We start from the raw sequence: 72,089 nt of genomic DNA on the forward strand, positions 1-72,089 counted from the left end.
AGAGCCTAATTTTCATGCAACATGACAATCTCACTTGCTTAAATAGCTGCTAACATTTTCGATTTAGTGTTTACCACCTACATTATTTTAGTATCTGCTGAAGAGTGCTTTTATCAGAGGTATCAGCACAAAGTCAGGTAATAAGTTTAAAAGCTATAATGTATCACTAATACTAATGGACCTATGTCTGATCTTGCTTACCTTCAATTTATAGTGGTGTAGCTCTTGTAACTTCAGTGGTGTTACTCCCAATTTACATCATTATTAGTAAGTTAGAATCAGGCCTGATATAAAGAAAATAAGAGCTTTGAGACTCAAGTTGAAATGTACTGTACAAATGCATGTATTATTTATTAACAGAATGCCATGTTCTCCATCTTGTAACTAATTCTACAAAAGTATGGAGTTTTACTCCCACTGGATGAGGGAACTGGGATGGTGATAAGAAGCTCAGCTGCATCCCAAATTCCATCATGCAGAAAAACGTGGAAAGTGATTTAAAGAAAAATAGCCTTTATTCAATTTACATTTTTTAAATATTCTTCTCATGAAAAACGTGTAAAGGCTATACAAAGGTGACCCAAAATGTATTTTAGTCACTTTCCAGAGTAGAACCTGAGTAAAAAAACCAACTCCTTACTTGACAGATCTGTTTCATATATGTATTAAAAGTAATTTGATGACTTCAGTGACAAAAGTAAGTTTTTGCTGCTTTTTATTTCTACTAGCCCTACCCAGCCATCACAGCTAAGAATGACTAAGCTGCAGTTTTTATTCCATTTTGTGCATCATCAACAAAATTGTTTACTAAATTCCAATTAGTTACATCTGTGCAAACCCATAGATGGCAATGGGACTTCCAGTTGTCACTAAGGCCATAATTGGAAGACAATGGGGTAGCTCACAGCCTGATTTGACCTTTTGAAATGTATTACTGGTGATGATGTACATGATAAAAAGAATCCTGTTTGGATCGCAGAGCCTCAGTTCCACTTCCAGGGCTGCTGGTTAGAAAATAAATCCTTTGTATTTGTAAACTGAGCTCAGAAACCACTGCAGGACATGGGTTCCCCATAATGCTGTGTTACTACTTGGAGCATGGATGTGCTTTAAAAGAATATACTCCTACTTACTACTCATATTCTTAGGACAAAGTCTTCATGGAAATGTCCTAGGACTTTCTCTGCAAATGCCACCCACCCGTATCAATGTGTGCGGAAACTTGATGGGACCAGTGATGAAAGGGGACCAGTCCCAGCAGCAAGGGAAGGAGACACTCACCAAGGGATGATAGATAGCTCCTACCCGTGGGAGTCTTTTGAACCCTTTGAGCAGCTGGGGGAGAGGGTTACTGATTGGCCAGTACTCCCCAGCTCCCAGGATTTAACCTAGCCTGGGGTCCATGTGGAACATCTTTTGGCTCTGTTCTAGCAGAGAAAGGGTTACTCACCAGCTCCCAGGAGCAGCAGTCTTCAAGATACAGAGGAAGGCTAGTAAAAATTCTGAATCCCTTTTCCACACGGGCAGAGGCTCTTCCCTGGTGGGGGGGTCTCTGTCCCTCTGTTGGATTTGTACCGCTGTCGTTCCCCCTGAATGGGGGCTCTGCTCACTATCACAGCAGGAGCGGCTTTAGGGAGGGATACCAGGGATCCCTGTCTTTCATACAGGTTGGGCAGGGGCCACATAGTGCTGCTACAGTGGCTGGCATGATCCTGATAGAGCTAGGTTTGTTGTCACACACCCCTCACTTCTCCTGCTAGAAGGTGGGGGGAGGAGTTAAGTCATTCTGCTGAAGGGGCTGGGAAGGGCCCTGTGTGCCTGGGTGATTCTGCTAGAGTCAGGCCTTTGGCACTTCCCCGACCCCAACCCTCCTACTAGTCTCTGGGGAGAGGGATGAGGGTCACATGGTGCCACTATAGTGGACAGTGGGTGGCCCATAGGTTGCGCAGCCTACCTATCAAGAGCGGGCCTCTCTCAGATATCACAGTTTTGGGATGGGGCTGATATCCTGCAAGGGACTATGGAGCAATTAGGGATCATCATTCCTAACAAAACATAGGCAGGAGACACGGCAGCTATTTCCACTAGAGCTTATGAGGGACCATCTCCCACTTGGGAATCATCTGTATAAAGGGGTTAAGGAAAATATGTGGAAAGGGGAATTTGTGAATGTATTTCCCTTGTTCTGGGAAGACCAGACAGAGGAGAGGGCAAATAACACCTTCTACCCCGCACAAAAGATGAGGACAAACCCCACAGACCTAAGGTGCCTCAAACTCTTGAAGTGATCTGCAACCTTTCACATTTACACAATTATATTTTGTGTGAGGCGCCCCAAGACGTGTATTTCCTTGTGCGGGTATGAGGACTTAATAACAAGGGCTTATGCTATATATGGTGGGGGTAGCATGGTTAAAGTATGACAGAATTTAGGCAGAGGGTTTCAGAGGAGCCTGATTACCAGGGGGTAAAATAGACCGGAAGGAACTTTGGGTGGAGATATGACTCCTTATCACCTTGCCCAGCTGGCATTCATGGATAGCAGATTACCAGACCCAGACCTCATTTTCAAACTACAGATATAAAAGTCACTGTGTACTTTGCATTAATGATAGAAAATGTTTTTGCTCCCAGTGCAGGTACAAACACTGCTGGAGAAGGTGCAGGGGTCAGCATAGTGCACTCTCCTGTTATGGGGTAAAGGGCAGTTCAAACCGGACAGTTGGAAAGGGAGTCTACCAGGTCCCAGGGCTTCAGACGATGCTATAGAGGGAGGCAGCAACCATGGGAAAGGCTCCTTCTCCAGTTGAGATACAAGGGTTATGGAATTTGCTATTGGACTCCCCCAGCAAAAAAGACAAGGTTTATTTAACGGATTTTCGGCTGGCTTTCAAATCCTGTATGAGGACATGAGGTGCCACTTCTGGGCAGAGAACCTGAAGTCCACTAAGGCTTTGAGCATATAGGGAAAGCAAAAATCACCTTAGAGGTGGCAGCATAAGAGTGGCAGGACCCTCCACTGGCATTCCAATGCAAGAATTGCACATTTTCCCCCTGGGTGTGGTTGTGAAGCAGGCAAATGGGGAATACAGGCTAATCCATCACATGTTGTACCCCTGGGTAAAATTATTGGTAAAATGATTATATTGACCCCCAGCTGTGTTCAGTGAGACACATATCATGTGATGCTGTGGTAGCTGTGGTTAAGGAATGTGTTACTGGAGTGATGTTGGCACAACATGACATCAAGTCTGCATTCAATTGCCTCCAGTGCATCTTAGGGACTTTAACTTGCTTGGATTTCAATTTGAAGGCTACTACTCTTTTGATAAAGCCATGTCTGTGGGGTGCTTGATGTCATGTGCTGCTTTCAAAATATTGAGTTCCATGTTGTGCAATTGTGTGTGAAACTGCCCTGCATCATGCAGTGAACTACCCTGATGACTACTTATTTGCAGGAAGATTCGGGACAGGCAGCTGTGAGTACATGCTTCAGGCATTTCAGAACCAAGCTGAGAACCATGGAAAAACAAAAGGCCCTGCACAAAGTTTAATGTACTTGGATATCAAATTGGACACAGTTTGGGGTGTTTCTAGGTTACCTACAGAGAAGCTGGAATCAGTCAGGACACTGATATGGGATCTCAAAAATGCAAAGAAAATTACTCTGCGGGAACTATAGGTCATGGGGTACCTAGACTTTGTGTGCTGGGTGGTGGCTCCCAGTCAGGCAATTTGTGTTCATCTGCCATCTATTCCTCTGGAGTGTGAAAACCCCAGCACTTTATCAGAATGACAAAGGGAATGAAGGGAGTTTTAGAAGTGTTGGAAAGATTCCTGGAAGAGTTTAATGGGGGTTTCAATATGTCATTTGGACTGGTTGCTCAAGATTGAGCTGCAGGTACAATCTGACATCTCAGGAGATATAGGTTTCAAGGTGAATGCTGTGCACAGAGGTGGCCAGAAAGCTGTGTGGCTAAGGGTTTTACAGGGACATCACCTTCCTCAAGATTTTTTTCCTGGTGGAAGTCATTAGTTGGGAAGAAAATTTTCAGAACCAAAAAGTCTGTTTGTGGTGTGACAACAAACCTGTGGTACACATTGCAAATAGACAGTCAGCTAAGACTGTGTAATGAGGCTGATGAGGGCTTTTGTTTTACACTGCCTGCAGTTACACTCCATAATGCCCTGGGAGCGGATAACGTTGTTGCCGATGCTTTTTCAATTTCAGGTCGACAGAGTTGAGGAATTCTCTAGTAGGGATCTGCTATCCAGTAGGGATCTGCAGGTGATGCCCCAAGAACTCTGGAACTTTGGCTCATAACAGATGTAAGACTAGTTAGGACTCTGATGACCTGCAGATTCTGAGGGCCTATAAGGCCAGCCTTTCAGAGTTTGTGGGATTTAGGGATAGGAAGGGCTTCATTGTGGGTGATTCATAACCGCACAACAAGTTAAGCAATGTGTTGCCTTTGACCCACACTGGGTTGGTTCCCTCCACTATATCTGGCTGGCTAGTGGGCCTGTCTTCCTGGAGTAGGTTGGTGGCTTTCCCAGACTCATATGGACATTTCATAGTACAGAAACTCTTGATTTAGAAGGTTGGTCCAGAAGGGTTGGGTATTGAAGAGATGACAGGTTACCCATAACACTGTTAACCTCATCAATGTTATCAAAGGCTCTGCCCGGGGCTGCAGCTTGGGGGCAGGAGCTATGTTATTTTAGGTGCATTTGTTGTTGCCATCTTTGGCACATTGAGAGTGAGTGAACTGTGGACAGGTCTTCTGGAGTAGTATCCATGCAATTAAGGTATTCAAAAACAGACTAGAAGGGAAGAGAGGCTTATGTGGTTTTGAAGGAATGTGAAGATGAGCGCTTGTGTCTTGTAAAGGTGATAAGAGCCTTAGTACAAATCTGCAGCCAGGACCACCATTCACACATGGTGATGGCGGCTTCCTGACAAGGTGCCAATTCAGTGTGAAATTGAGAAAAACCTTGCACTATTGCAGTCTTGACCTGGGTAAATTTGGTACTCATTCTTTCAGGATTGGGGCAGTGACATCCGTGGCTGCAGGGATATTGGGCCATAGCAGGTGAGGCAATAGGGCACTGGAAAACAAGGTGTTACAGGCCACCCATCTGCACCAAGGAAAAAATGGTAAGGTATGGCAAAATGTAACTAGCCCACTGTGCAATCTTTGGATTTGCTGGCATTCTGTAGTCCACTGAGCTCACAAGAAGGCAGCCAGGATGGCAGATGGATCTCAGCCAGGTTTCAGGGCCGAAGCTGTTCACATCCAAAAGCAGGGGCGGCTCTAGGCACCAGCAAAGCAAGCAGGTGCTTGGGGCAGCCCATTTGCAGGGGCGGCAGGGATCCAGCATGGGAGCTGAGAACCAACAGGGGGCCCTGGGAGCTGTAGTTCCTTGGTTAGCTCCCTGCTTATACAGCCAGCCCTGGAGCAGGGAAAGAACTACATTTCCCAGCATTCCCTTGGCCAGGAATGGGGAGGGGGAGGGAGTGAGGTAGCTGAAACCTCATGCTGTAGCTTGCTGTGAATACATATAGAGTGGAATAAATATTGTACATTGGCCAAACCGGACAGTCTCTACGCAAAAGAATTAATGGACACAAATCTGACATCAGGAATCATAATACTCAAAAACCAGTGGGAGAACACTTTAACCTGTCTGGTCATTCAATGACAGACCTGCGGGTGGCTATCTTACAACAGAAAAACTTCAAAAACAGACTCCAACGAGAGACTGCTGAGCTGGAATTGATATGCAAACTAGACACAATCAACTCAGGATTGAATAAGGACTGGGAATGGCTGAGCCTGACTCTAGCAGAATCACCCAGGCACACAGGGCCCTTCCCAGCCCCTTCAGCAGAATGACTTAACTCCTCCCCCCACCTTCTAGCAGGAGAAGTGAGGGGTGTGTGACAACAAACCTAGCTCTAACAGGATCATGCCAGCCACTGTAGCAGCACTATGTGGCCCCTGCCCAACCTATATGAAGGACAGGGATCCCTGGTATCCCTCCCTAAAGCCGCTCCTGCTGTGATAGTGAGCAGAGCCCCCATTCAGGGGGAACGACAGCGGTACAAATCCAACAGAGGGACAGAGACCCCCCCACCAGGGAAGAGCCTCTGCCCGTGTGGAAAAGGGATTCAGAATTTTTACTAGCCTTCCTCTGAATCTTGAAGACTGCTGCTCCTGGGAGCTGGTGAGTAACCCTTTCTCTGCTAGAACAGAGCCAAAAGATGTTCCACATGGACCCCAGGCTAGGTTAAATCCTGGGAGCTGGGGAGTACTGGCCAATCAGTAACCCTCTCCCCCAGCTGCTCAAAGGGTTCAAAAGACTCCCACGGGTAGGAGCTATCTATCATCCCTTGGTGAGTGTCTCCTTCCCTTGCTGCTGGGACTGGCCCCCTTTCATCACTGGTCCCATCAAGTTTCCGCACACATTGATACGGGTGGGTGGCATTTGCAGAGAAAGTCCTAGGACATTTCCATGAAGACTTTGTCCTAAGAATATGAGTAGTAAGTAGGAGTATATTCTTTTAAAGCACAACCATGCTCCAAGTAGTAACACAGCATTATGGGGAACCCATGTCCTGCAGTGGTTTCTGAGCTCAGTTTACAAATACAAAGGATTTATTTTCTAACCAGCAGCCCTGGAAGTGGAACTGAGGCTCTGCGATCCAAACAGGATTCTTTTTATCATGTACATCATCACCAGTAATAAATTTCAAAAGGTCAAATCAGGCTGTGAGCTACCCCATTGTCTTCCAATTATGGCCTTAGTGACAACTGGAAGTCCCATTGCCATCTATGGGTTTGCACAGATGTAACTAATTGGAATTTAGTAAACAATTTTGTTGATGATGCACAAAATGGAATAGAAACTGCAGCTTAGTCATTCTTAGTTGTGATGGCTGGGTAGGGCTAGTAGAAATAAAAAGCAGCAAAAACTTACTTTTGTCACTGAAGTCATCAAATTACTTTTAATACATATATGAAACAGATCTGTCAAGTAAGGAGTTGGTTTTTTTACTCAGGTTCTACTCTGGAAAGTGACTAAAATACATTTTGGGTCACCTTTGTATAGCCTTTACACGTTTTTCATGAGAAGAATATTTAAAAAATGTAAATTGAATAAAGGCTATTTTTCTTTAAATCATTTTAAAGCCATTACAAACATTGAATTTATCTCCCCTTGTAAGTATTCTCAAAAAGAACAGGAGTACTTGTGGCACCTTAGAGACTAACAAATTTATTAGAGCATAAGCTTTCGTGGACTACAGCCCCCTTATCAAACTGTCTGTACTGGGCTATCTTGATTATCACTTCAAAAGTTTTTTTTCCTCTTACTTAATTGGCCTCTCAGAGTTGGTAAGACAACTCCCACCTGTTTATGCTCTCTGTATGTGTGTATATATATCTCCTCAATATTTATTCCACTCTATATGCATCCGAAGAAGTGGGCTGTAGTCCACGAAAGCTTATGCTCTAATAAATTTGTTAGTCTCTAAGGTGCCACAAGTACTCCTGTTCTTTTTGCGGATACAGACTAACACGGCTGCTACTCTGAAACTTGCTGTGAATGGAGAGCTCACTGCTAGAACGGGGTGGCCCTGGGAATGGGGAACAAGTGTGCACAAGGAGTAGAAGGCTTTGGCCCAGCTATCCCCTTCTGAAGACATCCCCAGACTGGATTAGGGATATTGGTGTGACCTCACCTTGCAGCCCCCAAAGAAAGAATTGGGTGGACTAAATGGACAGTGCACCTCTCTATCTGAAGCCTAGCAAGGGAGGTAAGTGGATCCCACTAGAATTTAAAATGAAAAGTAAGGGAAGGGAGGCTCTGGACCTGGGCAGCTTTAGATACAGAACCAGGCACGTAGGAGGATTTCTGTGTCTGAGCCATGGAAGCAGAAATTGATTTTTCCTTTCCAGATTTAGCTAATATTCAGAAAGGGAATCTAGCACCTGCCCTCCAGATTTGAATACCTCAAAATTCAGGAGTGCTCAAGTTCAATTTGGGCAGCTGTTACTTCATTTCTCCCAAATCAAATATACTGATCCACTGTAACTTGCTGTAGAAAAAGTAGGATAAAATTGAGCAAGAAATGCTCCCCAAAGGTTATTAGGACTGGAATTGCTATTTTCAACAGCCATTGCCCTTTTTTTTTTTTTTTTAGTTTTATTTGTTTAAAAGGAAGACAGTGATATTGTATTTGCAAATTCCCCATAGAAACAAAGAGTGGAACAAAAGAATAACAAAGGCACCTCAACTTTTCCTCATTTATGGAGGACAGTCTTATAATATGCATCCAGGTATCCTCCAATCACAGAAGCTGAAAATTGTTCCACTTTACTAGAGTTCTGTAACCATATGGAAACCAATCCTTCTGTGTTCTGTGCACATCTAAAATTCCTGCACAATGACCCACCCTGGGAGCGAGTTACCAGTGACCCAGGGCTGGTGCGGAATGAGGGTACAGTTGGCGGGGGAGAGCCCAAGGCTGGGGCGGCAGGGGATGTGTGGGTGGGTGGGCACTGGTGGGGGGAAACGGGGCAGCCCAGGTCTGGGGCGGCAGGGGGTGCGGGGCACTGGTGGGGGGAAATGGGGCAGCCCAGGGCTAGGGCAGCAGAGGGGTGAGGGGGGGCAGAGCCCAGGGCAGGGGCAGCAGGGGGTTCAGGTGGGGGGGGGAGCCCAGGGCTGGGGTGGCAGGGGGGTGTGGGTGGGGGGAGGCCCAGAGCTGGGGCGGCAGGGGGTGCAGATGGGGGGGGAGAGCCCAGGGCTGGGGCGGCAGGGGGGTGTGGGTGGGGGGAGCCCCAGAGCTGGGGCAGCAGAGGGGTGCGAGGGGGGAGGCCCAGAGCTGGGGCAGCAGGGGGATGCGGGGGGTAGCCCAAGGCTGGGGTGGGAGTCAGCCAAACATTTTGCTTGGGGCGGCAAAAAAACCTAGAGCAGGCCTTGTCCAGAAGAGGCATGCAGTAGGATCTACTTATGCCACTTCTGCACTCACTGACAGGGAAGGACTGGGAGCATACCCAGCCCATGTGAACAAGGCTAGAAAGAAAGTAAGTAGGGAAGTCACCAAGTATTCCTGGAGACATAGGGTTCAGTGATACAGAATAGGGACATCCATTACAATCAGCCAGAAGTTTTCAGGTTTGATGGCATACATATGGCTGTGAAAAGTGAGGGTATGGGTTGGGCAGGTGTTGTGATACCAGGCACTGTGGTTGGGGTGGAGGATTGGGAAGTGACCAAGCTAGTTGCTAGCTCCCCCTGTGGCAAGTGATGAGTTTGCCTTGATGGCCTGTTCTGCTTAGCAACCAGTGAGGCCTACTGAAAAAAATATACTAGCTGAAACAGTCAGGCACTTGGTTGCTTGACCTTGCTAGATAAGAGAATGCTTGCAGAGGCTGGGAAGAATGCTTGCAGACGCTTTTTCAAGTAACTTGTATTTCTTTGTCTAACCATGAAGCTTATCAAAACATAACAGTTGTTCTTTGTTCCTCTCTTGTATGCTGGGAAAATATAGCTGGGAAGATATAGTAATGACGTGATGTAAGTGATGACGCGGCGAAGTGGCTAATAAAGATAGTTTGCATCTGCAGAGGGGAGGGGGCTGGTTCTATGGAGACGGGTAGTAGTTCTCTATTGTTTTGTATGCCTACAATAAAGAGCTTGATAGTTGGATCTTTGCTGGTCATTGCCTGTCTCTTTGCGGTCCGACAATGAAACCTGAGCCGTCCAGGATAAAAGAAATCCCCGACACAAGTTTCCAGTATGGTTAAGAGGATAAAATGAATGGATCCCAGAGAGAAAAGATCTGGGATTTTGGTGATCGGGTCAGACCTTGTATCCCTCGCAGGCTGAGGTCCCCATCTTCCTGTCCTCTCTGCCCCCTCATGGTGAGGAGGGTGCTAGGACTCAGAGACTTGAGTCCTGTTGGTAGGCTGAGAAGAGCCTACCATGTGTTATAGGTTATATGGCAAGGAGCCCTGCGGTCCCCACATTGGTACCAATTAAGTTCCTGGTATAGGAAAAGATGGGTAATGGGCAGATACCACATCTCCCCTTGTGATAAAGCTTAATAAAAGCTGTAGCCTGTCACTTAATTCCATGCATGTGTCTCTCCTCATTTTGCTTCTGTGCCCACATCAAAGAGATTAGATACCGAACTTCCAATTTACTCGCAGAAATCCCTAATCCAATTTTTATTCTCCCTGATCATCTGCAACCTAATCCTGTAGATGCCTACATTTCTACTGGTAAAGTTTCTTAGGTGCCTGAATTTCTATTGCTGGGCCTGCACAAAGCTGCTTCTGTCCTCAAACCTGGTTCCTAAGGTCCAGTGGGATCCTCAAACTACGTGTTCCCTCGCCTATCTCATCTGCAGGCCCTGATCTAGTAGGCAGTCTCAGAGCATGCTTACCAGATTGAGCCATACATAAAGCACAGCAGGAGGAGGGGGGTGTACCCCCAACCCTTAACCCAGTGGTTAGTGTACTCACCCAAGTGGTGGGAGATCCAGGTTCACATCACCTCCCCCGCTCTTCTGAAGCAGAACAGGAATTTGAACACAGGTTTCACCTCTAGTATCAGAGCCCAACCACTGGGCTAAAGATTATAAAGGGGGCCACCACCACCATCACCTGTGCTATGTTTTATTCAAGCCCCAATATGGTGGGCCTACACCACACATGCCTCTTTTCAGTATTTCCTAGTGGCTAGCTTAGGTGGCTCCCTGCGCCACTTACTGGCTTTTGTGGATTTCATTCTTTGGTATCTAGCAATCCCCTGCACTGTATGGGATGCCTAATAGGGAGCTGGGGATTCCACTAGGCAGCAGGGAAACTAAACATTAGCCATTGCAGTGTTTAAGGGTTGGTCTACATCTTGTGTTAGTGTGCACCAGTAGGAGTGTAAATTCTAATGCACACCAGCATGCCATGCACTAAATGTCCACGTGGACCCTGTTGGCATATTCTCAAAGTTCCCTTGTTTGTATTGACATAATTCCACTTGAAACAGTCCTATGTCATTGTGGACAAGGGAACTTGCAGTTCATGCCAACACACTGGTGTATACTAGAATTTACACCCCTGGTGGTGAGTATTAGCATACCCTGTAAACATGCCCCAAGTCACATTTGTGGATCCAGCTCCAAGATAAATCCCTACTATCACTGCCTTCGGACAAGGAACAATGGGTTACAAATCTCTGTGTACAAATGCAAGCACGGCATGACATACATATTTGGGATATTTGAAAACATGTTTCAGGAAGTCAAGATATCATGTACACTGCAGTGAAATATTAGTTACTCCACGAATGGTGGTTCTGAATTATATTGCAAGGGAGAGAAAGTCTTTATTGGCCAGGATAATAAGAAAGGTGACCATGAATAGCTAGGGAGAGGTGGAGGAAAAGCATACTTATAACTTCCACTTTTTATTCTAAGTGGAAGTGGATGAATGAGAAAGATATACTATTTAAATAAAATCCTGCCTAATTTTGCTATCTTATGGTACATTGCTTCAATTCCTGCTGTAATCAATGAGTAAAAAGCATCAGCACTTTGCAGGATCAGGTTCTAAAAATTCCCAACACTGCAATCTGCACAAATCTCACACTGGGGAAAACAAAACATTTGATTCCCCCTCCCCCATCCCCAAGTGCAACACAAACAGCTTGTTTTAGGAATTACAATTCTGTTATTACGGAGTCACAGTAACAACTTCATGTTTAAGGTTGCAACTAGCTTTCCCCTATAAGTCCAGGTCATACACCCACTGCTAACATCTTAAAACACATGTTCTTTCCCCTTGAAATTTCTCATATGAGGTCTCCTGGAAAACAAAGTCACCATTATACTGCCTAGGAGAGCAAATCTGAGTCAACAGAAAAGCTGACCGAAAGAAAATTCTCTTTTGTTAATTCAGTTTAGAGTTTAGTTAATTGGTGTGTGTACAGTGCAGCCAGTGAATGGGCAGTATATAGTAAAATTTTAGATGGTGTTCCTTCTCCTCCTATCCAACACAAGAATACACCTCAGTGTTTAATTCTCTTTCTTTCCTAAAAAAATATCACTTCCCCTTTCTGAGCAGCTGTTCAAGCCATCAATGACCCTGGCACATCTTGTGGGGTTAAGAGTCTTAACCCCCCTAATTCAACCCAGCTGTCTTGTCTTTACCTTGCCAATTTGCAAATCTCTAACTCTTTGGTAGACTACTAAAATGAGCCAAGGAAAGTTCGTAGCATATTGCCTCCAGACTCAATAAACTATTTTTAAAACCATATTTTTTTCATATTTCAAATGGCCATTGCGGCTTTCTTGTTGTAGAGACATATTTAGTATTATATCATTTTGGGGGACCACAATTAAAGGGAGGCCATTATACATATGCTGCTCAACTGTCTTCTTAATTAACTATTTCTGTTGCTTAAGGTGGCATAGATATTTCACATATTTGTTAGCAAGATCTGAAACTCAAGCATTCACATTTGTAACTTTTTCTTATGGAAGGTGTCCTACTAAAGTCAACGAGTTAATACCCATTAGTGAGGATACTGCTATAAGTAAGAATTGCAGACTGGGGCCTTGAAGGGTGTCTTGCAGTTCACAAAGTTAGGCTATCATGTGCTGAGTAAAAGTTTCTCAATTTTAATGTGTAATTCTACAGAAGATCATTACACACAGATCCAATATTTGGGATAAAATCTTAACATGACATACTCTATAGAGAACAGTACATGGGACATGCTCTTTTAATATGTTTGCACCCCGGAAAATACAAATACTGTAGAAGAAAGCATATGTCATGGGGAAGAGTAAGAATCATTTGTTTCATCAGACTCACAGTACAACCACTAGAGAGGATGAAAGGGAAATCTTCATTTTTACTGTCTTGTACCAAGATCATCACTGTAGTATGTGAGCACCTTCCAGTACTGCATTAAGCAATGTAACTACACATCTGTTACATATTGCTTCTTCTCTCATCCTCTTCTTAGGGGAGAAGTGTGTGCAGTGAAGTTAATTGTTTTGGTAGGTTTTTTTTTTACTAATAGATATGAGCTGCAATTCTTTTGATAAGTCAAGGTAAAAAAAATGGGCATTGTGCTTGGTGAAGGTGATGAGGTTTGTGACAGTGCTTAATTCCTAGGGGAGTTAATTCCAGTCTCAGGCTAGCTCCCACAAAATCCTTGTCTTCTGCACAGACAAGCTTTACCCACATTGTAGAAAGTTTCACTGTGCCAGAAGAGTGAAGTTGTCCACCATGGTCTTCATCATGGAGCTTTAGGATATATCTTTTGGGTATTCTGAGTTCAGGTCATTGGGTACCTTGAAGATAAGGACCTTGATCCTTATTTGATATTCTCCAAGAAGCCAGATCAGAGGACAGGTTTGATTTGTCTGAAGTAACCCATGTTGCTGAGGAAACATGCTGCAGAATTTGGAACTTGTAGGACTTTCCTACATGGACTTCATGCCTGGGTGGAACATATTGCTATAATCCAGCCAAGAGGTGTTGAAGGACTGAATAATTGAGGCTAGGTCATCATCTGCCAGGGTGGGACAAGTCTCCGACTCTGCCAAAGATGACTTTCATTATTCAACAATACTCACTGCCATGTGAAAGCTTAGCAGCAATGAAGAATCCAATGGTACTCCTAAACTATAGATTGAACTGGCCAATTGTGGGTGTGCACCTTTAACCAACGGAGACAGCACTGTGGCTGCAAACGCTTCAAAATTCTTTCTTCTGCCCACCAGCATAACCTCAGTCTTGCACATGTTTAGCTACAACTAGCTGGTCTTCATCCATGAGCTGATCTCATCCAAGCACTGGCCAATCCTGTGGTCATATGTGGTGAAGGGTAAGTAGAGTAGTATGTCAACAGTGTTTAGTGCTCCAGAGGATGACATTCGATGCCTGCCTTCTATCCATTAACAGCAGGAGATCATCAGTGTCACTAAAGTGGTTTCAGTTCAATGTTCTGGACTGAATCTAGATTGTGCAAGCTCTAGGATATTAGATCTATCTCTTCAAGGCAATTCTATGAATTCTTCAGTTTCACTCCTGGTTGTCTCCCACCAATGTGTATATATAAGCATACACTGTATGTAAGAATGGAGTCATATCTGTGTTCAGATTGTATGTCTTCATATCCTAGTTAGCCATCTAATGAATAGTAGAAAGGACAGAAAATGGAAATGACAATTAGTGAAGCTTTAAAAAACATCCACACAGTATTATTAAGAAATAGACATTAAGTACCTTTTCCAAATATCATCATTTTGTATGACTGGAACATCATGTTTATACTAAAATTTCAGTCTTTCCTATACTATGTGTTAAATTCTCTTTACTATTTTCTTTTTTGTAAAGGCATATTTCATTTTTATTTTTATCTGCAGATTACTCTTTGAAAAATGCACATTATTTTGCACGGATTTTATAAGCTGACTAGTAAATGCTGATTTCTTTTAAAACTATATGCCATATTTGACTGGCTGTGGAAAGTGAGAAGTGACATAAGAATTATGATCTCCACAATCATTTATAATAATAGAAGATATACAAGATTGTCAGGGATTACAGAACAAAATCACTGTAAATTCATTAGAGCAAAATCATAATATATTTTCTTCATTATTGAGTAGGCACCAGAAATTCTCTTTTCTCTGTTTCTTCTTTTAACTGAGTTATGAAGTCACATGAAAGCATTCAAATTTCATGATGTTTTTAATGTACCAGTGAATTTTTAAAGAGATTTTCTTTTTTCAAACTTCAGCCAAAGACTGAGTTTTTCACTCAGAAACACAAAATATATTTGTAGTTCTACATAACCTGTGTACATATGTACATGTTAGTCACACAGGCAAATATATTTCAAACACATTTTCATGTATGTAAAAGTGTCTTAAACAGAATTGCAGCAACTCTTCTAAAAAAAAAAAAAGACAACCTTGTTTTGCAGGTCATTTATTTACTAGATCCTGCAATTTACCATGTGTGGACAGACTGCTTTACTTGCCTGCTTGTGTTAAACTGCTTGATCAGGGCCTTAAACAAGTTACCTTTACTCACATTAACTTCAAGTGAAGTCTCCATAATTTGCTAATTCTTTACAATTGTTTCAGATTGTTCATTATGTATGAAATGTATGTTAATAAAGGGCAGAAGAATTGCCATGATTTTAAACTTTAATTATAGGACACAATAATAACTGGAGCGTAGTTTGCTGTCTCATTTAAAATGTAATAAATTAGTGATCCATATTTTACAGTTAATATTGCTTTTCTTTGACATAGAGAGAGAGCTCCTATCCATCCATAAAGCTTTGACCTAATTGAGTGACTCTCAACCCTTTCCATAGTGGGACCCAGCATGCCTTTCAACAACAAGGGATTTAGCAATATGGGAAGAAGGGTGTTCACAACACCTAACACTTGTTTATAGTCCCCAGATTGAGAACCCATGTTCTACTCTAGTTATTGGTATCATTACGAATATTATTTGCAGAATCAAGTGACAGGTCTAGAGCAATTAGCTGGTGTTTCACTCATTTCTGTCTGTAATATGATAACTTTTGACAACCACAAGCGATCCATTCCTAAATTTCAGGGACTGTTCCAGGCAGGAGTGAGAAGAACCTTACTGATTTTGATGACAACTGGAAAAACCTGCTTTCCACTAAAATCTCCATTTGGTCACTCTGGATCAAGGGGTTAGGCACTGATCTCAGAGAGGCTTCTGAAGCAGCAGTTTGTTCTACATAAGCAACAAAGTGTGGGACCTTTTCATGTGGTTATTAGTGGTGCCCGGGAGCCCCAGCCGTAGAGCAGGAACCCATTGTGCTAGATCAGGGGTCAGCAACCTCTGGCATGTGGCCCGCCAGGGTAAGCCCCCTGACGGGGCGGGCCGGTTTGTTTACCTGCCACATCCGCAGGTTCGGCCGATCACGGCTCACGCGGTTCGCTGTCCCAGTCCAATGGGGGCTGCGGGAAGTGGCGTGGGCCAAGGGATGTGCTGGCAGCCGTTTCCTGCAGCCATTGCCTTTTTTTTTTGTACAAGCAGATGGTCCCTGTCCCAAAGAACTAACTATATGACAAGAGATAACAGGTGCATCATATTCATGCAACACCTGTCACCATATCAGCTTGTATTGTTGTAACCATTGCAACACACCAGCAGTGGAAATTTTGGGATGTGTTCAGGGAAGCCCTAGATCTGCAACCAATGATAAAAAGGAGATCCTGGCTTAGTGAATGCTTGGGCCAGCATTAATATAAGCTAGCTCTCTGTCTGTGAGTACAATGAATAATGAGACTTAGTAAATGATCTATTTTCTAAACTCAGGATCAGGTCCTTATCTACTGTAAATCAGAATCGTTTCACTGAGACAATGGAGTGGCACTGATTTGCAATAGCTGAGGATCTGGCCCTTAACATGGGCCTCATTTGCTAGGCTGAGTGGAACAAGAGAAAACTATCTAAAGTATAACTCAGTTTCCTCATGAAAAACTGCTTTTCCATTTTTGTCATATCGTCACAGAATAATTCATCATTATTTTTTCTTTTCATATTTAAAAAAAAATGCTTGGGGTAAACGGAGTGCACCCTGAAATGAAGGACAAAGGGGTCTGAGCATAGACTGGACGAGTGCTCTGAATGTACTCCCACATTACTCCACCAATGTATCTCATTCATATCCTGCAACACACTTCAGATTCTGAGCAGACATGCTATTCATATGTCATATTATGTGATGCATAGTAAATATCAGGTAGGTTCCACTGTATCCCTTTTCTTATGTGAACTCATCAGAGTTTGAACATAGCTCTTTTGTGGGGAAAGGCTAATTACACGTGTCCATTTTACCATTTCCTGTAGCCCCCACCCACTAATCAGAACCAATTAACTGTAATTGTCTCTCGCACACTTTGTCTAATCACTCTATTATTTCCTTTGAATTGCTAGCGTTCTCCTCCGCATTCCCCTAGCATGCAGTTACATACACACCTCCCTGCATTATTTTGACAATCACTTATATGAAAAGTAGTTGCTGAGTCAAGACTCAGGGGATTATATGAAGCATCTGCGACAAGCACATCCCTCAGCCTGCGCTGCTTCCCGCAGTCCCCATTGGCCTGGAACGGCGAACTGCTGCCAGTGGGAGCTGCAATCAGCCGAACCTGTGGACACTGCAGGTAAACAAACTGTCCTGGCCCGCCAGCAGATTTCCCTGATGGACTGCGTGCCAAAGGTTGCCGATCCCTGGTCTAAGACATTTTAACTGCCAGCCCTTTTTCATTGATGCAACTTGTTCTCCAAATGTTTACATTTTAAGGACATTTGTAAGTAAACTGATTATCATCCTTTTCTGTTTTAGCTCAGACTCCGCCCTTGTGCAAGCCCTCCATTTCAACCATTTGATTACATGTGATTGAGGAGGATGAGATAAAGTGGATCAGTTGTCTCTGTGCCCCACTACAGAACATTGGCTAATCTGGCTTCTCAAAAATTCCAGTGACTGTTTTTCTAGCTGCTGGATGTGTTCCAGCACAGTAAATAAAAAAGTAGAAGCCAAGCTGGTCTACTGACCTAGTAATGTGCTCTGCATGGTTTATTTGGGTTCATAGCCACAACTTACAAAGGTTGAGATGCTGTAGCAGAGCATGCTTTGACCCTGAGCAGTAGGCCAGGAGAAACAGAGTGTTTTACATTATTCAAACAGCAACTTCTCTTTCTGATCAAAGAGCAGCTTTAGCAGGCTCCGAAGGGTGCCCCCTTTAATTCTCTCCAGACAGAAGTATCATAGCTGTGATGCAGGCCCTGAAGGTGTAGAATTTGTTATATCTGATCAGATCAATGGTCCATCAAGGCCACTATGCTGTCTCTGACAGAGCCAATAATGCTTCAAAATGCCTTGATAATGCACTTAGCAAGTTGTGTAATGCTTTACAAAGGGGGTAAAATTCCTTCATGACCCCTGTGGCAATCATTTTAAGTCCTGCAGAATGCTTATCCCCAATTTAGCATGTATAACTACAATGCTAACAAGGGAAACAAAAGGAGGATATTTAGGGCTCCAATGCAAAATAGCAGAGAATCTCACTGGGAAAATAACCGGAGTACTTGTGGCACCTTAGAGACTAACAAATTTACTTGAGCATAAGCTTTCGTGGGCTACAGCCCACTTCTTCGGATGCATGCTGTAGCCCTCGAAAGCTTATGCTCAAATAAATTTGTTAGTCTCTAAGGTGTCACAAGTACTTCTGTTCTTTTTGCGGATACAGACTAACACGGCTGCTACTCTGAAATCTCACTGGGGTTAGGAGTGGGAGGGGGCAGGAGGTTACCTCTCAAGGCTCAAAGAGAAATGTCAGAATGCCAGGGAGTAAAAGAAAATGAAGCCATGCCTTCCATCAAATCAAATGTTGTGTTTTATTTGATAACTGGACCAGTAATCAAATATCATTCCTGTCCTTTCTAGGCCTATTCTGGAGGTGACTATGGAAATCATTTACCAGATGACCATACCATTGGCAATTTAACTATTTCCTAGCTGATCAACAGTTGCTAAAATATTGAGTGCTGACTGTATCCTAACTAACTGACTTGTGTCTGGAAGTCCGAAAATTAGGATACTTTGTGACTCCTCTCTGTCATTCCACTTTTTGTTATTTATTATTACTTATCATCATAGTGTCTAGGAGCTCTAGACATGGACAAGAAGAACATTGTGATGGGTGCTGTACAGACACAAAAAAAGACAGTCCCTGCCATATTGTAGATCCTGCTGGCATTGTCACACTCCCTTTTCCTACTCCAGACTGTGTTTTCTACTTAGCCATGAAAAAATGTCCATCTGCCAAGTGGCAAGCTGCCTGCCAAAATACTGCACAACAGCTAAGGATCAGGATTCCTACAGACATTAGGGTAACTGTTCGATTGTAAAAAGAAATCCAGGACACCTTAAGTAATACAATTTTCTTTCTCCTATTCTTTGTTTATCTTTTCTATTTAGATAATATACTTCCTGGAGCATGGTGTGGCCTCTTCACCAGATATTTGTATGGTTCCAAGCAAACTGAAGCCCCCATCTCAGTTGGGGATTCCAGGCACCATTATATAGCAAATAATGATAATAATTTAATCCATATTTTAACTACACCTCTACCTTGATATAACGCTGTTCTTGGGAGCCAAAAAAAAAAATCTTACTGCGTTATAGGTGAAACCGCGTTATATCGAACTTGTTTTGATCCGCCAGAGTGCGCAGCCCCCCCTCCCCGAGCACTGTTTTACCGTGTTATATCAGAAATTTGTGTTATATCGGGTCACGTTATATTGAGGTAGAGGTGTATCTGAAAACATGTTTGCAGTGACTGTAGGTGTCAGAACTGATACACAGGGAAAATGCATATTTTCTGACGGATACTGCTAATTTAGTGAAAGCATCAATAAAAATCCTATTGGGACAGAGTAATTATTTTCTTTCATTATATGCATGGTTGATAATGTTCCGCTGAATGTTTTCCTGGGAATAGGACCAATATAAAAACAAGGTAGTTTGTCACCTCATCACAGCTGTTTGGGGTGAAATTTGGAGAAAATATACATACTGTGGGAGACTATTGATGTCATTATGGTAACACACATATTGTGATAAGCCGCATCAGCAAACCTGAAACACCTGACAGAGATATTTTCATATATCAATCAAAGTGCACATGCATGAACGTGCATAAACACACATACTGCTCTAAACACCCAGTGCTGTCTTTCAAACATAGCTCTAAAAAATGCTGCATTCACATCTCTACTTCACTGCTCAAGCAGGCTGCATTATTTTGTTATGGGTGCAAATGAGGCTTTTAAAAAAGTTTGTTTGGATGTAGCACACAGTAAATTTTGCTTCGCCATGTTTACCAAACTTACACTCAGCATCACTGTACTCTCATCCAGGAAAGAGCTACGCACAAGCACATGTTTTAGAAACACATGTTTAGAAATGAAACAAGTTTTATTGTGGGAGCAAACAAGAAAAAAAAATCAAATCTAAGTCCCCAAAGAAAGGGCATATATTAGACGTCCTACAAGATGGCTCTCACTGTGTCCCAAGCCAGTTCTCTTAGTGTATGTCCACACTACAAAATTAATTTGAGAAATTCCACCTTGAATGATTTCCCTAACATGACAGAGTGCAGCCACACCACAAGATAATAATCCAGATCAGTGGGGTTGCAGTAATATCCTGTATCCACAGTGGTCCTGTATTAAATTGTGTGAGAAGCAGCAGCTACATCCAAACAAACCAGGGTTAATTCATAACATGAAGAGATTCTTGATGATGGCAGAATGAATTATTCCAGGTTCAGTTAATATGTTTTAGCCATGTACCGCACTATAAGATTGACCAATTATTTCTACCATCCTACCCCCACTCTATTTAGTGGCTGATTTACTCTGAAGCCTTTTCTGGTGGCTGCTGCTGGAGGAAGGATACTGACCTTAATGGACCAATGGTCTGATATGGTAAATCCTACAATCCATACTCATCATGTCTGGAACAGCAAACCAGTTCGTTGAAAAGCTAGGGATACTGATTATGTTCTGGCTTACACTCAACACTGGGGGAGGGTACCAAGAACCAAAGGTGCCCATTCCAAGATCTTTGATGGTCAAGACTACGCTGCTTTGAAAAACAAGTCAGCTTGTTTTTTCTCTTCCCAAATTTATCAGACTGTTTGCCCAAGGTTAACTTATTATCCTGTTCTTTCAGTTTCTTTGTGTGTGTACACAATCAAAGTAAATGCTTTGAGAAAGAAAGGCTCTTTATTTATTTCAATCACGGGGGTACAGGGAAACCGATGCAACGGAGGGGATGGAATGGGAAGGCACAACGCAGGTAAGCGGCATACATAAGAGTGGCTCATTACTGTAACAGGTTTTCAAAGCCTCCCAGAGATGCAGAGATCCTTGCTGGGTTCTTCTTATTGGCCTGATATCTGGCTACTCAAAATTAGTCGTCAACCTATCTGACTCCACGCCCCACCCCTGTGGAAAATTGCCTCACAGATATTATGGACCACACAGCAGGCACCAGCAACAATGGGGATATTGCTTTCACTGAGGTCTAACCAAGTGAGCCAGTGACCTTTTAAATGTCCAAAGGCACAGTCCACCAACATTCTCCACTTGCTGAGCCTATTGTTGAACCAATCTTTGCTGCTGTCCTGGTGGCCAGTCGGTTCCCGCTTCATGAGACAAAGGTAGGATGGCTCTCCGAGGATCACTATTGGCATCTCAAGATCATCAATGGTTATTTTGCAATCTGGAAAGACAGTCCTGCTTGCAGCTCTCTGAACAGACTTGTGTTCCTAAAGATGTGTGTGTCATGAACCTTTCCTGACCATCTCATGCTGATGTCGGTGAAACACCCCATGTGATCCACCAGCGCTTACAACACGATTGAAAAGTATCCCTTTCAGTTTGTGTATTCTTTGGCATGGTGGTTGGTGTCAAGATGGAGTATATGTGTGCCATCAATCATCCCACTGCAGTCAGGGAACCCCATCATGGCAAAACTATCCACTAAGGCATATTGCCCAGAGTCACCACCTTTCTAAACAGAAGTCGATTAATGGCCCTGCATACTTGGATCACAATAGCTCCCACAGTGGATTTACCAACTCCTAATTGATTCACCACTGACCGGTAACAGTCTGGCATTGCAAGCTCTCACATAGTGATTGCCACTTGCTTCTCTACTGTCAAAACAAGTCTCATTTTAATGTTGTGCTTCAAGGCTGGGGAAAGCTCTGCACAAAGTTCTTGGAAAGTAACCTTCTGCATTCAGAAGTTCTGCAGCCACTGCTCATCATCCCATAGCTGCATAATGATGCGATCCCACCAGTCAGTGCTTGTTTCCTGGTACCAGAAACAGCGCTGTATCATGTTCAGCTGCTGCACAACTGCCAGGAGCAACCAGGAATTGTTTCATTCTATGTCTTGCTTCATGATATCACAATGTTACACGTGGCAGTTCTTGTCTCCACTCTGGAAATACTGCAGGATAAGGTGTGAGGTGTTTGTAATGCTCACTACAAGAGTGCGCAGCTGAGCAAGGTCCATGTTTCTTGGGCTACGGCATAAGCACATCTAAGCCAGTATTTCGAAAAAAGGTGTGAAAAAACATGGGTTGTTTGCCATTGATAGCAGGGTAGGGAGGGAGTATACTGCATCATGGGAGGCTGAAGCCATGTTTCCATTCCCCTCTGCAACAATGTTTTGGTCCCATGAGATGTTGCAAGACCATCCCCAAATCCCCTGCAGCTAGCTACCCACAGTGCACTGCGCTGTACATTGATGCAAGAGATGCTAGTGAGGACACACTCCACTGGCATAATGAGCATCATGTGGACACTTATTTACTGCGGAAGCTGGATGTTGACTTACATTAAGTCAACTTTCCTTTGTAGTGCAGACATATCCTGAGTCTTGTACCATTTGTTTTAGAGAAAGATACTCTATTGTTCTGGGTGTGCACGGGGACTGTACAGACAACTGTAACCCTTCTGCCAGGTGGTGTAGGCAGCAACAGGGGCAAGGTTCAATATATAGGGGTTCCTCTTAACAATACAAAACAGAACCATCTCGAGCCCTGTCAGAATGTTTCAGTGGGTCACAGCTGAGAATGCCAGATTCAGGACAAACTGCTGAGAAATAGGGCAGACTCAACCCAAACTGGTGGTTATTCTATCATTAAATTATACAAATCCAGTAACTAAAGTAAACTTCTGTATCACTACATTGATTGACAATAAGTAAAAAATGCAGTCTCTTTAGGCATTCCAGCCCTTATCTCACCACCCAGACACTAGGTTTATGATGAGTGGCTACTGAAAACTAATTAAATCAAATATGGGGTTCTTCTAATCCTAGGAGATCAGTAACATGGCCAAATCAATATATAACTTAGATCTTATCCAATAATCATGCTGCTGCCAATCCTTTAGTAAATAAAATCTAAAGGTTTATTGATAAAAGAAAAAAAGAGAGTTAAAAAAAGTTAATATATCATATACATACAATAATTGCAATGTTCTTATATCAGGTTTCTAGCAGTGATGTTATAGACTGCTGCCTTTTAAAGTCTCTCTGAAAACTTGCAAAAGACTGAAAGGTCTTCAATACATAGTTCAATATGCTTTTTTTAGTTGTAAATTCACAGGCCAGAGAACCAGAGCAGGAAAGAGGCCAAATGGTGTCATTCCACAGGTCTTTTATACCCTTTGCTATGTGCCTGGAAATTTTCTGTTTCAAACAAAGCTCACAGCCCAGTTTGTGGAAAGTTACTGGTGGAGTCCAGGGTCACATGAGCATATCACATGTGTTTACATGGCTTGATGACTCAGAGGGGAAGCCATTGGCCCCTTGGAGGCTAAGGCATCTGCAGGAAGAGATATCTTGGTAGAATGCATTTCTTCTATGGCCCATTGTGAGAGATAAGTGTCTTTAATGGGCCATCAAGCTAGAGTAGTCCATTCATAATGTGCTGGCTAGACTGGATGTAAACTACCTTGTGAGTGTTACCCCAAGAACAAACACATTTGAAATATGTATATATAGCCAATATTCATAACTGCAGATACAATGATGATACATGGATTTAAACACAATAATTGTATTTAGCAAAATCGTAACTTTTCCATTAACACTGTACATGATCAACTTTGTACAAGATTTGTCACAATTGTCTAACAGAGGCAAATCAATGATATACACAGGGCTGGCCTTACCCTGACGCGAACTGACGCAGTCGCCTCAGGTGCCAGGGGTGGGGGGCACCACTGGAACCCAGAGTGTAAAATTGTGTCTGCTGCTGGTGCATATGTATTCTCTCTGCTCTAGATGCACGGAGATGGTGGAGTGCTGTGCTGGAGGAAGGAGGGCACAAGAGACATAACAGGCAGGCAGGAGAAAAGGGGAGAGGTAATAACAGAAAGCAGCAGGAGCTGCAGGGAGAAAGAGGAGGAGGAGTCTCTTATGTACCTCTCTAGCACCCCCAGGAGCCTGGACTGATTAACGCCAGCGTCTCAGGGAGCTTCCTGTTTCCTGCTGCTTCCCTGAATCCACTTGAGGAGAACAGGCAGTCAACTGAAGCAGTGGGAGCCAGTTAGGCCCTTAAGACACTAATATCTTCCCTCACTCAGGCCCTGCTACCAGCCTGCTTATTTGTCCCCTTCAACTGAGTGTTGAGAGCCACTATAGCTGGCACAGAACAGCAGTCATGAGTGAAAGAAGAAAATGCCCCTCTGGGGCAGCATTCAGAAAAAGAAAGAAAGCAAAGGAAGCTTTTCTATCTAAGTAGGAAGGAGCTCTCCTGAGATACATAGACACAAATGTTCACGGTGAGCCTTCTGGCTCTAGTGAGGATGTGAGTGGTGAGGAGATGCCTGATCTTCCAGTTAGTCAGAGTGCAGGTGACCTGGCAGCTACTGCAGCACCCATATCTCCATCTCAAATGGATGTAACCATGCACATTCCTGAAGAAAAGCGTAGATCAGAGAAGAGTGTGGTGGAGGCACAAGAAACAGCTGCTGCTGAGTTTAGTTCCTTAAGTCTAGATGATCCAGGACTGTGGATGAACTTGAGCAGTAGCCTGAGGGACTTCCTTTTACTTCATGGGCCACTACCTGGCTCACAAGCTATTTAAAAGGTTATTAGCTAATTCCAATATACTATAGATTATAGCAAAGGACATATGGGTCCAGAGCACTGTAGGTGTAAAAGGGCAAATTTGTGATGTCTGTTCCTCAACCCTTGCACATAGCCAGCTACTCTGAGCTGTAAAGGAGGGAGGCTGAGTAGCGAGGTAGCAGAATTAACAACACAGTGTAGTCAGGTCCAGAGAGGACTGTGAGGAACTTCACAGAGATCTAAACAAGCTAGGTGAATGGGTATCACTAGGCAAATAAAATTCAATTGTGACAAATGCAAAGTGTTACACATTGGGGTAGAAAAATAAACTATCCATACACCTTACAGGATTCTAAATTAACTATGTCTACTTAGGAAAGGGACCTGGGCATCTCTGTAGACAGCTCAATGAACACTTCTGTTCAATGTGCAGCTGGGATCTTCTTAGCTTATGCGCAACGTGCTTCAGTTGGCACGTGACAAGGATTCATCACCAAATTTGGTGCTCTGGTTGGATCATTAGATTCCCGGCCTAGGCTGGGTACTGATGGGGAATGCAACATGGATGCTGATCCATGCCTCCCACAGCTGGGATTAAAAAAAAGAAGCAGCAGCTAAAAAGATGTTAGGTTGCAGAAGAAAGGGATGCTGAATAGTATGGATTATATTATAATGCCTTTATACAAATCACTGATGTGGCCCCATCTAGAATACTGTGTGCAGTACTGGTCACCGTATCTCAAAAAAGATATTGCGGAACTAGAAGGGTGTGGCAGAAGGCTTCCTTGGGGCAGGATAGCCTGTACCATAAACTTGGAATCAGTCTCTACCCAGTCAAGTAGCAAAATAGCAACTCAAGATTTGGCAGTCTGAGTCTTCTATCAAACGGGGGGAAATTCTTCAAAACATACTTAGTTGCAACATTTAGGGCAAGGGCAAGACCCTGACCTGGGTTTTGGGTTATCCCTGAGGAGCTCCTCCTCTGTCCCAGAGTCATCTGGCTCTGCACCGGGCAAAAGCAGGCAAACCTTCTTTACTGGCCTGCTGGTTCCTGACTGGCCAAGATTTCCTCCTGGCCTTTCTAGGCTTTTGGAGGACTGACTTGTTGGTCACCTGGATCTGAGTGGATTTTCCCTGGATGGGGAGTGTCCGGGTGCTGATACCTCCAGCATAGGGCAGAGAAGGCCTGACAAACCTCATCAAAAGGGGTCTCACAGAAGTATTGCAAGAATGATCAAAGGCCTGGAAAACCTCTCAGATGACGAGAGTTTGAGAAGATTGTTTACTTTAGAAAGGAGATGACTAAAAGAGAAAATGATAAAGGTATATAAAATAATGAATAGCCTAGATAAGTATCAGAGGGGTAGCCGTGTTAGTCTGGATCTGTAAAAAGCAACAGAGAGTCCTGTGCATGCATCCGAAGAAGTGGCCATTCACCCATGAAAGCTTATGCTCGAATACATCTGTTAGTCTTAAAGGTGCCACAGGACTCTCTGTTGCTTTTTAGCCTAGATAAGGTAGATCCAGAACCTTCATTAAAATTTTTTTCTTCTTCCCGCCAAATCATATTCAAACAGTTCTTTCTGCATATTGCAGCATCCTTCCTTTAAGATTCATAGATTCTAGGACTGGAAGGGACCTCAAGAGGTCATCGAGTCCAGTCCCTTGCCCGCATGGCAGGACCAAATAGTGTCTAGACCGTCGCTGATAGACATTTATCTAACCTACTCTTAAATATCTCCAGAGATGGAGATTCCACAACCTCCCTAGGCAATTTATTCCAGTGTTTAACCACCCTGATAGTTTTTCCTAATGTCCAACCTAGACCTCCCTTGCTGCAGTTTAAACCCATTGCTTCTGGTTCTATCCTTAGAGGCTAAGGTGAACAAGTTTTCTCCCTCCTCCTTATGACACCCTTTTAAATACCTGAAAACTGCTATCATGTCCCCTCTCAGTCTTCTCTTTTCCAAACTAAACAAACCCAATTCTTTCAGCCTTCCTTCATAGGTCATGATCTCAATACCTTTTATCATTCTTGTTGCTCTTCTCTGGACCCTTTCCAATTTCTCCACATCTTTTTTAAAATGCGGTGCCCAGAACTGGACACAATACTCCAGCTGAGGCCTAACCAGAGCAGAGTAGAGCGGAAGAATGACTTCTCGTGTCTTGCTCACAACACACCTGTTAATACATCCCAGAATCATGTTTGTTTTTTTTTGCAACAGCATCACACTGTTGACTCATATTTAGCTTGTGGTCCACTATAATCTCTAGATCCCTTTCTGCCGTACTCCTTCCTAGACAGTCTCTTCCCATTCTGTATGTGTGAAACTGATTTTTCCTTCCTAAGTGGAGCACTTTGCATTTGTCTTTGTTAAACTTCATCCTGTTTACCTCAGCCCATTTCTCCAATTTGTCCAGATCATTTTGAATTATGACCCTGTCCTCCAAAGCAGTTGCAATCCCTCCCAGTTTGGTATCATCCGCAAACTTAATAAGCGTAATTTCTATGCCAATATCTAAGTCGTTAATGAAGATATTGAACAGCGCGAGTCCCAAAACAGACCCCTGCGGTACCCCACTCGTTATGCCTTTCCAGCAGGATTGGGAACCATTAATAACAACTCTCTGAGTACGGTTATCCAGCCAGTTATGCACCCACCTTATAGTAGCTCGATCTAAATTGTATTTGCCTAGTTTATCGATAAGAATATCATGCGAGACTGTATCAAATGCCTTACTAAAGTCTAGGTATACCACATCCACAGCTTCACCCTTATCCACAAGGCTCGTTATCCTATCAAAGAAAGCTATCAGATTGGTTTGACATGATTTGTTCTTCACAAATCCATGCTGGCTGTTCCCTATCACCTTACCACCTTCCAAGTGTTTGCAGATGATTTCCTTAATTACTTGCTCCATTATCTTCCCTGGCACAGAAGTTAAACTAACTGGTCTGTAGTTTCCTGGGTTGTTTTTATTTCCCTTTTTATAGATGGGCACTATATTTAATGTTAATATCATACATACATAACACAATTTCACATATTTATGAATCATTATTTTGTGCCGTGTATGTAATAAACATTAACATATCCTCTTGTCAAATACTGTGTGTGGATATGTATTTGTATGTTATTCTTTCCCACATACTAACAGCATCCCTTAAGTACTCACTTTAAATATGATACACAATCACTTGCTAGTCTGCACATATGTAAATTTAACAGAGCAATAGATCCGTATCTGATGATGTTTTAGCTACTACATGTTCATCATGCTCTGTAAATAATTATTACTCCAAATAATTTTCAGGTTTATGATTATTTTTCTAGTTAAAACCAGTCTTATGTTATGGTCTCATAAGACCAAGGTAATATCATATATCTGCATGTTCAGATTTGCTATTTGAGATGTGTTCCTTGCAAAAGCTACTGCAAATTTGTTCAAAAACATACATATGATTTTTGTTTTGAAGTAGACTAACATCTTTACATTGATGCTTCTTTGTCAGCTAGGCATAATGTTGAGATGTGCAGACTATGGTCACCCGTCTTAGATTCAATTATGTGGCTCCAGGGGATGTCAAAGGGTTACTTATTTGCATAAAAAAAAGAGTCTTAGTAATGCGAACCCAAACACAAACTGGGTTTCAGCATGAGCCTAGTTGCTCTCAAGTTCAAAATCTATTGGTGTGTATTTACTTAAAAATAGCTTGGCACTTGAGACTCTTTTCATTAGCATTATTTAGGGTTCAGATGAATCTGCAAATGCACTGATTGCCTCTAGAAGAACAATTTGTGTGCGTGCAGTTTGGAATTTTATTTTTAAGGTAATTTCTTCATGAATATGCATGAAAGGTGGCTTGAGCTGTGAATGGCTATTTCTAGGTTGACTTCTTGACATTGCCTTATTCCATTAATGGTGGTTATGATTTTATTCTATATTACTGTCCTTCTAAATTTGCTTCTGCACTAGGGACAGCACTACAGCCATTCACTGGGCATGGCAGATGCCAGATAGAAAAAGGAAAAAAAGAAAAGAAAAAGAAAGCCAGACTGTTTTTCTCTTAATGGTGTAATAGTCTGTGGTCAGCTATCTGGGTAGCTTATTATTCTGCTGCTGACACTTGTGTCAGTGTGAAATGTCTATCAAGTTAGCAAAGCAACCGTTAGTTATGGGTTCTTAACCATCTGGATGCTGATTTCATTTTATTATCCTTAGAGTATGATAAAACTGTTGCTTGCTATTCTGTACTATGTGTGTTCAGATGAGATTAATTTGCATTTCCTCAGGATCCTCACCATTCTGCCCTTTCTATAGTAGAGAGTCATGGCTGTGCTTTGAACATAAATATATGCATTTGCCCTAAAGCCATCTGCATCGCAGCAGTAGACTCAATTAGCCAGTTTTCTTTAGCAATCTAACATAAAACAACTATGTATTTAGTATACATGCTTCTATAAATATTTCTATGCCTTAAGCTCACATGGAAAGTATCTCTCCTGAATATATATAAACCTAAATGTATAGTTTATGGAAAGATATAAAATACATCATGAGGGACATTGGGACACATCCTGCTGTAGCGTTTTAAGTGTACACAAGCTCTCAGTGCTTTCAAGAGTGGAAGTATTGCCTTAGAGTCACCCAGGGGTTGCTGTTTAGTTTTCCCAGATTAATGTGTGGGGGCTTGTGATGCTGTATGTTTGAAATATCACCATGTATATCCTGGGCCGGCCCACAACATTTTGGCACCTGAGGCAGGGAGCCCAAATGACACCCCCATACCCCATCACTTGGGCCAAAGCTTTGAAAGGTCTCAATTCTGCCTTCCTGTTCTACTCCTCTCATGGTACTGCTCTGCTACCTACCCCAATAAAGGAGAACTAATGACATAAAATGCCTTGTTCAAAAATTTTAAGTAACACTTAACTTTCAAATGCCTGAACAGCAAATGTAACTTTTCTCATCTGCATTGACACTGGCATTTTTATCAGTTTGAATAATCAAAGTGGTGCTGTCCGTGCCTTCTTGGTTGCAAAGATTTGAACTGCTTCCTGCTGAAGGTCCACAGTCTGGGCCAGCTCATGCTCTATTGAGATGGTTGCAAGGCCGACCAGCCTGTCCTGTGTCATTGTGGAGTGTAGATGTTTTTTTATTAACTTCAGCTTGGAGAAGCTGCGTTCTCCACTGGCAACTGTTACAGGAAGTGTTAATAGTATGCGCAGAGCAACAAAGCATTTGGAAAGACTGTGTTCATCTTATTTGTGCACATATGTTCCAGAACAGCCTTTGGAGTTGATCCTGCCGAAATGTATCTTGAAAGGGCTTTCAGTTAATCACCTAAATCACTTGCATCAGTATTGCGCATATCATCATGTGTCAACACTGTCTCTAGTGCCGTGCATTGCTGGTGTAGGTCTTCTTCAGGTATAAGTGAGGAGTATTGGAATATCATACAACATCCCAAATATACTGCTGTGTTCTTTGAGCTGCATGAAACATTCTTCAGCTGACTGTATTGCACAATCCAACACCTGGTTAAATAATTCAACTGTGAATTGTTGTTTGGGGTCTCTTATGGGATTACCCTGTGCCTCATAATAAACATGTCTTCTTCTTTGGTGACTCTTGTATTCTTGTATGGGTGGGAAAATAGCTTCAGTGTGAAGTTCCTCTGCCAACTTCTGTGCACTCTTCAGAATGTTTTGAAATCCCTCATCTGACAAATAAGACTGTAGGTATGACTTTGCTTTGTCCAGTTGTTCCATTGCTCCAGATATATCAAGGTCAACACCGTGGAGTCTCTTGTTTACAACATTTATTTCAAACAGTATGTCATGCCACAACAGAAATTTGAAGTTATGTATGTTTCTCGTGATTCCATTTCCCTCTGCCACTCTTCTCCCATAAACAGTTCCTGTCATAGCATTATCCTCCATAATGGCACCTATAGCATCATCTATCTTCCCAATTTGGTGTTTGATAAGCTTTATCACCTTCACTCGACTTTCCCATCATATGGCACTCAGTGGTTTCAGTGTCAGAGAGGATGTTCCCAGATGTTGCTTCAAAATTTGCCATTGATGAGTTGATGCAGAGAAAAATACATAGATGCTTTGAATTACATTAAAAAATCCAGCAGCCTCACTAGAAGCTGATGCTGCATTACTGACCACCAAGTTCAATGAATGAGAACTTCATGGGACAAAAAAAATCTCAAGGGTTTAACTCTCGGATCTGTGTCTGCACTCCTCAGTTCTTTCCTCTCATGTTGCACCATTATTATAGCCCTGACCTCTCATGTCAGCTATTGCAATTCCCGTATCTTCCAGCTTTTTAAGAAGCACATTACTCTAGTGACCCTAGTGTGCAGCTTGCGTAAAGGAAAGGGATAGGGATAGTTTTGCATTCTTACTGAATCATTCAAAAAATAAAGGTTGTTGACTATGATTTATGCTATTTTTTCTCCACCACTTAAAATGCTTGTCCAAGGAAAGGCTATTTGTACCTAATGCCTTAAAGACTTATGGCCTTCTCAACTGCCTTCTTCCTCTCATGCCCTGCACTCTCACCCAGGTGATGTTGCACTTTTTCATGTGAATCATGGAATCTTTCAAAGAGCCAGATTCTATTCTCGGATGTGGAGAATGTATCACTATATCTTGGAAAAACAAACTTAAAAACAGTAGAATAGTCATACACCCAAATTAGAATCTGTTCTATAGTATGACAGCTTTGAATAAACTGTACCAGCTCTTAGGTTAGATCTAGAAAACTCTTACTCACATTAATAACCCTTACTCATACAAGAAGGTTAATGGGGCACTTACTTGAGTCAGGATTTAGTGTTTTTGAGAAGCTGTCTGTCTTCTTGTTATTTAATGGAGACAGCCCGCTAATCTATTTTACAATTGTTACTTACTCTTTGTATTTCAGTAGTGGCCATAAGGTCCACTAAAGACTGGGGACACATAGCAGTAGGGCCTGTACAAACACATAGGAAGATGTAGTTACTGCCCGGGACCTGATTCAAAGTCCATTTAAGTCAGTGGAAAGAGTCCCATTCATTAAAATAGGCTTTGGATTATGTCAATGAGGCATAGATTCACAACAGTACTTATATGCATCCGAAGAAGTGGATTGTAGTCCACGAAAGCTTATGCTCTAATAAATTTGTTAGTCTCTAAGGTGCCACAAGTACTCCTGTTCTTCTTTTTGCGGATACAGACTAACACGGCTGCTACTCTGAAACAGTACTTAGGTGCCTAAACCCCAGATTTAGGCTCTCTCATGATTCCCAAAACTCCTGCCAAACTCTGTAGGCTCCTGAACTCACTTAGAATCTAAGTTTTTGCAATAAAAATAATTCCCTCAGTGCCTATGTTTCTGCCTCTAAGCATGTGCACTGCTGTCTTCCACTAGGCACCCAGACGCCTATCTGCCGCCTAAGCCCCAGAGTGACTCACAAACCAGGCATGAAAGGCATTCAGCCACCTATGTCACATGCAGGGCCCAATCCAGTAGGCATGCTCAGAGGCCATCTACTGGAATGAGTCTCTCAGGTGACTTCACACAAAACAGCAGGGGAGCACCTCCCTCAGAAAATTTAACCCACTGCTTAGCATGCTCATGTGGGATATGGGAGACCTTTGGTTCAAGTCCTTCATCTACCTAGGTGGGGAGGAAGAAGGAATTTGAAAAGGGATCTGGCACCACTTCGGTACATGCTCTAACTACTGGGTATCAGATATTCTGATGTAGAGCCCCTCAGTCTCTCCTGTTGAAGACATTTCACTCTGGATAAATACTTTTAAAAAGTCATTTGGGCAGGGGGACTGGATCCTGGCTTGCCCATATCCTGGTAAGTGCACTAACCAGTAGGCTATTCACATGCTCTTGCTCTCTTTCTCAATGGTTTTTTTTTGTATTATGTATTTACAGTGGAACAACTTCAACAGTACAGACTGAGGAACCCCTACGCCAGAATGTCTGATAGCCCAGCAGCAGTTAGAACATGCACCAGAGATGTGGCAGGCCATTGTTCAAATCCCTTGCCCCCAGTAAGTGTATGGGCTTGAACCAGGGGTCTCCCACATCCCAGGTGAGTATCCTAACTACTGAGATAAATGTTATGAGGGAAGGCCTCCTCCCCCTCACAAAAAACATAGTAGGCACCTAACTCCAGAAGAGACTTCACCACAGAGAATCTATGACAGAAATAGGTGCCCATATTTGCAAGTGGCTTCGCACCCCTCTGTTTGGCATCTCCCATTGGCTACCTTAGATGGCTCCCTGTCTAGCATGCTGGCTTTTGTGAATCATGGTCTAAGGCACCTCTTTCTGCCCATTCATTATACAGGGAGCCTAACTCAGGCTTTGTGAATCTCAGTGTGCTTCTAAGATTTTCTGTGTTTCTAAAGCTAGGTGCCCTAACGCTCAGCCTCACAACACCGAACTCCTTTTGTGCATCCACGCCTGAAGAGTTTACAACTCAGGGCCCCAATACTATAACTGAGTTCAGTTGCAATTTTATGCAGGCAGTCTCTTGCACCTCTAATCCTAGTCAATTAAAGGGGACTTTGTCTGGGTGCATAGATCTGCCCACATGGATTTGATTGCAGGATTATGGCATACATTTGCATGCAATATCCATTTAGGAGTGAATGCAGATATTTACACATAGAGAAAAATACCCAGCTATATTAAGATAATGGCTCAGTCTATTGGCTAAATATATATATTGCTTTATATTAACTCTGCAAACATCTATTATTTCTCTGATAAATTGTATTTAGGGAATTTTTACAGAGCAGACTTTCGATTTTGATGATGAGGAGGACTGCTCTGGAGCCATTACAGTCTGTTCATGTAAATCCTTCTTAGCTCAGGGATCATTGACTTGATAGACTGTAATGACTCCCTCTGAGTGTTCATGTTCTAGTTCTTGCAGGTGCATACACAGCGGATTTATGTGCTGAAAAATGTTACAAAATTCTGAGTTGTTCTTGTGCATATGCAGTCCTCCTTTAGACACATTATTAGTTTTATTTGAATATTTTTGTTAAATAATTCAAAGTTCATGCATATCATCCCTAAGGAATTGTGTCTGAAAAGCCTGATGTTACATTTTAGAGTATGGGCAAGCACGGCCTGGGGGTTAGCACAGAAAGGCACCCAGGATACCAAAATACAGGGAGCATCAATAGATGTATAGGTAATTATTGAAAACCAACTACTAACTTTGTAGAGTGTAATTCTGTCTCTCCAGGCAGGGCCGGCTCCAGGCACCAGCCCAGCAAGCAGGTGCTTGGGGCGGCCAACGGAGAGGGGTGGCACGTCCGGCTCTTCGGTGGCAATTCGGCAGCGGGTCCCTCACTCCCTCTCGGAGGAAAGGACCAACTGCCAAATTGCTGCCGAAGACTGAAGCAGCGGCGGTAGAGCTGATCACAACTTTTTTTTTTTTTTTTTCCTGCTTGGGGTGGCAAAAACCCTGAAGCCGGCCCTGTCCGGCCTTGAATGTGAGGGAAGGGAAGGGGAGGGGGAATAATCCTCTAGCTGATTGATTGATTTATTTTTGCACATAACAACCCTCCAATAAACCAACAGCTATTGCTTAAATAATTGTGAAGCAGGCACTGGAGGAGGATTGAGGCAGTTCAGGGTGGGATTCCCCTTTGAGGAAAAGAGTGATGTGGGGTAGAAGTTCTAATCTGTACTGGATGTGCAGACTGCTGATTAGTACAAGATGTATTTATTGAGAGAGGAAGGAAAGGAAAGGTTCTGCTGCCTGGATATTGTTTTGTAAATCCTCTTTACTATATTCCTAAATTTTGATTCAGGGTGCTCCCAAGATGGGACCTATTTTTGGCGTGGAGATTTTATATCTAAAATATAAATAAAAAGGAACAGTCTGATTCATTTATTTTGCCTCTGCTTGAGCTGTTATAGGAGAAAAATGTTGTTTGCATCATATAAGGACTGAATTGGTTGGCTCCCTTGAACACTAACAGGAGTTTATGCCACAGAATCGCCATATGCTGCACTAAAAGAGGACCCCACTGTGTCAAGATTCAACCTGGGGTGAATTTTGACTGCAAGTTGTAAACCTCTGAAAACAGGATTTTAATAGAACTGCTGACACAACCTTAACTATAGCGGCACGAGTAGCCCAGCTTTAATACACCAAGTCCTTTATTTCAGAATGTGTGAGTGTTTATGTGGCCATTGGATAAGAGAATTTATGTGGAAATTACTTGTGCTTGGTGAATTGCATGGCAATAAAAAGAAGCAGTCTTGCTAAGTAGAGGCCTAGGCAGAATAGCTTGCAACAAGACTCAATCTTCACAACAATGCCCTTTGAGAAGTCTTATGTTTTATTGTTTACATTCTACAAAGCCTATGCTCACTATCATATACCACTTTTGCATTTTATATGCAAACCTCCTCACTGTACAGAAATCCTGTGTATGGCACTGACCGAGCCATACAGTTGCCTCTTCACAAGATGTTTGCTGTACATCCTAAAGCACAAAAGCAGTTAAGGAAATGCAAGACACACATGGCCTTATGGCTGCAGAAAAATGCATGATTTTTGTTGTATTAAACAATCTTCTCATTGTTTTCTCTGCGACTAGACTGTATTTTGACTGTGCATGGCCTATTTGAAATGTCAATTTTTGGCTGATTTTTCTCCCTATCATTTTAAAGGGCATATATCATCCTTAAGAGAAATTTGCACAATTTAGAAGACATGAACTAATACGTTATTGAAAAGGAAAATCTATACAAAATAATACTATTGATACAGTCCTTTCCATTAAACTCAGGATTGTCCAAGAGTTTCCACACAGTGGAGACACCATATTTTTCTACCCGAACTTAAAATGTGAAATAGCTGTAGGTACTCTATGGTCTTTAATGGTATATATAGGACCTGATTTGCTGCTGTTTTACTCCAGTTTTATGCCAGTGTAATGAAGTGGTAAATCACACCACCTGATTTTTTTTTTTTTTTTAAATGGTGACCATTGTACACATCTTGTACCAAAAATGGCCTAATTTTAAGAATAGGATCCTGAGCTTCATTCATGTCTATAAACACCAATACAGCTGGATGTGCTGCTGTCATAAGTTTAATATCACATCACATAAACAGATGACAACACTCTCCTTCCTTACAGGATCACAGACTATCAGGGTTGGAAGGGACCTCAGGAGATCATCTCGTCCAACCCCCTGCTCAAAGCAGGACCAATCCCCAGACAGATTTTTACCCCAGTTCCCTAAATGGCCCCTTCAAGGATTGAGCTCACAATCCCAGGGTTAGCAGGCCAATGCTCAAACCACAGAGCTATCCCTCCCCCAACTCTTACTATGGAGAGTTGGTGTCTACAGGCCTTATCCAATACACTGTGAAGCCAGTGGAAGGCCTTCTATTTATTCCCATGGTTGCTGATGGGTTCTTATGTCACTTAGGATAAGCACTTGTCAGCTGTTAGTTAAAATGACTCTAGCAAAGAAGTTAACCACTGACTGTACCTTTGTGGGTGGGCAGGGAGTTATCTGAAGAAGTGGGCTGTAGTCCACGAAAGCTTATGCTCTAATAAATTTGTTAGTCTCTAAGGTGCCACAAGTACTCCTGTTCTTTTTGCGGATACAGACTAACACGGCTGCTACTCTGAAACTAATAGTGTGTACATCTTAAAGGTTCATCATTTGGGTTCAGTTTGCATTAGCTCATCTTTGAATAGGGACTCCTGTGAATTTTCAATACTTAATGTTCTGGTTGTGGTTGAAAATTGGAAGTAAAAAAGCAAAAACATTTCCCTAGAAATTTCATAATCTCATTGGTTTGACTTTGGCTCAAAAAATAAGTGAGTGTGTGTGGAATATTTTTTACTTTCTCAGAACCAGTTTGTTTGTACTTACTTGGAAACATATAATGTGGTGATGTCTGAAAGTTTTCTTGTTTGTGTGATTGTGTCCCTTTGTGAAAAAAATATGTACTGAAGTGCAAAACCCTATTCAGTGGTCACCGTGTGGTAACTTAAGGCATTTATTTTCAGGCCAATGAACATTTTCATGTACAGAATTGGAATGCACATGCCTAACATAGCTGCAAAAATTTACATGTGTAGAGTTAGCATCATTTATACACTCCTTTTGTGGTTTTGTAAAATGGTATTTTATTATGTTTGCACAGTGTAAAAAAAGCCAAACCAAACCAAAGAACAAACCACCACACATACAATTTTAACATATAAAAAGAGTTCACTGAACCAGCCACCTGCTCTGTACCTGCAAAATGAACATTCTGTATTCTGCTGCTGGAAGTTATCAATATTTAACTAAAATTGACAAGACACAGGCAAACCAAGTGAACTAACACTTGTTATTGTGAATCCGCTAGCTAGTCTTGTATACCTGGAGTATACATATTTAATAAGAATCACTCGTGTACCATATACCATTCTAATTGGCTTGGATCACTTCAACAAATTGGGAAAGCATGCTTAATTTATCAGAAGACATATCATGACTATATTATGATAATATATATATATACACACACACACACACACACACACACATATACCCCTCTGAATATGACCATTACTCTGGATAATTTTGCCAGATGTTAGGAACAGAAAGAGAGATTGTGTGATTGTATCTTAGCTCTTGTGTAAATCCTTGTGGACCCATATTTTAGTCCCAGCAATCTGCAGTACTCTAACAGATACATTTTTTCCCCTAAAAGCAGCTTCTAAGAAAAAATAGTGAATGTTTCCAGATTTCATTAAAATATGGAAACTCATACATTAACTTGTATGCTAGCACAGAGGGCCAGTGATATACTCTCAGCAGAGCTACTTATTTCTACATTGTGACATACCAAATAACAACTGTCTGTGGGCCAGATTCTAAATTTCTTACTCAGATTGAATAGTATCTTCCTCTGCCATCTGTTCCTTTGAAGAAAAATGAAATACTTGTGGAGTACGGTACTATTCTATATGAGTCACAGTGGCAAAATCATTTCTTATGTTAGTATAGCTTCACATTCCTTCCCTACCGTCCCGAATAGTATTACACTAAAAATTAAAGTAGCTAAAATGTCTGTTTTTTATTCAAAGACTGAAAAACGAGAACATTTTTTTCAAAATACTTATTATTCAGTTCAATCAAAAACAAATCTCAGAGTTTAAAAACAAAAGTATTATCTTGCAAAAAAGAGAGAGGCTGGTCACGAGGGGTCAAGAGATGAGCCAGATACATCCTGCAGTCTCTTATGAAAAGAGTGTTGCAGGCTACCAATGGCTTCTCACTCCTGATCTTTAAAGTGGTTAGCGGAACCAGCACTAGGGTACTACCAGAATCATGCCAGCCACATCCAAAGAGGAGGAACCAGCTGCCATTTACCACACACAATTATATCTCTTCTTTCCATAGAGGAATGAATAGAGGAAGTTACCACAAGAGAATGGTTTCTTTAAAGATGATTGTTGAAATGTGATTGTCTACCAAGAAAAAATCTGTACCAGTTTTGATGTGGAGTCCATAATAAATGTTTTTAGTTTTATAAATTAAATCAAATGTATGCAGTACTTATAGGTTGTAGAATTTTTTAAATAGAACGTGGTCTTTCTTTTCTTTAATAGAACTCCATTAGTTGTTATTTTGTATGGGTTATTTTTAAATGGAGAAAAGTTTTCCATCACAGGTGAAAGAGGCATTATCTAGTGTGGTAGGCCAGACAGACAAACAGTCAGACACTTTGTGTAGTTCTACCCTGCAATTTATGGTGTTTAACCCCCACACCTCCAGTCAAACAGGAGAAATAAGAGTCTGAAACTGATATTTTTTCACATTTTTAAAAACATTTTTAAAGGTGGGATAGGAAGAAATCACATTCACTCCCAAGTTATAAATTCTTGAGAAATCATGAATTTATAGTACAAGTGCTGACACAAACAAGCTCTGAAAAAGCACTCAAAAATAATTCAATGTAATTGACATGTCAGCTAAAAATGAGAAATTAACATACGTTCCTTTAAAGTCATGCTTAAAGGCATAAAGGTATACAACTACTCTTACTCCACCATGGATTTACACAATTTGGTATAGAAGTTTCTACCTAAAATCTATTTTCCTGTGCAATAAAGTGCTGCTGCAAATATCGATTAGGGTCTGATTTTTCCAATAATGAGCATGCGCAATTGCACACACCTAATTTGCAAAACACAAAAACAAAAATACAACAAAAAAAGTAAAAAACAAAACCAGCCAAACAAAATACGACTTGCATTACATTGATTCCTATCCTACAGATATGGCCAATTAAAAGCCCATATGCAAATTCTGTGTACTTGATACTGAGCATGTATATTTGCCATGTGTGAGTCTGCATGTCCACCATTAAAAGTGAAGGGGCAAGGCTGTGGAAAATTTCTCATAAACATAGATCGGATTTAGATCAGACTCTAAATGACTTCAGTAGGTTGCGCGTGGTTTCTAAATTTTGCCCAAAGTCTTAGGCACACTTCTAGCCTAGTTAGAAAATCTATCTTGTTACCTGTCGAACACATTAAATACATTTCAGTAAACAAGTCATATAAGAGTGCATAGCTGCATTTTCATTTTCTGACTGCTACAGAACAATAGTGTTTCAAATCTGCAAACAACTTTTCCCTCTGACTGATGTCACTACTATTTAGCCCTCCGAGGTTAGCATTTATTGATTCTGCTTTTACTTTGATTGGATCTTACCTACTTCGGTGCTTCAGTAAATTGAAACCTTCTGCAGTTCATGGAAGAAAGCTAAAAGCAAGGCTAGGAGAAAATGTACACTGACCTCAATTTGTTTCAGACTATATTGGTGAAATCATTGTCATCAGGTTGCAGAAGTGACCTCAGCTAGCAGTGTGCAAATTCAAACCTCAAGATCTTAACAAACACTACAAGAACAGTTTTCATAATTAGAGGAACAGATACCAAATATTTTATTTTTCATATTTTAAAAATATCACAATTAGCAGGATTTTTTTATATATAGGAGCAAAGCACAAACACCATAACTTGCATTTTATAATTACTCTAGTGTGAGACAGCACGACTAAAGAAATTTTATAAATGTTAATTAGCTTTTGTAAATTATAATTTGGGAGAAATAAATAATATGATGCTTAAATATAGCAACACATTTTGAAATAAAATAGTCTACTTTTGTAATTGTTATTGATTGTTGAAACATAGGTAAAAGTCTATTTTGGTTAGTATTTTGCTATTCAAGATATAATGGGTCTATATCAGGGGTCTATCTGGTTAGCTTGCAAGTCACTTCACCATTCTGTGCCTCAGTTCCCATGTGTAAAATTGGGATAATGATACTGAATTCTTTTGTAAAATGATTTGCTATCTGCTGATGAAAATTTCTATAAGAGATGAGTATTATTAATAATCAATTTTGAATGCAGCCCTCAATGTGCTATCTAGTAAGCAAATACCAAATTAAGAATTCCACTGCATTCTGTTACTCTCAATCTACTTGGTAGGAGTTTTCTTCTGTTTAATTTCATTCAATTTCCATGAGAAAAAAATAAATACATAAAAGGAATTGCCAACAGAAAACTTTCAGATTCTATTAAATCAGGATCTGATCCTGCCAAGTAACGGCTCTTTGAAAAAGCCTTCCTGCTATGAGAATGACACTTTCATCACTTAACACCATTACTGTTCTTGATTTTACATGGAAGGCACTCAGATACTAGGGTGATGGGAGGCAGTATAAATCCTGAACATAGATGACCCCCCCACACACACACACACTTTCACTTAGTAAATTCACAGGATCAGGTGCCTAATAGTTAATATTCTTTCAGCAAACAACACATATAGGGTTGAATCCTGCAGATCCTCACTTGTGTAATTAAGGACTAATAACATGACAACTTGCAGTCTGGAGCAGTAGAAAGGAAAATGTGCTGTAGATCAGGGGTGGGCAAACTACTGCCCGTGGGCCACATCCGGCCGATGGGACTGTCCTGCCTGGCCCCCGAGCTCCTAGCTTGGGAGGCTAGCCCCCAGCCCCTCCCCTGCTGTCCCCCTTCCCCCACAGCTTCAGCTTGCTCGCTTCTCCACCGGCGCAATGCTCTGGGCGGCGGGGCTGTGAGTTTCTGAGGCAGCGCAGCTGCAGAGCCCAGCCTGACCCGGTGCTCTGTGCTGCGTGGTGGCGGCGGCGGCGGCAGCATGGCCCAGCTCCAGCCGGGCAGCGCAGCCATAGCGCAGTGAGCCACCTGTGCTGCAGGTAGCGCAGTAAGGGGGAAGGAAACAGGGGGGGTTGGATAGAGGGCCGGGGAGTTCGGGGTGGTGGTCGGGGGTAGGGGTTTGGATGGTGGTCAGGAGGAAATGGGGTTGAATGGGGCAGGAGTCCCGGGGGGCAGTCAGGAAGGAGGGGGGTTGGATGGGGCAGCTGGGGACAGTCAGGGGCAGGGGTTCCAGGGACAGTCAGGGGACAGGGAGAAGGGGTGGTTGGATGGGGCAGGGGTTTCAGGGGGGTTGTCAGGAATGAGAGGAGGGCTTTGATGGGGCGGCAGGGGTCTGGGGGCAGTTAGGGGACAGGGAGCGGGTGTGTGTGGAAGGGGCAGGGGTCTCAGAGGGGCCGTCAGGGAATGGGGGGGGTTGGATGGGGCAGGAGTCCCGAGGGGACAGATAGGAGGTGGGGGCCGGGCCACGACCCCCTCCCCTAATCGGCCCTCCATACAATTTACGAAACCCGATGCGGCCCTCAGGCCAAAAAGTTTGCACGCCCATGCTATAGACAATTCATGAACTATGCAGCTAACTTTACAAAGGCTAAGGACCATGTGCCCAAACCCAGCAATAGTACTCCCCTCTTTTCCCTGCATGACCAGTTCACTACTTTCATAGAAGCAACTAAGTAACATGGATTTGGAAAACTATTTTTACCCTTGTGCTTTTTTCCTTTCATACATGCTCTTCTTGCAAATGTGCAACTAGCACAAGTTCAACCTTTCATGTCCTCCTCCTCCCCATTCCTCTTTTCCCTAAGGACAAAGCCTCTGCCAGTGGAAGAGAAAACATTTCAGAAGCTTTTCCACCTGTGTATCTCCCATGTTATACGTTAACATAAACTCTGTAGAGCATAAATGGTGTCCCTGCAAACTTCAGAAGTGGCAGGGGGAAAAAAAAGAATTGAGAGGAAAGAGTTTTCCCTTAAAACCAAAGTGTTTTTTAATGCTCCAAGACAAAAATGTTCTAATGTACAGACCTGCCCTCCAAAGTGTAAAGTAACAAATATCCCAAGAGTAACTGTTAAGAGCTGCATGTAAACACCTCTTTTTTAAAAAGAGCACTCTTGTACAGTATCCACAAGACATATGTTGTTGAAAACGAAACATTTATCCAGGAAGACGAACACATCCAAGGCTCTGACCATCCTTTCTCTCAGAGTTTCAGTCTCAAGCCTCAAACAAAAAGCAAACAGGGAAAGCAAGTCTAACTTCTTAATAAGCATTGACACATTCTTACCCAAGATCTTTTCCTCATTTCCTAGTGACAGCTTGCCCTACCACAGGTCAAAGCTACAAAGTGCAGAGCACCCCAAATATCCAGTGAAATTGGGGGCAATATTGACCCAAAAAGAGTGTTAAGGGGGGCTCAGCACCACACACAGAATCAGGCCCAACACATATTGTATTTCCAGTTGAGCCAGTAAGTGAACACAAACATTTCAATAACTTATTTCAGGTGCTAAATAACACCAGTTTGAGCCCTCACTCAGAAACCTGGGAATCTTTATATACCACCCTAGGTGCCTTTGATAGGCAATACTTGCCCATTTACAAGCACTGAATCCAGAGAGTTTAAAACAGAAAAGCTTACTGGCGGAAAAGAAGGGGGAAGAGAGAAGGGGACAACACAATAAACTTGGGAACGCATATCTATTACATAAGAACCTACCCTCCCAGGTTGTCTTAGCAAAAGTCCCAACCTCAGTCCTCCTTTGGCAGTTGTAAATGGCTGGTGCATTCTAGCTACTTGTCTCCCCCAGAACTACTCACTCACAATTTGTTGTGCTGGGTTGGTAGAGTCCAAGAAATATGGTAGATCAATCTTCAGCACTTAAGGGCCTAACCCAGCTGAAGTGATTTCAGGTTTGATTGCTGGCTAGGGAGGCCCACACAAGGCCTTCAATTAGGATGCTGCCCCCTATGATGTTAGCTCAAGCCACCTCAGCCGTGAAGCTGCCTCTATAATATCTTCCAAGAGGGATCATTGACAAACATCTAACAGAGTCCCTAGCACAGAAAGTCACTCCCAGCAAAAGATAGGCACTCTCTTCCTCATCTTTCTTTCTCTTTTTAGCCCTCTTCTGGATCCTTTATCTGATGGTGGTCTTCGCCAGGATGACCCCCTCACTTCAGGCACATTTGGTGTCAATCTCCCATCCCTTCATTCCCCCACAGGGTCAATAGCATTTTATTGCCCCCAACTTCAAAACTTAACTGTATTTTAATCAAAACTGTCACATCATTGAAATGCAAATGAGGCCAGGCAAAGTCAGTTATTGCTCAACAACAGATGCCAGCAGAGAGCTCTCTCCCTTATGCAGCCCTGGCACAACAAGAATTCTCAAGCAACTCTGCTGCGCTTCTCCCTGTTTAAGAACAGGTGTCAAACTCCCTACTCTTAAGGGATTCATATCACAGGGCTTACAGGATTTTCGGATACTTAGCATCTCTAAGGTTTGGGCACAACAGGTGTGTTAGGTAATCAGTTATGACATCCAAATATGGAAGTGTCACCCTGTTATTCTAGAGATGTAGGGAGGGAATTGTGTGTCCCTGTCACATTTCATTTAGTATGGGAATACGATTGAAGTCCATTATATGGCAAAATATAGAGGTTTCATTTTTAATTTAAAACCCTGATGAAACCCCAACTAGTTTAGCTTCCATAAATTCATGTGGAAGACATTTAGATTAATATTAGCTCTTCAAAAATTCAGTTTTAATAGAGAGCATTAATTTGTGTTGAACCCTAAGCTAGGGCCTAACCTGAAGTGACTTCCCTGGCATTTCAAGATCACTGTATATTCCTTTGGCTTCATCTCATTTTTGTTTCATCCAATCAATCTCTTTCAGCTTTCCACACTGGGATTTTACTTCATACCTTTTTAATGTGATTTTTTGTTTTGTTGTATTTGTTCAAAACATTTTGCCACTTTGACTTCCCCTGGACCAAGTGAAACTTAAGAGGCTGTCAACAGAAGCCACTCATGAAAGACAAATTAAAAAAAATAAATACAATCACACCGAATAATTCAGACTAATATTCTGCAGTCTTCCCGTTCACCTCAGTGGGAAGACACCAAGCTGAACTCCTGTCAATGCATAATCTGATAAGTCATAAATCAGTATTAATCCCAGCTGCACTAACATTGTATAATTAGTGTCTACTGGTAGATACTGCTGGGCCCAGAGAAGAAACCCAGAAGGGTGAAAAATGTTCCCTGTGGGATAAGGGCTGAAGTGTGGAAGAAACTAGTTCTGCAATGTGCACCTTGCAGTTAGTTTCTTTTTCTCTGTTCCCATGTAAGATTTGGCTAAAGGGTTTTAATGAAATCAAGGTACACAATTCTATATTAACTCTTGAATATTCTCCCCCCGCCCCAACACACATATATACATGCACCTTCTTGTTCTTCATATCAGATTTCTCCATCACAGACTACAACTTTGCTGTCAAGCTGAAACAAAGATGCTCAGAATATTTTGGGTTCAGGCCCTGTGTTAACATACCACATGGGAGATGTATCTATGAAACAGTAGTTCAATTCAGCTACCTTGTTGCCACAAACAGAAGAATCCAGTGTTTAAATATTGCAGCATCACATTTCCCACCTGCACTTAAAAGCTGTCCCTTTTTATCTTAAAAGCTTAACCACACTATACAGTTGTTGTTGTTTATTTGTTTGTTCTTTTGTTTTTGTTTTGAATTTGACCTTATGTATCACATACCGGTATGTCAAATCAAGTAATGCTGACATTATGAAATTGGATCATGTCTCACATGCATCAACTTGATTAATGAAACTTGACACGATATATCAAATTTTGACACATCCACTTCAAAATCAGAAATAATGTGGGCTTCTGAAAACAATAGTGTTTGTTAATCATTTCTGAAAGATTTATTTTCTCTTGGGGATAAAAACAAATACCTACTCAACAATGCAAAGAATTCCATTGGTTTGCAAGCAGATTTAATTAGAGGAGTGAGAGAGAAATAGATATTTTTATTCCCTTTCCGGTAGATTAAGGGTATTTCCCTCCCAATCCCTGCTTTAAATACGTTATTTCAACAATATTTTGTTTTACCAAAAATGGATTTTAGAAAAAAAAAAAAACTTGAGAAAGGAAACATGTTTTTGTTTGCCTGTAAACACTGCTTATATCATGAATTACACAATGCTATACCACAGAGCGCACACATGTCAACAGAGCTATTAGATTGTGACCATCATACTCACGTTAATGAGTAGTTATTCACTGAAGTCATGTGAGTGAGTAACTGCTCACCAATATAAGTAAGGGGGTTACAACCCAGCCCTATGTGAGTAAATTGAGAAAGAATTGGTCACATGATATTTGGGCTTCTATAAATTACTATGGGCTAGATTTTGCCATGTTAACTCAGCCTGCGAAGCACCTCCCTTTACAATTCAGTCCACTGAAATCCAAGAGAGAACTTGTGAAATAAGGTACAAACCAATCTGAGTATGGTGGCAGAATCTGGCCCTAACACTCCTGAAAGAATGATTAATTGTATGTGCTTTATAAGTTAGAATGATTCTTTAACTGTAAAGAATTAAGGACTGGATTCCAATTTCAATTACACCTGTTATATATCTGGATAAGAGTTAATCCACATTTATAACAGGTGTAACTTAAATCTCAATCCAACCCCTAATGCTTTACAAGTAAAGAGCTCTACTGACTTCCATGAAGTTACTTGGGATTTATATCAGTGTAAATGAGATCAAAGGCTTCCACTAGAATAATATTTTTTTAAATGATAAAAAAAAGAGAAGGTTCATCATTTTGTCTGAAATAGCGGCATGTGTATTTATTGGTATGTTCATGTGTTTAGAAATCTACAGTCTTTAGTATTCTACAATCCTATAACATTTTCAGGTAACATCTTTTCCAGGTACAGAAACTGACTGATACTTAGATTATTTCAAAATGAGTTGTCCAATTGGAAAAGTTACCATGCAAAAAGATAGTGCTTGGATTTGTTAGGAATGTTATCATCCCATACACAGAAAAAAAGTAAGTGATCTTTTCTAAATAGATGCTCCAGAGCATTTTTTTTCCTATTGTAGTTTGTTATCTCACTTGTGTAGATACCGCAGCATAAGTGTAACTTAACTAAAACTGATGACCGATCAATTAAATTTCAACTTCTTTTTTATTAAGTTTATAAAGATTGTTGTATATGGCACATTTATATATATGAAGTACATTGTAATAATTCTGCAGGCAACAGGAGCTAGATACAGCACCTGGAACTCTGTGCCACTTCTGACACTGTACAGTAAAAATTTGTCAAGGCAGTTAAAGAGGAGTTGGATACAGAAAGATAAAAAGCAACATGGATCAATGTGAGTGTGGCATTCTGTACCTCAAAGCAGCACCTTGGAAACCCCATATTCATCGCTGTCATGTAATTATGATATGATTTGTACAAAGTAAGCCATGTAAGATATCATAGGAAAAGTCATCATCTGCTTAAACCCATTGTTCTGTCAAAATATGTGTATCATTAGAGTATTTGAAGTTATGAGATTTTGCTATATGGTTGTTACTGAAATATGTTGTAAGTTTGAGAGTCTCTACTGCTAGGTGGTGAACCACTCCCAAGAAGGTGTCAAATGACCATTAATAAGTAGGGGAGTTGTAATCAAGGTATTTACAATTCAGTGGCCATTGCACAAGACCACCAGGTAGATTGTTCAACTCTGTGACTCAGCAAAGCCCACCAGGACATGACTGGGCTAGTCTTTTCCAGGCACATGGATTGAGGGTATAAAATAAGGGACAGTGGCACCATGCCTTGGCCTTTCTCCTCCTCCACCTTCACTGGAAGCAACTAGAATGCTGAGAAGACAAAGACTTCAACTGAGGAGACTGGTCCCAGGCTTAATGGAGAAGCCTGTGCATTAAGAATTGTAATATCCAGTTCCCAACTGCTTGATCCAAATACAGCCTAGTATACTAAGGTTTAAGATTTAGTCTGTGAACTTTACTTTTATTTTCTGTGGTAACTGTCTTTGACCTTTCATGCCTACCACTTATAATCACTTAAAATCTATCTTTCAATAGTTAATAAATCTGTTTTATAGTTTACCTAAAACAGTGTGTTTTGGTTGAAGTGCTTGGGGAATCTCAGCTCAGTTTACAAAGGCTTGTGTATGTCCTCTCCACATTGAGGGAGGGGCAGACTGGGTAATAAACTTATTAGGCTTCTGACCAGGGCAAGCCGGTATTGCTCTGGCATGCAAGGCTGGTGCCTCTCCCTGTGTGATTTGTGAACATTCATGGCTCAGGGAGCATTCATGTAATCTAATGGGGTGTGGAGCTCTATATGCTGTTGGGCTAGGTGATAACAGCTCCTGGAGGGATTTGCTGCTTGTCACTAACAAAGCACTGTGAGACACAGCCCAGGCTGCAGAGTTCAGGAGGATCTCATCACAGTGGGTTTCTGATGTATTGGTGTCAAAGGCAGGGTATCTTAGTGCTATGCATAGTAAAGAAAAGATGTTCTGTTAAATCTGTTCTTTCATCAGGTTTTATTCTCAAGATAGCTTTCTGCAATAGTTCATAAGCAAACTGAATTTACAGGAACGTTCTCCTTCTAACAGTTTTCCACAACTGTAGCCAGGAGATGAAGGATGACAATTGAATATGGTTGTACAATTTAATGCTTGATTACTGCTGTGTGTAAAATTTGCAACAAACCTCATAGAGGTCTTCTAAGTGGACTTGCAGAGAGTTTATGTAAACATCATACAAAGTTTTGCTGCTTTCCTCATACTTTCCTCTCACATATTAGTGCTTCTCTTCTCTTCCCTTCACCTCCTATTCCTGGCATGGTAGCCCCACCCAACAGGGCCTTTCTAAGCTTCTGATTTGGAGCTCCTCCTGCCCATAGGTAGCTTCTCACCCATCCAATGACCTTTCAGCATTTCTTTCAAGGTGTTTTCCCACAGTGGGCCTGCCACACCATTTTATTTTGTTATTGTACCAGAACAATATTAATTGTAGTAAAATCATAAAAATATTATAACATTTTTGTGGCCTCCTACCATGCATAACCCCTTCATTAAGTTTGATTGTTAATAGACAATGCAGTGGCAGACATGCCCATCAGGACTATCTGCAACAAAAGCAGGCTTTAGAACCAAGCTAAGGAACAGAATGACTTTACACATAGAGCTAGCTGTATAGGAAAATGGATCCAGATCTTCCAATACTTCATCAGCTTCCCTCCATGAATGGATCCACCTGTAATAGTTCTTTGGCTGAGCATGATCTTACAATTTGTTACTGAGAGAAAGATACCTGTGAGCGTGGGAGGTGGTGCATGAGAAGGCAGAAAGGAAACACACTCTTGCCCAGATCATCATTGTGCCCCAGGAAGCCTAACTATAGGACTTTGGCAATAGTAAGTTGGGATTGGAGGAGGTGGATTGGGAAGTGCAGCAGCATAAGTAACCTGAAACCCACACTCTGTGTGAAAGGAAAACTACTAACAACCCCCAAAATGTGAGGGCCTGGCCCAGGAAGGAGATGGGCAGATTCAGCACATCTGTCAAGATGGGGGTGCCTTTGCAGGCAAAAAATACAAGCTAGAAATTAAAACTCCTTCCTCCTGGTAGAAAACCTAGAGGAATGGAGCAATGGGCTGAAGCCTGCCCTCTCCCATGAGTGATTGCTTTTCTTCCAGTTCAAGTTCTCCGGCAAGTGCAGGGATGTTCAATTTTAACTGATTGATGCTCATATCTGTGAAGGGAAAACAAAACAAGCAAGAAGTAAGTTAACATTGCAGGAAAAATGGGGCAGTTAAATTGCTGAGTAAAATAACTGACCAAGGAGGAGCTCTACCAAAACCTGACCAGGGAACAGGCAGATTACTGCATCTCTCACATGAAGCCCTACATGGATAGCAAGGGCAGAGAACTTCCTTCTGCTTATGACTACATAGAGTCAAAGGGGTTAGAGAAAATAAGAGGGCTACAATGCATATATCGGGGCAGAGAAGAAATACTAGGGCAATAGTAGGTCAAATAATAAATGAGGAGAGGATGAAATCATTGAGGATTTTTACATGCTTGAGATTCTGAGCTGCTTTTAAAAATCTGTATGTAGAAAGAAAAGCTAAGACCAGAAGTTTGGCAATTAGGAAGTAATGAAAACCTTGTAAAGACATCTATTGATGAAGAGCTGGAAAGAGAATACTTACTGAATGCAGACCATTGGTACCCTGGTACCTGACATGTGTCTAACTTTAAACTCTTGAGTAGTCCCACTGAAGTCAATAGGAATATTCATGTGCTTAAATTAGGTTTGTGCTTGCTGAACTGGGTTCTGTATAGGGCTGAAATTTTAGGTCCCCGACATACAAAGAATATATTTTTAATGAAAAACACAAACATATCAACAAAAATGAGAGAATCACTTTATTATTCAATGTTACTATTTAGATAGGGACAGATTCTTAAGTGTAGTTAGTACTCATCTATACAGGCTGACTCAGGAAAGTTAATCTGAGTTAACTAAGAGTATATGTATACTGCAATATAAAGCCAGGGTTACTGGAAATTGAGTCAGCTGACCCTGGGTTACAGAACCCAGGGCTTGAGGGTCTACACTGATAGTTAACTCTAGCTAAGAATTTTCTAACCTGGGCTTGAATCTGGGACTCTGGTATCTACACTACAGCACACAGCCCTGAGTCAAACCAACCATATCCCCACACTTCCTCACACCCACCAGATGTGGCTTCTATAGACCTTTGACTGAACAGCTTGCCCCAACATTTCAGGCCACCCTGCTGATCCAGAAGCAGGTTGCTATAGGCATCTGGAATCCGGTTATCAGGGCCGGCTCTAACTTTTTTGCTGCCCCAAGCAGCAAAAAAAGCACCGCCCTGCCGAGCCCTCCCCCCCCCCCGCTGAGCGCCGCCGGAACCCCCCCCCCGAGCACCGCGCCCCGCGCCGCCAGAGCCCACCCCCCATAAGCGCCGCGCCCCACGCCGCCCCCCCACCGCGCGCCAGAGTGCTCCCTCCGCAGAATGCGGCGCCGCGCTGCCCCCGCCACCCCAAGATTGGCCGCCCCTTACCAGGTGCCGCCCCAAGCATGTGCTTGGTTGCCTGGTGCCTGGAGCCGGCCCTGCTGGTTATCCCAGAATACTACAGGTCCATTGCAATTTGGTGTTGGAAAATCAACTGTAGCTAAAGTGGTGATGGAGGTTTCTGTGGCAATCAGGAGTGTGGTTTACCCCACAGTGGCAGGCATAAAAGATATTGCTGAAGTGATTACTGGCTTTGAGAGAATGAGGTTTCCAAACTGCACTGGAACCATTGATGAGACTCCTGCATTTCTCTTCAAGAAGCACAAAAATCACAAAGGGAACTACTCCAATGTTATTCAAGCCCTTCTGGACCACAGAGGCCAAATTTATGAATGTTAATGTGGGTTGAACTGGAAAAGTTCATGATCCCGGAGTTTTCCACTGATCAGGTGTCTACATTCACGGACAGTCTGGGACACTATTCCCACCAAATGACATTGTCAGAAATGAAATTATTGTCTCCACCCTTATTCTGAGGGACCTACATAGCTCCTTTTGCCTTGGCTTATGAAACTGTACCCTGATTTCAGCAGCCCTGGCAAAAAGACAGTTTAAGTATATCCTCCGTAGATGCAGAATGGTTGTTGAATGTACTTTTGGCAGACAGAAATACCATTGGAGATGTTTACAGACCTGTTTAGATGCCAGTGTCATCAATATTGTCTCCTTTACTGTGGCTTGCTGTGATCTTCACAATCTTTGTGAAATCAGAGGTGAGCGATTTCCCTGAATGGAACTATGACAGCAAGGGGCTGCTGCATCAGAACACTCAACCAGAAAAAACAGTACCATAGCTGGAGCTGGAAGCAACTGAGCAAAAGAAGTCAGGGATACTTTTGCTCCCACATTAAATAGTACCTGTATAAATGTGCTGAGGTGGATCGGTATGGGGGCTCATTAATTTATGGGGTGGGGTGAGGTGCTTAGGGAGGAGTGTGGATATTAGTTCCATACAACATATTTATGAATGACAAGACCTCTTATGAAATGAGGGGAGGGGAGTTATTCACAGTACAGAGTAATGTAAGGAAGTGACTGGAGTATGAATTGCTACAGATAACTATATTGAGGGATAGTCTTTGCATACTGATTCCTAGCTGTCTACTAATTCCACACTGATCATGTGTTTACCTTTATTATTTTGAATACACATTTTATGATACAACAGTGATAGCAATAAACTTTCTTGATTAAATTTAAAAAAAAACGTTATTTCTAAACATGTGCTAGAAAAATACAAGATTTACCCATTGCCAGGCAAGCCAGCTGCAATTGCAACACCAAAACACTAGTAACAAAAGACAAGAAAACAAAACAAAACAAAACTATAAAGACAAAGTGCATGAACAAGTGCAAACAGTGAAACCATGTACAAGACAATACCCCCTACAATGGCATATCCCCTGGCCACTGGTTCTTTCCCTTCTTTCCTTGTTTGCCATGCATGTGAACTGTGGGAGGTGAGAGGAGGCATGCACAGGGGAGGGACTCATTATGAAAGGCTTCATGGGGCCAGGTTGCCCTGCCCAGCCACTCATGGGTGGGTGGGTGGGCATAATTTCATGTGCCACCCAACTATGGAGTCTTCCAAGCAGCTTCTGAACTGCAGTACAGAATAGTGTGGAGGGAACTCAGCCTATGGTGTGCGTGATGCAGCAGGAGCTGCTAGTCTTGTAGTCATGCGTAATATGAGCTACTCAAATAGCTCTTTCTGCTGAGCTCTGCCCTCCAGGGCAGGCCTTACCATAAGGTGAACTGAGGCCTCAGGTGCCAGACTGTGTGTGTGTGTGGGGGGGGTACCACTGGGACCCAGAGTGTAGAAAATTGTGTCTGCTGCTGGTGCATACGTATGCTCTCTGCTCTAGATGCACAGACATGGTGGAGTGCTGTGCTGGAGGAAGGAGGGCACAAGAGACATAACAGGTAGGCAGGAGAAAAGGGGAGAGGGAATAACAGGAAGCAGCAGGAGCTGCAGGGAGAGAGAGGAGGAGGAGCCTCTTATGTACCTCTCTAGCACCCCCAGGAGCCTGGACTGATTAATGCCAGCTTCTCAGGGAGCTTCCTGTTTCCTGCTGCTTCCCTGAACCCACTTGAGGAGAACAGGCAGTCAACTGAAGCAGTGGGAGCCAGTTAGGCCCTTAAGACACTGATATCTTCCCTCACTCAGGCCCTGCTTATTTGTCCCCTTCAACTGAGTGTTGAGAGCCACTATAGCTGGCACAGAACAGCAGTCATGAGTGAAAGAAGAAAATGCCCCTCTGGGGCAGCATTCAGAAAAAGAACGAAAGCAAATGAAGCTTTTCTATCTAAGCAGGAAGGAGCTCTCCTAAGATACATAGACACAAATGTTCCAGCCCCAGTGAGGATGTGAGTGGTGAGGAGATGCCTGATCTTCCACTTAGTCAGAGTGCAGGTGACCTGGCAGCTACTGCAGCTTCCATATCTCCATCTCAAATGGATGTAACCATGTACATTCCTGAAGAAAAATGTAGATCAGAGAAAAGTATGGTGAAGGCGCAAGAAACAGCTGCTGCTGTGTTTAGTTCCTTAAGTCTAGATGATCCAGAACTGTGGACCCACTTGAGCAGTAGCCTGAGGGACTTCCTTTTACTGGATGGGCCACAGCAAGTGAAAAACTTCATGTTCCCCAAAGACAATGAAAATAGAAGTTTCCATCCAACACATTACTGGTGTGAAATCCCCAATGGTGACAAAGTGGAGAGGCCATGGCTTATGTACTCAAAAACCCAGAATGCTGCATACTGTTTTTGTTGCAAACTCTTCCAGTCCAATGTTCCAGCCACATTGGGTTCTACAGGAAGAAAGGACTGGAAAAATCTGGCTAGAAGTCTGGTATGCCATGAGAATGCAGGAAATCACCAGAGAGTATTCCATAGGTGGGAAGAGCTTGAAATGAGACTAAGGTTAAAGGCCACCATAGATGATCAGCATCAAGAGAAGATTGCATCAGAGTCTCTTTACTGGCAAAATGTTCTGAAAAGGTTCATTGCCATTGTGAGAATGCTTGCTACCCAAAATCTAGCACTGCATGGCACTTCAGATCAGCTGTATGTGCCAAACAATGGAAACTTCCTTAAAATTGTGGAGCTGTTGGCTGAGTTTGATGCTGTACTCCAGGAGCATCTAAGAAGAGTCACCACCAAGGAAATTTACACACACCACTACTTGGAAAAACAATTCAAAATGAGATCATACAGTTACTGGAAACAAAAGTCAAACAGAAGATTATGGCAGATCTGAAGTCAGCAAGACATTACTCTATTATTCTGGACCGCACACCTGACATCAGCCATACGGAACAAATAATTTCAATGGTGCGTTTTGTAACAACAACAGAACCTAGTGAAAATGTCCCTGCAATGGTGACTGTCAGATCATTTTCTAGAATGTATTGACATTGATAATACTACAGGAGCTGGTATGACAAATGTGCTTCTTAAAAACCTTATCGTCAGATGAGGGATTCAAAATGATCTGAAGAATGCACAGAAGTTGGCAGAGGAACTTCACACTGAAGCTATTTTCCCACCCATTTAATAATACAAGAGTCACCAAAGAAGAAGACATTTTGATTATGAGGCATGGGATAATCCCATAAGAGACCCCAAACAACAATTCAAAGTTTAATTCTTTAACCAAGTGCTAGATTGTGCAATACAGTCAGTTGAAGAATGTTTCATGCAGCTCAAAGAACACAGCTGTTTATTTGGGATGTTGTATGATATTACAAAACTCCTCACTTATACCTGAAGAAGACCTACACCAGCAATGCAGGGCACTAGAGGCAGTGTTGACACATGCGTAGTGTTGATGTGAGTAATTTAGGTGATGAACTGAAAGCCCTTTCAAGATACATTTCAGCAGGATCAACTCCAAAGGCTGTTCTGGAATATATGTGCACAAATAAGATGACCAAACTCTTTCCAAATATTTTGTTGCTCTGTGCATACTTCTAACACTTCCTGTAACAGTTGCCAGTGGAGAACGCAGCTTCTCCAAGCTGAAGTTAATAAAAACACATCTACGCTCCACAATGACACAGGACAGGCTGGTCGGCCTTGCAACCATCTCAATAGAGCATGAGCTGGCCCAGACTGTGGACCTTCAGCAGGAAGCAGTTCAAATCTTTGCAACCAAGGAGGCACAGAAAGCACCACTTTGATTATTCAAACAGATAAAAATCCCAGTGTTTACTATCCAGACAAGAAAAGTTACATTTGCTGTTCAGGCATTTGAAAGTTAAGCATTACTTAAAATTTTTGAACAAGGCATTTTAAGTTGTTAGTTCTCCTTTATTGGGGTAGGTAGCAGAGCAGTACTATGAGAGGAGTAGAACAGGAAGACGGCAGAATTGAGACCTTTCAAAGTTTTGGCCCAAGCAAGGGGATATGGGGGCATCATTTGAGCTCCCCGCCTCAGGTGCCAAAATGTTGTGGGCCGGCCCTCCTGCCCTCCTCCCTTAGCTACAGTTCCTGTTCCAGAAACTGTGAAGCAAGTGCCTATTCCAAAGCTGAAACCCCATCCTCAAGCTGTGCAGCCAGCCTGAGCCTTTTGTCCTGCCTTGCAGTATGCCTTTCCTCCAACCTCAAGTTCCTCTGTTGTTGATACTGGACCTGCTTGTTGGCTCTGTCCAGAACTTTAACCATAATTTCATCACAGAAACTGTTTCTAAAGGAAGCAGGTAACTAGATAAAAGAAAATCCCGGTAAGGGAAGAGGGGGAGTGACTACAGGCTCTGACCTGAGACTGCTATTCTACCCTCATCCAAAATCCTGCTGTTTTTCCTTTTCTGTGGTATCTAATGCTTTAATTTAGGTAATCCAGGAATTATCCAGAGCTGGAGGTTTGTCAGGGAAAAGTCTGAGGAAAGCCACGGTGAAAATCTCAATTCACCCCTATCTGCAGTGTCCCTCTGTGTCCCATTTATGGGTTTTACCCCTCAAGTCACAGCATTTTTCTATTCCTGTCCTACCAATGCATCACATTTCTAACCTATTGCATCATCTTGGACAACTTACTTAACCTCTCTATCTCTTTCTCGCTCATTTATCTGGGATAATGACACATAATGTACTTATAGATCACGGGGAGGAGGGGGCAATTAATGTTTGTAAAATGTTTTGAAAACCCTGTATAACAGCAGCCATCAACACACAAGGACATCAAGACTTGCCCCCCACTCTCCACAAATCCTCTTCTATATATTTGTACCTTCGTCTGGCCTTGGGGGATGTTTTTCACTATTCTCCTGCCAGACTCACTTTCCTCCCTTTACTGAGGGAGCACTTGGGAGGCAGTTCCTTTTAAAGAGGATTCATCATCAAATGCCTCATGACCAAATCATTATAAATAGGTTACTCTGTTAGTTACACCTTCCCGTATTAGGAAACTGACCTTGATAAGTGCTGAATGAGCTATGTGGTTACATATGGTGTTTCAGTATCATAATTTCCTACAGTCACCAGGAAACCCATCAAACACAGATACAGGTTGGTTTCTGTCCCAGTCATGCCCTTTCCCCTGAGAAGCAGGGGAATATCCTTCAGATCCTTCTTAATTTGACCCCAAAAGCAGGGATTTCAATGAAACCCAAAGACTGAAATATCAGAACTAACAAAATGTTTCACTTTTTTACATGCAATGCACATTTAAACTGTGGAACTCATTGCAACAAAATATCATTGAGGCCCAGGAGGTTAGCAGGCTTCAAAAAGGGATTAAACATTTTACAAGAATTATAATAGCTTGTTAAACAGCTGTTGCAGTCTCAGTGGAAATTTAACTTGATATAATTAACAAAAATGCACTATATAAAATCATTTTAACTAGCAAAACATATTTTTATGCTGGTAGCTTTGATAATCTTCCCCACATTTATGGGTTAAAATGTCATTTTTTCCATGATTCTCTGCTCCTTAAGTATTGTTTCTTTTTATGTCTGTTTTCCTGTTACTCCTATTGTTCCTTGTGTGACTATTTCTTTGTTTACAACTGTTTTTTTTTTTTATGGATGTTCCCTTTCATTGATTTTTGTACATGGTTATTTCCTTTTCTCAAATGTTGTACCTTTTCATTATTCTTTCTGTTTTTATCAGACAGACTTTTACTGCTACATTACAGATTCACAATATAAACATTTTCTTTCTTGGAAATTTGAAGGGGTAAAGACTACCATTAATGGGGGGGAAGGGGGGCGAAAGCCCTTGCATTTCAAAAATGAACTAAATGCTCTGTAGCATTTCTCCAAGAGATTCATTTGTCAGAAACAGACTCAGAAAAGTTATCTTGAGAATGGTTTCTGAAGCAATCTGTTCTCCATCAAATGTTTTTTTTCAAAAAAAAAAAATAGTTGCTCTTTTCAGCAAACACGTAGAGCCAAATTCTACTCTGAAATACACACAAGTGCAGCACTGGGAGTTGTGTATGTGTATCTTAGAGAAGAAGTTAGCTTTAACTAGTTACTGTCATCTCCCAGCCCAAAGACACACTAGTCAAGATTCTGATTTTAGTCCTGAGCAACACCTGCTATGAGACCTTCAATAATCCAGAAGTAGCCTTGGGAGGCAATGTAACTCAGAAACATACCTCTGAGTCCTTGTGTTGTGTGTCTGAGTTAACGATGACTCAAGATTGTTGAATAATAGGCTCAATTGCAATTATTTAATCAAAGTTTATCAATCAGAGATTAGTGAAGCAACATACAGAATATAGAAAGAATAGATATATTACGACCCTTTGTTTCAGATCTTTCCTTCACTGTATCTGGAGGGACACACAGTTCCATTCCCCGACTAAGTTCCCATACCAGTGTCATTATATAGGGTTTTAGACAAAGAAACCCTCTTTGCCAAAAGAACATTCGGTCTGATATCATTTCTATACATTCTTGGTTTACCTAATTTACGTGTGAAGGCATAATCATTTACAACTAAGAAGACCAGATATACAAGATAATATATTTCAGTGGATCCTTCTTCCCCCATAATCAATCTTCCCTATCTGCTGTGACAATCATCCCTTATCCGTTTCCCATGTTTATACATGCTTATGTAAGCAATATTATGTATATTAAGGGATGGTTTATCAGACTATTTGTAGTTCTATGGACATAGAGGTGCTCAGGAATGTTAGATACAGTCTAATGCATAAAATTCCTGAACAGGATTAGTTATTGGTCAAGGGCCAGTGTTTTGGGTCTCAGAATTCAGACATACTCTTTGTAATATCATAAGGATTCTAAAGAATACTTGATAAATAAATCAATCAAATATTCAGAAAGAAAAGGCTAAAGGGATTAATATTTGCTAACAGATATTAACACTTGGTTCTTACTGGATTGTTGAGATACTTTTCTACAAAAAAGAAGAAGAAAGAAATGAATAGTGAACTAATCACTTAACTTGATTTACTTGTGGACCATGACATTACTGAAGCCATTTTGAATCAAGCCCTTGGTCAATACAGTGTTATTTAAACAAATATATATTTAAAATCATACGAGAGAGCAAGTCCCTTTTAAAGAGGATTCATCATCAAAACCCCTTCTGACCAAATAATACTAAATAAGTTACTCTGTTAGTTACAACTGGTTATATTAGGAAAATGCTAGGTCTCCCACATTTAAATTGTTGTTTAAAGCTCTTGAATTGAAAAATAGCCCTAAGGCCCATCACTGAAGCAATGATTACTTTAATTCCAAATCCAGACTAAGGGAAGTGCTCATTTGTGCCATCGATCACCCTGTTTCTCTTGCTAATTATCATTTCATGCTATTAGTTAAAGTCTTAGCCTCTAGAATCAAACTTGTAATTTCACTATATTATCTCTCATTCTTAGGTCAGATTTATTAAACTTAAACACAGATTCTGTACTGATACCTTAGCCATATTATTCATTTAGCCAGCAGATTTTCTTCCCTGCAGCAGAGCATTCTATTAACACAGTAAAAGCATTTGCTCAAGTTGAATGGGACTACTTATTTTCTATCCTTCAATGGTTTAGTTTTGCTCCCCAGTTTATTAAACTAATTGCCATTCATTACAGAAACCCAGCTGCAAGATTGTGTTAAGTCCTCAGATCCACAGAGGTATGAGAACTGACTGCTTATTATCCTCTCATTTATTTTTCAAAACATTAGAACATCTTGACTGAACTGTTCAACATAATAGAAGTATTAAAGGTTTTTATACTGAATATCCCAGGACTCGCTTAGCTATCACTTAGATCCATGCTTTCCAATGGACTTCCATGTTACATTGTATTTAGATAACCCATTTATCTTCCTTGCTGATTCCTTCTTGTTTACTAAACACACATTTGAGCTTATACAAAATATCCTTCTATGAAAAACATGATTCTTGCTTAACAAATGTAGTTATTCCAATATTTTTTGAATCTTTTCTATCTAAGGGAAACTCCAGAAACATTACCCAATTTGGGGAGTATCAGAGGGGTAGCCGTGTTAGTCTGAATCTGTAAAAAGCAACAGAAGGTCCTGAGGTTCTTACCCACGAAAGCTTATGCTCCCAATACTTCTGTTAGTCTCAAAGGTGCTACAGGACCCTCTGTTGCTTTTTACAGATTCAGACTAACACGGCTACCCCTCTGATACTTTACATTATTAAAGTTACAAAAGTATACCTGATCAAACAAGTCAGGGTTAAAAAGTTATTCCTGAGGTAGAAAATAAAACAGAGAGAGAGAAAGAGATGGGGTCTCACCACTCCATGAATCTTGAACTGGTCGGGGTTCCCAGGTGATGGTGGTAGCTCAGGGTCCTGAGTGCTGGAGACAGGCAGAGCCCCCAGCACGATCAGTCAGGAGAAGATGAAGTCCCAGTGGAACTGATGCAGAGTGTGGATCCAGACATTAGAACACTTACTTGAGCGTGGGTAAGGTTTTATGTAAGGAAACAACAATGGTTCAAGGGAGAACACTAGATTTGTTTATGGGTAAACTGGTGACTCAAGGGTTTTCTTTAGACTAGACAATAGGAACTGATCATTCCTAGTTATGGGTGGTGTTCCTTCAAGAGAGCTCCCAAAGCAATTAAGCAGCTTCAGTATTTTGGATATCAATCATGGATTCATTACTAGAATTGCTCTGAAAACTGCTGAGCTGGGTGTGTTCAGGCGTAGGTTCATTAACATCTGGAGCAGAGATCCCACATGATGCAGTTCTTCCCTGCTTTTCTGGTCCCAGAGTTCAGTGCAGTTCTTGCCTTGCAATCTCTGTTCTCCATTCTGTATGCTAATGAAGATGCCTTTCTGTCCCATCTTTGATGCAGATGAGGCTAGGGGAGTTGCCTTAATCCTATCACCCTTGTCAAGAGGGGTTTAGTGTGTCTCCCACAGCCTTTTCATTGCTTTCTGTAAGTCTTTCCTCTGATCGGTTTTGTTGGCGCCACTAGGCATAGCTACCAGGTAACTCGGGGGTGTGGAAGGCCATAAGTGCCAATGAAACCCCCCTGCTCTGGGTCTAAGTGAGCCACAGTAACTCCATCTTGTGAACTTTAACCAGCCTCAATGCTAACCAGCCTAAAAGCAGAATATGTAACGGTCAGCTTTTTTAGCAGACAGCTGCAGTTTCGCTCACACTAGCAGAAGCAGTAGTGATAAGAGGGGGGAAAGTGGGAGGGAGAAGCCTACTACGTCTTAGCTTGCAAGGCCAAAGATAAACATGCGGACGAGAACTTATAACACGCCACAATGTACTGCCTGCTGTAACTGCTGTCGGGAAGGGAGGGGTAAAGGGGGGAACAGAACAAAGGCTTGCACACAAACAGCTTGGAATATAAAATGGGAAACTTGCTTGTATTTGCTGCACTTCTGATTTGAGTCATGCTGGTCTCCTGAGTGCCTTTTCGAGATCTCGAATAAATTTGGTTTGCTTCTCCACCCTGGTGTGTCTATTGGTGCGACGCACACCGGGCAACGAACCCCGTTGCCCCCTCGGGCCCTCTGGGCCAGCAAGAGTTTGGTTCAAGCAGAGTCTGTGTATGTGTGGGGGGGTGTCCTTCATGAGTCAGACAGGCTGGATACTGTGCCCTGGTTCCCCAAGAACACAGAGCTGACTGGTATCAATATTTGCATTTTTTTAGTTCAGTATATTTTGTTTTGTATCAAATCCTCACCAATTTCCAGCTCATTGACAAGCACAAGGGAAAATATCAGAATCATTACAAAATTAGTTAAATTGCTGAATCTTAGTTCTTCATGATGGGAGCATGTATATAAAGCTGCAATCAGTTAAATTGTAAATATGTTTTGCCTGGAGAGTGCAATTTTTTGGCTTGCCTGTGTGAACTGATTTTGGAACATATATAACTAAATGTCATCCTACCTGATTGCTATTCCTGATTTACCATTTGCTATTACATGTATTCTGTTAATTATTAGTCTTGTTATTAGCCACTGAGCTCTTGTATAAAAATGGACCCCCTTTCTGAGAATAATCCAGCAAAATAATATACTTTCCACAGACTTAACAGTTTTTCATGTTGATATATTTTTTGCAGGCCCTTAGGGGATTCATTTCTCAATAGTATTACCAGGCACTACAGTATAATGCTTGACTTACTTTCCCATCAAATATTGTTCTATGCCTACATGGTGTTTTTTATTTGTTGTTGTCTAGAAGATGCAGAACTGGCCTGCCTGCTCAATGTACAGGACTCATGCCTGCAAGCATTAAGACTCTGTAAGACTTATCACTGTGCCTTTACTTGTCAAATCAGCAGTCTCATCTGCAGAAATGCATTCTGACTGAGTAAGCCGCAGGTAGACAATGCTTAATTCTCCATTACAAAATCTTCCAGGAATGCAGGAGAGATTCTGCTGGAGGGCATCCATCCTGTCAGTACCCTATTATCCTAACACACCATTTACTCTGTTACTGGTTTCAGTTAGCCTTATTCAGTCTGATAATCACATTAGAGGTTTCCCTTGTGTATCACTGTAGACCAGTTCACAGACTATTTATGTTCAACTGTTAGTACAAGACCCAATGTATTTGCCTCTTTCTACCCTCATGCTGCTCTTCATTGTCTACCTATGAAGGAATGCAGTTTAGGAGCTTTTCCTATGGTTAATTGAGCTATTACCAAGTAAAAAGCTATTCCAGTTGCATTTTTTAGGTGTGTATGTGTGTGTGCATAATTAAGTAAATAAAAGGAGAAACAAGTGTTGATTAGGAAAAGATTATGATCATTAGTTACTTTTTCATGGCTGAGAAATATATTTTTGTCTTCCTGCTGATAAGGTGTAAAACATAAACAATATTTTAACTAAACTGATGCTTTGAAAACAAAGACAATCAAAATAGAAAATTAAAAAATACCAATTGCATTTCACAACATAAATTGTTCTCTTCTGAAATTGGTTGTTATCATTGGCACACATTCCACAGAACCAAATCATTGATTATGCACATCTTGCAAATATGAGCAGATCTTTCTGTATAAAAAACTATTCTTCTTAAGCCTTAAAGAAAGGATTCCTTTAATATTCACTTTTTGAATGTGTGGTTATATAGGTTGAAGATACTTTTCAGTATATCTCATTTAGAAACTTTTTTTATGAAAATTTGCAGTTTTTAAAAGTATGTTGGTGATATAAACTCATATTTCCAAAATCCAGTATGATTCTAATTGGACCTTACTGAATCCAGGGAAAGGAATGAGGCTTTGGAAAGTTCAACTGGGATTTTGGGAGGGACCAAAGTACAGTTAAGTCCTTGGCTTCAGTTGAAATTCAATAGAAGTTAGGTACCTAACACCCTTTTGAAAATTCCAGACTTTAATTTGTGAAAACTTTTTTAATGTTCAGTGAGACAAGGTGGGTGAGGTAATATCTTTTACTGGACCAACTTCTGTTGGTGAGAGAGACAAGCTTTTGAACTTACACAGAGCTTTTCTTCAGGACTGGGAAATGTACTCAAAATGTCACAACTAAATACAAGGTAGAACACATTGTTTAGCATAAGTAAGCACATATTTCAAGAGATCATTCAAGGTGAAGTGGACTGTTAACACCCTTTCAGGCTTAGGGGCAAAGGGATGGAGGTTGTTATTGGCAGGGCCGGCTCTAGCTTTTTTGCTGCCTCAAGCAGCAAAAAAAAAGCGCCGCCCCCGAGCCCCCCCGCCGAGCGCCATGCCGCCCCCCTGCCGAGCGCCGGAGCCCGCCCACCCCGCGCCGAGTGCCGCCGGAACCCCCCCCGAGCACCAAGCCCCGCGCCACACCTCCCCCCGAGCACCGCGCTGCCGGAGCCCGCCCCCGCCCCCTGACGAGCGCAGCCGGAACGCCCCTCCAGCGCCGCGCCCACACCGCACCCCCACCAAGCGCCGCGCAACCGGAGCCCGCCCCCCCAGCGCTGTGCCATGCCGCCGGAGCACCCCCCCCCCGCGGAATGCCGCGCCGTGCTCCCCCCACCGCCCCTTACCAGGTGCCGCCCCAAGAATGTTCTTGGGTGCCTGGTCAGATATCAGGGATGGCAATATACAAAAACCTGTAGGAGAACACTTCAACCTCCCTGGCCACACAATAGCAGATGTAAAGGTAGCCATCTTACAGCAAAAAAATTTCAGGACCAGACTCCAAAGAGAAACTGCTGAGCTCCAGTTCATTTGCAAATTTGACACCATCAGATCAGGATTAAACAAAGACTGTGAATGGCTATCCAACTACAGAAGCAGTTTCTCCTCCCTTGGTGTTCACACCTCAACTGCTAGCAGAGCACCTCACCCTCCCTGATTGAACTAACCTCGTTATCTCCATACTGATTTATACCTGCCTCTGGAAATTTCCATTACTTGCATCTGAAGAAGTGAGGTTCTTACCCACGAAAGCTTATGCTCCCAATACTTCTGTTAGTCTCAAAGGTGCCACAGGACCCTCTTTTAATAATGTAATTGTTATGTTTGTTTAGCCTCTCCTTGTGTGGTTATCACTATTATTTAATAAATCATTTTTGTGGTTTTCTGTGAACAGGGGCCGCTAACAGCGAACAGGGGCCACTAATAGGGAGTTTCGAGAGGGAGTTCTCCAGGTGAAGGAGGAGCAAATACGGGACCTTTGGGGTAAGTGGCTGTCTGTAGTGCGTGTTTGTGTTTGGGGTTTACGTGTTGTGTGCTGAGCTTGTGTTTGTATGTCTGTTTGTTTGTTTGAAGGACCATGTGGTGTGGCCGGCAGTTGGCAGCTGTGAGCTTCTAAACAAGGTTTGAAATCTAAAAGCCTCTGTTCATTAGCTGAGCCTTAGTCAGGGGGCGGGGCTATCAGGAAGGCCAGGGCTTTATAAAGCTGTGAGCAAGCGTCCAGGGGCAGCTAACGGAATTTCGAGAGGGAGCTTGGAAGGGGAGTGGGAAGGAGATGAGGTACACTTGCCATTCATTAAAACCTTTAAACTAAACTATAATCAGAACTTCTTGATTTAAACAGAAACTCTATCATTAACCTAGGTAGCTGTAGGAGAGAATGCAGGCAGAAGCCCAGCAGCAGAGTGGGGTCTATCCTGTTTATTGCACTCAGTGGAGCATGTATGATTACCTGTCCTGTGGGTGGGTGGCATATGTGTGCATTCGGTGCAAGGAGCTCCTGGTCCTCAGAGATGACGTACGGGCTTTGGAGGCCAGGGTGGCGGAACTGGAGGAGCTAAGGGAGGCAGAGAGGTATGTTGATGAGGCTTTCCGGGACACTGTAGATTTGTCCCACCTCCGGTCAGACAGCCCCGCACTGTTAAGGAGGATGAAAGGCTCAGGGAAGGAGAGCAGTCAGTGGGAGCAGAGGGAAACCTTCCCATTGTTAGGACTCTCTTTCCAGATGATGTTGGGGTATGCTCTCGCACTGAGGTTACTTCTCCGGGGGAGGGAACTCCAGTCATTAGGAAAAGGCAGGTGTTAGTAATGGGAGATTCGATCATTAGAAACATAGATAGCTGGGTTTGTGATGACCGGGAGAACCGTAGAGTGACTTGCCTGCCTGGTGCGAAGGTTGCGGATCTCTCGAGGCATCTAGATAGACTTATGTGTAGTGCTGGGGAGGAGCTGGTGGTCGTGGTACATGCAGGTCCCAATGGCGTAGGGAAGGGTAGGAGAGACGTCCTAGAGGCCAAATTTAGACTGCTAGGAAAGAGACTGAAATCCAGGACCTCTATAGTAGCATTCTCAGAAATGCTTCCAGTTCCATGTGCATGGCCAGGTAGGCAGACAGATGAGATGATGGTGTAGAGAGGAGGGGGTTAGATTTATTAGGAACCGGGGAAACTTTTGGGATAGGTGGAGCCTATTCAGGAAGGATGGGCTCCACCTAAACCAAAGTGGATCCAGAGTGCTGGCACTTAACATTAAAAAGGTTGCAGAGCAGTTTTTAAAGTAAGATATGGGGGAAAGCCGATTGCTGAAGAGGAGCACGTGGATCAGACAGAGACTTCCCTTAGAGGAGAGCATATTGATAGAGATTCTCTAGGTTTTAGTCAGGAGGAGAGGATGGAAGAGGATAAAATATGGACGAGACCAGACGAGAAATCTGACACATCAGAAAAAGGCAGACAAATAAACAGTGACAAGTTTTAAAGTGATTGTACACAAATGCTAGAAGTCAAAATAATAAGATGGGTGAACTAGAGTGCTTCATGTTAAAGGAGGATATTGATATAATAGGCATCATAGAAACCTGGTGGAGTGGGGACAATCGATGGGACACAATCATTCCAGGGTAAAAAATATATTGAAGGACAGAACAGGTTGTGCAGGAGTTGCTCTATATGTGAAAGAAAATGTAGAAAATGTAGAATCAAATGAAGTAAAAATCTTAAATGAATCCACATGTTCCATAGAATCTCTATGGATAGTAATTCCATGCTCTAATAAGAATATAACAGTAGGGATCTATTATCGACCACCTGACCAGGACAGTGATAGTGTCAATGAAATGCTAAGGGAGATTAGAGAGGCTATCAAAATAAAGAACTCAATAATAGTGGGGGATTTCAATTATCCCCATATAGACTGGTATATGTCACCTCAGGATGAAATGCAGAGACAAAATTTCTCGATACTTTAAATGACTGCTTCTTGGAGCAGCTGGTACAGGAACCCACAAGGCGAGAGGCAATTCTCAATTTAGTCCTGAGTGGAGCGCAGGATCTGGTCCAAGAGGTAACTATAGCAGGACCGCTTGGAAATAGTGACCAAATATAATAACATTTAACATGTGGTGGGAAGAACACCTCAACAGCCCAACACTGTGGCATTTAATTTCAGAAAGGGGAACTATGCAAAAATGAGGAGGTTAGTTAAACAGAAATTAAAAGATAAAGTGACTAGAGTGAAATCCCTGCAAGTTGCATGGACACTTTTCAAAGACACCATAATAGAGGCACAACTTAAATGTATATCCCAAATTAAAAAAAAACACAGTAAAAGAACTAAAAAAAGAGCCACCGTGGCTTAACAACCATGTAAAAGAAGCAGTGAGAGATAAAAAGGCATCATTTAAAAAGTGGAAGTCAAATCCTAGTGAGGTAAATAGAAAAGAGCATAAACACTGCCAAATTAAGTGTAAAAATGTAATAAGAAAAGCCAAAAAGGAGTGTGAAGAACAGCTTGCCAAAAACTCAAAAGGTAATAACAAAATGTTTTTAAGTACATCAGAAGCAGGAAGCCTGCTAAACAACCAGTGGAGCCCCTGGACAATCGAGATACAAAAGGAGCACTTAAAGACGATAAAGTCATTGTGGAGAAACTAAATGAATTCTTTGCTTCAGTCTTCATGGCTGAGGATGTTAGGGAGATTCCCAAAGCTGAGCCATCTTTTGTAGGTGGCAAATCTGAGGAATTGTCACAGATTGAAGTGTCACTAGAGAGGGTTTTGGAATTAATTGATACATTTAACAGTAACAAGTCACCGGGACCACATGGCATTCACCCAAGAATTCTGAAAGAACTCAAATGTGAAATTGCGGAACTATTAACTATGGTTTGTAACCTGTCCTTTAAATCGGCTTCTGTACCCAATGACTGGAAGATAGCTAATGTAACGCCAATATTTAAAAAGGGCTCTAGAGGTGATCCCGGCAATTACAGACCAGAAAGTCTAACAATAAAAAGTAAAGAATAAAATTGTCAGACACATAGAAGAACATAAATTGTTGGGCAAAAGTCAACATGTTTTCTGTAAAGGAAAATCATGTCTTACTAATCTAGTCGAGTTCTTTGAAGGGGTCAACAAACATGTGGACAAGGGGAATCCTGTGGACATAGTGTACTTAGATTTCCAGAAAGCCTTTGACAAGGTCCCTCACCAAAGGCTCTTACGTACATTAAGTTGTCATAGGATAAAAGGGAAGATCCTTTCATGGACTGAGAACTGGTTAAAAGACAGGAAACAAAGGGTAGGAATAAATGGTAAATTTTCAGAATGGAGAGGGATAACTAGTGGTGTTCCCCGAGGGTCAGTCCTAGGACCAATCCTATTCAACTTATTCATAAATGATCTGGAGAAAGGGGTAAACAGTGAGGTGGCAAAGATCTCACAAAACTAAGTGATTGGGCAACAAAATGGCAAATGAAATTTAATGTGGATAAATGTAAAGTAATGCACATTGGAAAAAATAACCCCAACTATAAATACAATATGATGGGGGCTAATTTAGCTACAACTAATCAGGAAAGAGATCTTGGAGTCATAGTGGATAGTTCTCTGAAGACGTCCATGGAGTGTGCAGCGGTGGTCAAAAAAACAAACAGGATGTTAGGAATCATTCAAAAAGGGATAGAGAATAAGATGGATAATATCTTATTGCCCTTATATAAATCCATGGTATGTCCACAACTTGAATATTGCATACAGATGTGGTCTCCTCATCTCAAAAAAGATATATTGGCATTAGAAAAGATTCAGAGAAGGGCAACTAAAATGATTAGGGGTTTGGAACGGCTTCCATATGAGGAGAGATTAGAGACTTTTCAGCTTGGAAAAGAGGACACTAGGCGGGGATATGATAGAGGTATATAAAATCACGAGTGGTGTGTTGAAAGTGAATAAAGAAAAGTTATTTACTTGTTCCCATAATATAAGAACTAGGGGCCACCAAATGAAATTAATGGACAGCAGGTTTAAAACAAATAAAAGGAAATTTTTCTTCACACAGCGCACAGTCAGCATGTGGAACTCCTTGCCTGAGGAGGTTGTGAAGGCTAGGACTATAACAGGGTTTAAAAGAGAACTAGATAAATTCATGGAGGTTAAGTCTGTTAATGGCTATTAGCCAGGATGGGTAAGGAAGGGTGTCCCTAGCCTCTGTATGTCAGAGGGTGGAGATGGATGGCAGGAGAGAGACCACTTGATCATTACCTCTGGGACACCTGGTATTGGTCACTGTCGGTAGACAGCATACTGGGTTGGATGGACCTTTGGTCTGACCCAGTATGGCCATTCTTATGTTCTTATGTGGTTAAGCTGGTTGCTCCCCTCTCTCCCTCTCTCTCTCTCTGAACTTTACTCTTTTGTGGTTTTGGCTTCCCCATTTACTCTGCAACAACGCTCCTCTTACCTAAGCTAAAGATCCCTGTAGTGCCCCAAAATATTGTGGGGTTTGCTCATCAAGTGGGTTACTACCAGAACAATTGTAACATGAAGGTGGGGGTAGGGACGTGCTGAACCTGTGATACGAGGGTGGCAGCTTGAAAGTGCTGCTTGACCCAGTCCGCTCAGTCCAAGGGTATATAAGGGCAGCAGCCTGGAAGTGCTGTTTGATCCAGCCGCTCAGGCGTACTCTATTCCAGTGCAGTGCCTGTCGCACATAAGGGTGGCAGCTTGGAAGTGCTGCTTGGCCCATCCTATTGAGCCCAGGGGCATATAAGGGTGGCAGCTTGGAAATCCTGCTTGACCCAGCCCACTGAGTCCAGGGACATATAAGCTTGAGAGTGCTGATTGACCCGATCCACTCAGACTTGCTCTGTTAATGTGTGTGTGTGTATATGTGTGTGTGTGTGTGTGTGTGTGTGTGTGTGTTCATTCATCTGGTTCTGGGGCTGGAGGAACCCAGCCCTGGGGAACTTAGCTCCTGCAGGATAGCTCCATAGGGAGGGGACTTGCAGAAGGAAGAATTAAAGCTCCATATGAAAACACAAGTGACACAAGTAGTACATTGATAGAATTACAGAACCCCCTCCCCCGCCCCCCAGCATGGTAACCCTAATAAATAAACGTACCCCAAAATAATGGGCAAATCTGGTAACAATATTGTTGTATACTAATGTGTGTTTAATACTTGCTAACAGTAACTTGTCATTTTTTTAAAATATAGAAATATTTTAACATTAATTTTAGTTTCCAGTCAATGCAAATGTGTGGTTTTCAACCATGCAAGATTTTTGGATTTCAATGACTTCAAACTCATGAATACAATGGACTTTACATTTTCATATAAAATACATATTATTTTTCAGCAAGCTAATTTTGAGATTTTTTGAGTTTTCAGTCTTTCCTCTCCTTCCCCTATACTTATAGATCAGCATCAATTCTAAGCATTTGTCTACCCAATTTGACAAGTAATCTCATCAGATATCTAGTAGTAACATGAAAGTTCTCTAAAATCAATTTCAGGGGATCTCCATCATCTTTTCATGGGAAATGCACTGCCCTCAAATGATGGACAGGATTATAACCTGGGTTAAACTATGACAGATTATTTTCTCTGCATCTCTGAGTAATAGCCTCCTCATGTTTACATAGTTTTAGGAGAGAGAGTAAATCAGTTTCTGTGGGAATGGACAGGATGTAAATATGGGTCCAAAATGTACTAGTGATTTTAGACACTATAACAAATTCTGCTCTGTTACAGCTATGCTTGAGTCACATGGACTGCTCATGTTTACATGTGCACAAAATTTGCCACAATATATTCAATTTGAAAAAAGAACCTACATTTAAAGCTCGCTAATCTAATATAACCTTCAATTATAGTTTTATTTTTATTAGAGGTATCTGATTTAACCCTATTAGAAAAAAATTGTTTGTCATGCTTGGACTCACATAAACCTATTCCCTTATGAATGATGTGATTTAGAATTTGCTAATCTAAATAAATCCTTAACCAGTTGTGGAGGTGATGTACTTATTTTGAGGAGTGAATCCAGCCTTTATTTTATTTTACGGAGGAATCGTCACACATAATAGCTTCTCTCTATACCAGGGGTCGGCAACCTCTGGCACATGGCTCGCCAGGGTAAGCACCCTGGCGGGCCAGGCCAGTTTGTTTACCTGCCGTATCTGCAGGTTCAGCCGATCGTGACTCCCACTGGCCACGGTTCACATCCCTCAGCCCGCGACGCTTCTGCAGCCCCCATTGGCCTGGAGCAGTGAACCGCAGCCAGTAGGAGCTGTGATCGGCTGAACCTGCAGATACAGCAGGTAAAGAAACTGGCCTGGCCTGCCAGGGTGCTTACCCTGGCGAACCGCGTGCCAGGGGTTGCCGACCCCTGCTCTATACTAATCTGGTATAGTTGCACCTAGAATCTCCCACTTGTTCTAGACAGCTTGTTCACCTGCAGATCAAAAGGATGGATTTCGATCTGAAATTCTATCAGATGTGCATATAAGTGATTGCTTCTGTCACATTAATACCTCAATGATAATTCTCAAGAAGTGTGTGAGTAATTTTACTGTGCCAAAGTTGTATGTGAAAAAATACAGGCCACTTGAAAATTTGGCCAAACAATATTTTCAATCTTGAGATTTTAAGAATCTCAGCTCACATCACAAAACTGATCTGTCTCACTCAGATTTTTTTAAACTATAATCAGACCAAAGGAACCAAAACAATGGAGGGTAAGGGGAATGAAGCCTTTAATCAGTATGGGTAAAAAATTACAAGGGTTAAAGAAATAAGGAAGAGTTTCTATTTATAAAGCAATCAGTAACTATCCAGCAAATTTCTAGAACATATTGGACTTAAATTTAACAAGACTTCCCAGAGTTTCTGTCCCCCTGATTTTTTGTTATGAAGCAGCTAACTAAATATATGGATTCGTACCGCGGATTAAAAGATACAGAAACCAAAGATTATTTTCTAATGAGTCTTTAGTTTATTGACCTGACTCACACTTTCTGAAAGAGGGGAGATCTAAAAGCAAGCAACAAAAGCAGTAAAATATAGATGTGGTGCTGGAATAATGCTAAAAACAAGAGCAATAAGATATATAAATAAAACCCCAATGTATCTAGAGAATGGAAAATTATGAACAATGAGGAACATGAAGGTCAATTTCTCTTTGAACATTTTCTGATTGATGGTCTCTTTTTGAAGGGTTTTCTGCAAGTCAAGAAAAAAGGGAAAGGAAAGTTATAAAAAGAAAGCACAAGAGTATAATGAATTATGGTGAGGATGTCAAAAAAAGAAGAAGAAGAAGAAGCCTACTCCTATACTTGACAGAATTTACTGAAATAAGGCTAACAGTGGTGAGCCAGGAAAGGCCTATAATGCTCGTTCAAAGTTTCTGTGTCCTTTACACAATAGATAGAGATGGGAAAGAAACAAAACGTTTACAATCAAAGGATCTGATCTCTCAGTGTGCTGAGCACCCTCACCTCCCACTGACATGAAGAGGAGTTGATGTTGCTCAGACCTTAGAATCAGAGAATCAGAGAACTGGAAGGGATGTTGAGGGGTCATATAGTCCAGTCCCCTGCACCAAAGGCAGGACTAAGTATTATCTAGACCAGGAGTTGGCAACCTCTGGCATGCGGCTCGCCAAGGTAAGCACCCTGGCGGGCCAGGCCAGTTTGTTTATCTGACGCGTCTGCAGGTTCAGCCGATCGCAGCTCCCACTGGCTGCGGTTCACTGCTCCAGGCCAATGGGAGCGGTGGAGAGCTGCGGCCAGCACATCCCTCGGCTCATGCCACTTCCTGCCGTCCCCATTGGCCTGGAGCAGCGAACCGCAGCCAGTGGGAGCCGCAATCAGCCGAACCTGCAGACGCATCAGGTAAACAAACTGGCCTGGCCCTCCAGGGTGCTTACTCTGGCGAGCCGCGTGCCAGAAGTTGCCGACCCATGATCTAGACCATTCCTGAAAGGTGTTTGTCTAACCTGCTCTTAAAAATCTCCAACAATGGAGATTCCACAACCTCCCTAGTCAATTTATTCCACTGCTTAACCACCCTGACAGGAATTTTTCCTAATGTCCAACCTAAACCTCCCTTGGTGCAATTTAAGCCCATTGCTTCTTGTCCTGTCTTCAGAGATTAACGAGAATAATTTTTCCCTCCTCCTTGTAACAACCTTGTATGTATGTGAAAACTGTTATCATGTCCCCTCAGTCTTCTCTTTTCCAAACTAAACAAACCAATTTTTTTCAGTCTTTCCTCATAGGTCATGTTTTCTAGACCTTTTATCATTTTTGTTGCTCTTCTCTGGACTTTCTCCAATTTGTCCACATCTTTCCTGAAATGTTGCACCTAGAACTGGACACAATACTCCAGTTGAGGCCTAATCAGTGCGGAATAGAGTGGAAGAATTACTTCTTGTGTCTTGCTTACAACACTCCTGCTAATACATATGTGACGGGGTGCGTGCCCTGCACTAGCCCTGAGAGGGTTAAAACCAGCCTAGGGAGGCTGAATGGCAGGCAGCCAAAGGAGTGGCTGCAGGGGAAACAGCCACTTAGGGCAGTGGCTGCAGACAAATAGGGCAGTTGCTGGACTAGCCAATCAGGACCCAGCCGGCCCATATAAAAGGAAGCTGCAGACCAGTGCGAGGGAATCTGCTGCAGGGAGCCCTAGGGAGAAGACTGGCTTCCTGGATGGCTACACAGAAACCAGTACCTGGGGAAGGGCAGGTGCTAGTAGGGACCCTGAGATCTCCTGACAGACTGCCAAGATTTACAGGCTCGA

General features: G+C 42.1%; 1 long non-coding RNA gene across 1 annotated transcript; it reads right to left on the reverse strand.

Annotated features, from left to right (window-relative positions):
* Window positions 1–13,022: 13,022 nt before the first annotated feature.
* LOC135983995 (uncharacterized) lies at window positions 13,023–42,982 on the reverse strand. The gene is made up of 2 exons (XR_010601900.1): window positions 42,723–42,982; window positions 13,023–14,207 (listed from the first exon to the last, which is right to left on the reverse strand). It is a non-coding gene; the product is annotated as an uncharacterized LOC135983995 (long non-coding RNA).
* Between the last annotated feature and the right edge of the window lie 29,107 nt (window positions 42,983–72,089).

The sequence above is a fragment of the Chrysemys picta genome, chromosome 1 (genome assembly GCF_011386835.1).
Source record: "Chrysemys picta bellii isolate R12L10 chromosome 1, ASM1138683v2, whole genome shotgun sequence".
NCBI classification, from domain to species: Eukaryota; Metazoa; Chordata; order Testudines; family Emydidae; genus Chrysemys; species Chrysemys picta.